We start from the raw sequence: 72,089 nt of genomic DNA, 5'->3' as shown, positions 1-72,089 counted from the left end.
CCTAAGAACCTGATATCAGATATCTCAAGAGTCCGTTGCACCCCTATGTTCATCGCAGCATTATTTACAATAGCCAAGACGTGGAACCAGCCTACATGCCCAGAAACTGATGATTGGATAAAGAAGATGTGGTATATATACACAATGGAATACTACTCAGCCATAAAAAAAGACGAAAGTGGCCCATTCACAACAATGTGGATGGACCTCGAGGGCATTATGTTAAGCGAAATAAGACAGTCAGAGAAAGACGAACTCTATATGACTCCACTCATAGGTGGAAATTAGTATATTGAGAAGGAGATCTGATCGGTGGTTACCAGGGAAAAGGGGGGGTGGGGGGAGGGCACGGAGGGGGAAGTGGTGTTCCCACAACATGACTAACAAAAATGTACAACTGAAATTTCACAAGCTTGTAATCCGTCATAAGATTAATAAACAAACAAACAAACAAACAAAAAAAGATGCTTTGGGGCCCATCTGCCCCTATGGAAAGAACGCAGCACTTTCTGCCTTGCAGCTCTAGGGCAATGTAGCACACCCAGAGCAGAAGTTCTACTTCAGCCAGATCAGGCCCGCAAAGAAACTGCGTTTCACAGGCCTTTGTAAGAGATGTTCCCGGTAGGCTGTTAGAGCACTGTGCAGAGCGAGTTGTTTCTTAGCTTCCCAAAGAGCTGGAAGCAAAATGCTTTGAGACTCATCTGCCCCTTTGGAAAGAAGGCAGCACTTTGTGTCTTGCAAGTCTAGGGCAATGTAGCACACCCAGAGCAGATGTTCTACTTCTTCCAGGTCAGTCCTGCAAAGAAACTGCGTTTCACAGTCCTTTGTAAGAGATGTTCCCGGTAGGCTGTTAGAGCACTGTGCAGAGCGAGTTGTTTCTTAGCTTCCCAAAGAGCTGGAAGCAAGATGCTTTTGGGCCCTTCTCACCCTTTGGAAAGAAGGCAGCACTTTGTGCCTTGCAGCTCTAGGGCAATGTAGCACACCCAGAGCAGAAGTTCTACTTCAGCTAGATTAGACCTGCAAAGAAACTGCGTTTCACAGGCCTTTGTAAGAGATGTTCCCTGTAGGCTGTTAGAGCACTGTGCAGAGCGAGTTGTTTCTTAGCTTCCCAAAGAGCTGGAAGCAAGATGCTTTAGGGGCCATCTGCCCTTAAGGAAAGAGGCAGCACTTTGTGCCTTGCAGCTCTAGGGCAATGTAGCACACCCAGAGCAGATGTTCTACTTCTGCCAGGTCAGGCCTGCAAAGAAACTTCGTTTCACAGGCCCTTGTAAGAGATGTTCCCGGTAGGCTGTTAGAGCACTGTGCAGAGCGACTTGTTTCTTAGCTTCCCAGAGAGCTGGAAGCAAGATGCTTTGGGGCCCTTCTCACCCTTTGGAAAGAAGGCAGCACTTTGTGCCTTGCAGCTCTAGGGCAATGTAGCACACCCACAGCAGAAGTTCTACTTAAGCCAGATCTGGCCCGCAAAGAAACTGCGTTTCACAGGCCTTTGTAAGAGATGTTCCCGGTAGGCTGTTAGAGCACTGTGCAGAGCGAGTTGTTTCTTAGCTTCCCAGAGAGCTGGAAGCAAGATGCTTTGGGGCCCGTTAATTTTATACCCTGCTACTTTGCTGTAGTTGTTGATTATTTTTAATAGTTTTTCTGTGGATTCTTTGGGGTTTTCTATGTATAAGATCATGTCGTCTGCAAACAACGCGAGTTTTACTTCTTCGTTACCGATTTGGATTCCTTTCATTTTTTTTTCCTGCCGAATTGCTCTGGCCAGCACCTCCAGTACTATGTTGAATAGGAGTGGTGAAAGTGGGCACCCTTGTCTTGTTCCTGTCCTCAGAGGGATGGCTTTCAGCTTTTGTCCATTGAGTATGATGTTGGCTGTGGGTCTATCATATATGGCCTTTATTATGTTGAGGTACTTTCCTTCTATACCCGTTTTACTGAGGGTTTTTATCATAAATGGGTGTTGGATCTTGTCGAATGCTTTCTCTGCGTCTATTGAGATGATCATGTGGTTTTTGTTTTTCATTTTGTTGATGTAGTGTATCACGTTGATTGACTTGCGGGTGTTGAACCATCCCTGTGTCCCTGGTATAAATCCCACTTGATCATGGTGTATAATCTTTTTGATGTATTGCTGTAATCGGTTTGCCAAAATTTGGTTGAGGATTTTTGCATCTATGTTCATCAGTGATATCGGCCTGTAGTTCTCCTTCTTTGTGTTGTCCTTGTCAGGTTTGGGGATCAGAGTGATGTTGGCTTCATAGAATGTGTTAGGGAGTTCTCCATCTTTCTCAATTTTCTGGAACAGTTTGAGGAGAATAGGTACAAAGAACTCACACTGCTTAACAACAAAAAAACAAACAACCCGATCAAAAAATGGGCAGAGGACATGAACAGACATTTCTCCAAAGAAGATATGCACATGGCCAATAGACACATGAAAAGATGTTCATCATCGCTAATCATCAGGGAAATGCAAATCAAAACTACACTAAGATATCACCTTACCCCCGTTAGATTGGCAAAAACATCCAAAACCAAGAACGACAAATGTTGCAGAGGTTGTGGACAAAGAGGAACCCTCATACACTGTTGGTGGGAATGCAAACTGGTACAGCCACTATGGAAAACAGTATGGAGATTTCTCAAAAAGTTAAAAATAGAAATACCCTATGACCCAGCCATCCCATTACTGGGTATCTATCCTAAGAACCTGATATCAGATATCTCAAGAGTCCGTTGCACCCCTATGTTCATCGCAGCATTATTTACAATAGCCAAGACGTGGAACCAGCCTACATGCCCAGAAACTGATGATTGGATAAAGAAGATGTGGTATATATACACAATGGAATACTACTCAGCCATAAAAAAAGACGAAAGTGGCCCATTCACAACAATGTGGATGGACCTCGAGGGCATTATGTTAAGCGAAATAAGTCAGTCAGAGAAAGACGAACTCTATATGACTCCACTCATAGGTGGAAATTAGTATATTGAGAAGGAGATCTGATCGGTGGTTACCAGGGAAAAGGGGGGGTGGGGGGAGGGCACGGAGGGGGAAGTGGTGTTCCCACAACATGACTAACAAAAATGTACAACTGAAATTTCACAAGCTTGTAATCCGTCATAAGATTAATAAACAAACAAACAAACAAACAAAAAAAGATGCTTTGGGGCCCATCTGCCCCTATGGAAAGAACGCAGCACTTTCTGCCTTGCAGCTCTAGGGCAATGTAGCACACCCAGAGCAGAAGTTCTACTTCAGCCAGATCAGGCCCGCAAAGAAACTGCGTTTCACAGGCCTTTGTAAGAGATGTTCCCGGTAGGCTGTTAGAGCACTGTGCAGAGCGAGTTGTTTCTTAGCTTCCCAAAGAGCTGGAAGCAAAATGCTTTGAGACTCATCTGCCCCTTTGGAAAGAAGGCAGCACTTTGTGCCTTGCAGCTCTAGGGCAATGTAGCACACCCAGAGCAGATGTTCTACTTCTTCCAGGTCAGTCCTGCAAAGAAACTGCATTTCACAGTCCTTTGTAAGAGATGTTCCCGGTAGGCTGTTAGAGCACTGTGCAGAGCGAGTTGTTTCTTAGCTTCCCAAAGAGCTGGAAGCAAGATGCTTTGGGGCCCTTCTCACCCTTTGGAAAGAAGGCAGCACTTTGTGCCTTGCAGCTCTAGGGCAATGTAGCACACCCAGAGCAGAAGTTCTACTTCAGCCAGATCAGGCCCGCAAAGAAACTGCGTTTCACAGGCCTTTGTAAGAGATGTTCCCGGTAGGCTGTTAGAGCACTGTGCAGAGCGAGTTGTTTCTTAGATTCCCAACGAGCTGGAAGCAAGATGCTTTAGGGGCCATCTGCCCTTAAGGAAAGAAGGCAGCACTTTGTGCCTTGCAGCTCTAGGGCAATGTAGCACACCCAGAGCAGATGTTCTACTTCTGCCAGGTCAGGCCTGCAAAGAAACTTCGTTTCACAGGCCTTTGTAAGAGATGTTGCCGGTAGGCTGTAAGAGCACTGTGCAGAGCGACTTATTTCTTAGCTTCCCAGAGAGCTGGAAGCAAGATGCTTTGGGGCCCTTCTCACCCTTTGGAAAGAAGGCAGCACTTTGTGCCTTGCAGCTCTAGGGCAATGTAGCACACCCACAGCAGAAGTTCTACTTAAGCCAGATCTGGCCCGCAAAGAAACTGCGTTTCACAGGCCTTTGTAAGAGATGTTCCCGGTAGGCTGTTAGAGCACTGTGCAGAGCGAGTTGTTTCTTAGCTTCCCAGAGAGCTGGAAGCAAGATGCTTTGGGGCCCGTTAATTTTATACCCTGCTACTTTGCTGTAGTTGTTGATTATTTCTAATAGTTTTTCTGTGGATTCTTTGGGGTTTTCTATGTATAAGATCATGTCGTCTGCAAACAACGCGAGTTTTACTTCTTCGTTACCGATTTGGATTCCTTTCATTTTTTTTTCCTGCCGAATTGCTCTGGCCAGCACCTCCAGTACTATGTTGAATAGGAGTGGTGAAAGTGGGCACCCTTGTCTTGTTCCTGTCCTCAGAGGGATGGCTTTCAGCTTTTGTCCATTGAGTATGATGTTGGCTGTGGGTCTATCATATATGGCCTTTATTATGTTGAGGTACTTTCCTTCTATACCCGTTTTACTGAGGGTTTTTATCATAAATGGGTGTTGGATCTTGTCGAATGCTTTCTCTGCGTCTATTGAGATGATCATGTGGTTTTTGTTTTTCATTTTGTTGATGTAGTGTATCACGTTGATTGACTTGCGGGTGTTGAACCATCCCTGTGTCCCTGGTAGAAATCCCACTTGATCATGGTGTATAATCTTTTTGATGTATTGCTGTAATCGGTTTGCCAAAATTTGGTTGAGGATTTTTGCATCTATGTTCATCAGTGATATCGGCCTGTAGTTCTCCTTCTTTGTGTTGTCCTTGTCAGGTTTGGGGATCAGAGTGATGTTGGCTTCATAGAATGTGTTAGGGAGTTCTCCATCTTTCTCAATTTTCTGGAACAGTTTGAGGAGAATAGGTACAAAGAACTCACACTGCTTAACAACAAAAAAACAAACAACCCGATCAAAAAATGGGCAGAGGACATGAACAGACATTTCTCCAAAGAAGATATGAACATGGCCAATAGACACATGAAAAGATGTTCATCATCGCTAATCATCAGGGAAATGCAAATCAAAACTACACTAAGATATCACCTTACCCCCGTTAGATTGGCAAAAACATCCAAAACCAAGAACGACAAATGTTGCAGAGGTTGTGGACAAAGAGGAACCCTCATACACTGTTGGTGGGAATGCAAACTGGTACAGCCACTATGGAAAACAGTATGGAGATTTCTCAAAAAGTTAAAAATAGAAATACCCTATGACCCAGCCATCCCATTACTGGGTATCTATCCTAAGAACCTGATATCAGATATCTCAAGAGTCCGTTGCACCCCTATGTTCATCGCAGCATTATTTACAATAGCCAAGACGTGGAACCAGCCTACATGCCCAGAAACTGATGATTGGATAAAGAAGATGTGGTATATATACACAATGGAATACTACTCAGCCATAAAAAAAGACGAAAGTGGCCCATTCACAACAATGTGGATGGACCTCGAGGGCATTATGTTAAGCGAAATAAGTCAGTCAGAGAAAGACGAACTCTATATGACTCCACTCATAGGTGGAAATTAGTATATTGAGAAGGAGATCTGATCGGTGGTTACCAGGGAAAAGGGGGGGTGGGGGGAGGGCACGGAGGGGGAAGTGGTGTTCCCACAACATGACTAACAAAAATGTACAACTGAAATTTCACAAGCTTGTAATCCGTCATAAGATTAATAAACAAACAAACAAAAAAAGATGCTTTGGGGCCCATCTGCCCCTATGGAAAGAACGCAGCACTTTCTGCCTTGCAGCTCTAGGGCAATGTAGCACACCCAGAGCAGAAGTTCTACTTCAGCCAGATCAGGCCCGCAAAGAAACTGCGTTTCACAGGCCTTTGTAAGAGATGTTCCCGGTAGGCTGTTAGAGCACTGTGCAGAGCGAGTTGTTTCTTAGCTTCCCAAAGAGCTGGAAGCAAAATGCTTTGAGACTCATCTGCCCCTTTGGAAAGAAGGCAGCACTTTGTGCCTTGCAGCTCTAGGGCAATGTAGCACACCCAGAGCAGATGTTCTACTTCTTCCAGGTCAGGCCTGCAAAGAAACTGCGTTTCACAGTCCTTTGTAAGAGATGTTCCCGGTAGGCTGTTAGAGCACTGTGCAGAGCGAGTTGTTTCTTAGCTTCCCAAAGAGCTGGAAGCAAGATGCTTTGGGGCCCTTCTCACCCTTTGGAAAGAAGGCAGCACTTTGTGCCTTGCAGCTCTAGGGCAATGTAGCACACCCAGAGCAGAAGTTCTACTTCAGCCAGATCAGGCCCGCAAAGAAACTGCGTTTCACAGGCCTTTGTAAGAGATGTTCCCGGTAGGCTGTTAGAGCACTGTGCAGAGCGAGTTGTTTCTTAGATTCCCAACGAGCTGGAAACAAGATGCTTTAGGGGCCATCTGCCCTTAAGGAAAGAAGGCAGCACTTTGTGCCTTGCAGCTCTAGGGCAATGTAGCACACCCAGAGCAGATGTTCTACTTCTGCCAGGTCAGGCCTGCAAAGAAACTTCGTTTCACAGGCCTTTGTAAGAGATGTTGCCGGTAGGCTGTAAGAGCACTGTGCAGAGCGACTTATTTCTTAGCTTCCCAGAGAGCTGGAAGCAAGATGCTTTGGGGCCCTTCTCACCCTTTGGAAAGAAGGCAGCACTTTGTGCCTTGCAGCTCTAGGGCAATGTAGCACACCCACAGCAGAAGTTCTACTTAAGCCAGATCTGGCCCGCAAAGAAACTGCGTTTCACAGGCCTTTGTAAGAGATGTTCCCGGTAGGCTGTTAGAGCACTGTGCAGAGCGAGTTGTTTCTTAGCTTCCCGAGAGCTGGAAGCAAGATGCTTTGGGGCCCGTTAATTTTATACCCTGCTACTTTGCTGTAGTTGTTGATTATTTCTAATAGTTTTTCTGTGGATTCTTTGGGGTTTTCTATGTATAAGATCATGTCGTCTGCAAACAACGCGAGTTTTACTTCTTCGTTACCGATTTGGATTCCTTTCATTTTTTTTTCCTGCCGAATTGCTCTGGCCAGCACCTCCAGTACTATGTTGAATAGGAGTGGTGAAAGTGGGCACCCTTGTCTTGTTCCTGTCCTCAGAGGGATGGCTTTCAGCTTTTGTCCATTGAGTATGATGTTGGCTGTGGGTCTATCATATATGGCCTTTATTATGTTGAGGTACTTTCCTTCTATACCCGTTTTACTGAGGGTTTTTATCATAAATGGGTGTTGGATCTTGTCGAATGCTTTCTCTGCGTCTATTGAGATGATCATGTGGTTTTTGTTTTTCATTTTGTTGATGTAGTGTATCACGTTGATTGACTTGCGGGTGTTGAACCATCCCTGTGTCCCTGGTATAAATCCCACTTGATCATGGTGTATAATCTTTTTGATGTATTGCTGTAATCGGTTTGCCAAAATTTGGTTGAGGATTTTTGCATCTATGTTCATCAGTGATATCGGCCTGTAGTTCTCCTTCTTTGTGTTGTCCTTGTCAGGTTTGGGGATCAGAGTGATGTTGGCTTCATAGAATGTGTTAGGGAGTTCTCCATCTTTCTCAATTTTCTGGAACAGTTTGAGGAGAATAGGTACAAAGAACTCACACTGCTTAACAACAAAAAAACAAACAACCCGATCAAAAAATGGGCAGAGGACATGAACAGACATTTCTCCAAAGAAGATATGAACATGGCCAATAGACACATGAAAAGATGTTCATCATCGCTAATCATCAGGGAAATGCAAATCACAACTACACTAAGATATCACCTTACCCCCGTTAGATTGGCAAAAACATCCAAAACCAAGAACGACAAATGTTGCAGAGGTTGTGGACAAAGAGGAACCCTCATACACTGTTGGTGGGAATGCAAACTGGTACAGCCACTATGGAAAACAGTATGGAGATTTCTCAAAAAGTTAAAAATAGAAATACCCTATGACCCAGCCATCCCATTACTGGGTATCTATCCTAAGAACCTGATATCAGATATCTCAAGAGTCCGTTGCACCCCTATGTTCATCGCAGCATTATTTACAATAGCCAAGACGTGGAACCAGCCTACATGCCCAGAAACTGATGATTGGATAAAGAAGATGTGGTATATATACACAATGGAATACTACTCAGCCATAAAAAAAGACGAAAGTGGCCCATTCACAACAATGTGGATGGACCTCGAGGGCATTATGTTAAGCGAAATAAGTCAGTCAGAGAAAGACGAACTCTATATGACTCCACTCATAGGTGGAAATTAGTATATTGAGAAGGAGATCTGATCGGTGGTTACCAGGGAAAAGGGGGGGTGGGGGGAGGGCACGGAGGGGGAAGTGGTGTTCCCACAACATGACTAACAAAAATGTACAACTGAAATTTCACAAGCTTGTAATCCGTCATAAGATTAATAAACAAACAAACAAACAAACAAAAAAAGATGCTTTGGGGCCCATCTGCCCCTATGGAAAGAATGCAGCACTTTCTGCCTTGCAGCTCTAGGGCAATGTAGCACACCCAGAGCAGAAGTTCTACTTCAGCCAGATCAGGCCCGCAAAGAAACTGCGTTTCACAGGCCTTTGTAAGAGATGTTCCCGGTAGGCTGTTAGAGCACTGTGCAGAGCGAGTTGTTTCTTAGCTTCCCAAAGAGCTGGAAGCAAGATGCTTTGGGGCCCTTCTCACCCTTTGGAAAGAAGGCAGCACTTTGTGTCTTGCAGGTCTAGGGCAATGTAGCACACCCAGAGCAGATGTTCTACTTCTTCCAGATCAGTCCTGCAAAGAAACTGCGTTTCACAGTCCTTTGTAAGAGATGTTCCCGGTAGGCTGTTAGAGCACTGTGCAGAGCGAGTTGTTTCTTAGCTTCCCAAAGAGCTGGAAGCAAGATGCTTTGGGGCCCTTCTCACCCTTTGGAAAGAAGGCAGCACTTTGTGCCTTGCAGCTCTAGGGCAATGTAGCACACCCAGAGCAGAAGTTCTACTTCAGCCAGATCAGGCCCGCAAAGAAACTGCCTTTCACAGGCCTTTGTAAGAGATGTTCCCGGTAGGCTGTTAGAGCACTGTGCAGAGCGATTTGTTTCTTAGATTCCCAACGAGCTGGAAGCAAGATGCTTTAGGGGCCATCTGCCTTTAAGGAAAGAAGGCAGCACTTTGTGCCTTGCAGCTCTAGGGCAATGTAGCACACCCAGAGCAGATGTTCTACTTCTGCCAGGTCAGGCCTGCAAAGAAACTTCGTTTCACAGGCCTTTGTAAGAGATGTTGCCGGTAGGCTGTAAGAGCACTGTGCAGAGCGACTTATTTCTTAGCTTCCCAGAGAGCTGGAAGCAAGATGCTTTGGGGCCCTTCTCACCCTTTGGAAAGAAGGCAGCACTTTGTGCCTTGCAGCTCTAGGGCAATGTAGCACACCCACAGCAGAAGTTCTACTTAAGCCAGATCTGGCCCGCAAAGAAACTGCGTTTCACAGGCCTTTGTAAGAGATGTTCCCGGTAGGCTGTTAGAGCACTGTGCAGAGCGAGTTGTTTCTTAGCTTCCCGAGAGCTGGAAGCAAGATGCTTTGGGGCCCGTTAATTTTATACCCTGCTACTTTGCTGTAGTTGTTGATTATTTCTAATAGTTTTTCTGTGGATTCTTTGGGGTTTTCTATGTATAAGATCATGTCGTCTGCAAACAACGCGAGTTTTACTTCTTCGTTACCGATTTGGATTCCTTTCATTTTTTTTTCCTGCCGAATTGCTCTGGCCAGCACCTCCAGTACTATGTTGAATAGGAGTGGTGAAAGTGGGCACCCTTGTCTTGTTCCTGTCCTCAGAGGGATGGCTTTCAGCTTTTGTCCATTGAGTATGATGTTGGCTGTGGGTCTATCATATATGGCCTTTATTATGTTGAGGTACTTTCCTTCTATACCCGTTTTACTGAGGGTTTTTATCATAAATGGGTGTTGGATCTTGTCGAATGCTTTCTCTGCGTCTATTGAGATGATCATGTGGTTTTTGTTTTTCATTTTGTTGATGTAGTGTATCACGTTGATTGACTTGCGGGTGTTGAACCATCCCTGTGTCCCTGGTATAAATCCCACTTGATCATGGTGTATAATCTTTTTGATGTATTGCTGTAATCGGTTTGCCAAAATTTGGTTGAGGATTTTTGCATCTATGTTCATCAGTGATATCGGCCTGTAGTTCTCCTTCTTTGTGTTGTCCTTGTCAGGTTTGGGGATCAGAGTGATGTTGGCTTCATAGAATGTGTTAGGGAGTTCTCCATCTTTCTCAATTTTCTGGAACAGTTTGAGGAGAATAGGTACAAAGAACTCACACTGCTTAACAACAAAAAAACAAACAACCCGATCAAAAAATGGGCAGAGGACATGAACAGACATTTCTCCAAAGAAGATATGAACATGGCCAATAGACACATGAAAAGATGTTCATCATCGCTAATCATCAGGGAAATGCAAATCAAAACTACACTAAGATATCACCTTACCCCCGTTAGATTGGCAAAAACATCCAAAACCAAGAACGACAAATGTTGCAGAGGTTGTGGACAAAGAGGAACCCTCATACACTGTTGGTGGGAATGCAAACTGGTACAGCCACTATGGAAAACAGTATGGAGATTTCTCAAAAAGTTAAAAATAGAAATACCCTATGACCCAGACATCCCATTACTGGGTATCTATCCTAAGAACCTGATATCAGATATCTCAAGAGTCCGTTGCACCCCTATGTTCATCGCAGCATTATTTACAATAGCCAAGACGTGGAACCAGCCTACATGCCCAGAAACTGATGATTGGATAAAGAAGATGTGGTATATATACACAATGGAATACTACTCAGCCATAAAAAAAGACGAAAGTGGCCCATTCACAACAATGTGGATGGACCTCGAGGGCATTATGTTAAGCGAAATAAGTCAGTCAGAGAAAGACGAACTCTATATGACTCCACTCATAGGTGGAAATTAGTATATTGAGAAGGAGATCTGATCGGTGGTTACCAGGGAAAAGGGGGGGTGGGGGGAGGTCACGGAGGGGGAAGTGGTGTTCCCACAACATGACTAACAAAAATGTACAACTGAAATTTCACAAGCTTGTAATCCGTCATAAGATTAATAAACAAACAAACAAACAAACAAAAAAAGATGCTTTGGGGCCCATCTGCCCCTATGGAAAGAACGCAGCACTTTCTGCCTTGCAGCTCTAGGGCAATGTAGCACACCCAGAGCAGAAGTTCTACTTCAGCCAGATCAGGCCCGCAAAGAAACTGCGTTTCACAGGCCCTTGTAAGAGATGTTCCCGGTAGGCTGTTAGAGCACTGTGCAGAGCGAGTTGTTTCTTAGCTTCCCAAAGAGCTGGAAGCAAGATGCTTTGGGGCCCTTCTCACCCTTTGGAAAGAAGGCAGCACTTTGTGCCTTGCAGCTCTAGGGCAATGTAGCACACCCACAGCAGAAGTTCTACTTAAGCCAGATCTGGCCCGCAAAGAAACTGCGTTTCACAGGCCTTTGTAAGAGATGTTCCCGGTAGGCTGTTAGAGCACTGTGCAGAGCGAGTTGTTTCTTAGCTTCCCAGAGAGCTGGAAGCAAGATGCTTTGGGGCCCGTTAATTTTATACCCTGCTACTTTGCTGTAGTTGTTGATTATTTCTAATAGTTTTTCTGTGGATTCTTTGGGGTTTTCTATGTATAAGATCATGTCGTCTGCAAACAACGCGAGTTTTACTTCTTCGTTACCGATTTGGATTCCTTTCATTTTTTTTTCCTGCCGAATTGCTCTGGCCAGCACCTCCAGTACTATGTTGAATAGGAGTGGTGAAAGTGGGCACCCTTGTCTTGTTCCTGTCCTCAGAGGGATGGCTTTCAGCTTTTGTCCATTGAGTATGATGTTGGCTGTGGGTCTATCATATATGGCCTTTATTATGTTGAGGTACTTTCCTTCTATACCCGTTTTACTGAGGGTTTTTATCATAAATGGGTGTTGGATCTTGTCGAATGCTTTCTCTGCGTCTATTGAGATGATCATGTGGTTTTTGTTTTTCATTTTGTTGATGTAGTGTATCACGTTGATTGACTTGCGGGTGTTGAACCATCCCTGTGTCCCTGGTAGAAATCCCACTTGATCATGGTGTATAATCTTTTTGATGTATTGCTGTAATCGGTTTGCCAAAATTTGGTTGAGGATTTTTGCATCTATGTTCATCAGTGATATCGGCCTGTAGTTCTCCTTCTTTGTGTTGTCCTTGTCAGGTTTGGGGATCAGAGTGATGTTGGCTTCATAGAATGTGTTAGGGAGTTCTCCATCTTTCTCAATTTTCTGGAACAGTTTGAGGAGAATAGGTACAAAGAACTCACACTGCTTAACAACAAAAAAACAAACAACCCGATCAAAAAATGGGCAGAGGACATGAACAGACATTTCTCCAAAGAAGATATGAACATGGCCAATAGACACATGAAAAGATGTTCATCATCGCTAATCATCAGGGAAATGCAAATCACAACTACACTAAGATATCACCTTACCCCCGTTAGATTGGCAAAAACATCCAAAACCAAGAACGACAAATGTTGCAGAGGTTGTGGACAAAGAGGAACCCTCATACACTGTTGGTGGGAATGCAAACTGGTACAGCCACTATGGAAAACAGTATGGAGATTTCTCAAAAAGTTAAAAATAGAAATACCCTATGACCCAGCCATCCCATTACTGGGTATCTATCCTAAGAACCTGATATCAGATATCTCAAGAGTCCGTTGCACCCCTATGTTCATCGCAGCATTATTTACAATAGCCAAGACGTGGAACCAGCCTACATGCCCAGAAACTGATGATTGGATAAAGAAGATGTGGTATATATACACAATGGAATACTACTCAGCCATAAAAAAAGACGAAAGTGGCCCATTCACAACAATGTGGATGGACCTCGAGGGCATTATGTTAAGCGAAATAAGTCAGTCAGAGAAAGACGAACTCTATATGACTCCACTCATAGGTGGAAATTAGTATATTGAGAAGGAGATCTGATCGGTGGTTACCAGGGAAAAGGGGGGGTGGGGGGAGGGCACGGAGGGGGAAGTGGTGTTCCCACAACATGACTAACAAAAATGTACAACTGAAATTTCACAAGCTTGTAATCCGTCATAAGATTAATAAACAAACAAACAAACAAACAAAAAAAGATGCTTTGGGGCCCATCTGCCCCTATGGAAAGAACGCAGCACTTTCTGCCTTGCAGCTCTAGGGCAATGTAGCACACCCAGAGCAGAAGTTCTACTTCAGCCAGATCAGGCCCGCAAAGAAACTGCGTTTCACAGGCCTTTGTAAGACATGTTCCCGGTAGGCTGTTAGAGCACTGTGCAGAGCGAGTTGTTTCTTAGCTTCCCAAAGAGCTGGAAGCAAGATGCTTTGGGGCCCTTCTCACCCTTTGGAAAGAAGGCAGCACTTTGTGTCTTGCAGGTCTAGGGCAATGTAGCACACCCAGAGCAGATGTTCTACTTCTTCCAGATCAGTCCTGCAAAGAAACTGCGTTTCACAGTCCTTTGTAAGAGATGTTCCCGGTAGGCTGTTAGAGCACTGTGCAGAGCGAGTTGTTTCTTAGCTTCCCAAAGAGCTGGAAGCAAGATGCTTTGGGGCCCTTCTCACCCTTTGGAAAGAAGGCAGCACTTTGTGCCTTGCAGCTCTAGGGCAATGTAGCACACCCAGAGCAGAAGTTCTACTTCAGCCAGATCAGGCCCGCAAAGAAACTGCCTTTCACAGGCCTTTGTAAGAGATGTTCCCGGTAGGCTGTTAGAGCACTGTGCAGAGCGAGTTGTTTCTTAGATTCCCAACGAGCTGGAAGCAAGATGCTTTAGGGGCCATCTGCCTTTAAGGAAAGAAGGCAGCACTTTGTGCCTTGCAGCTCTAGGGCAATGTAGCACACCCAGAGCAGATGTTCTACTTCTGCCAGGTCAGGCCTGCAAAGAAACTTCGTTTCACAGGCCTTTGTAAGAGATGTTGCCGGTAGGCTGTAAGAGCACTGTGCAGAGCGACTTATTTCTTAGCTTCCCAGAGCTGGAAGCAAGATGCTTTGGGGCCCTTCTCACCCTTTGGAAAGAAGGCAGCACTTTGTGCCTTGCAGCTCTAGGGCAATGTAGCACACCCACAGCAGAAGTTCTACTTAAGCCAGATCTGGCCCGCAAAGAAACTGCGTTTCACAGGCCTTTGTAAGAGATGTTCCCGGTAGGCTGTTAGAGCACTGTGCAGAGCGAGTTGTTTCTTAGCTTCCCAGAGAGCTGGAAGCAAGATGCTTTGGGGCCCGTTAATTTTATACCCTGCTACTTTGCTGTAGTTGTTGATTATTTCTAATAGTTTTTCTGTGGATTCTTTGGGGTTTTCTATGTATAAGATCATGTCGTCTGCAAACAACGCGAGTTTTACTTCTTCGTTACCGATTTGGATTCCTTTCATTTTTTTTTCCTGCCGAATTGCTCTGGCCAGCACCTCCAGTACTATGTTGAATAGGAGTGGTGAAAGTGGGCACCCTTGTCTTGTTCCTGTCCTCAGAGGGATGGCTTTCAGCTTTTGTCCATTGAGTATGATGTTGGCTGTGGGTCTATCATATATGGCCTTTATTATGTTGAGGTACTTTCCTTCTATACCCGTTTTACTGAGGGTTTTTATCATAAATGGGTGTTGGATCTTGTCGAATGCTTTCTCTGCGTCTATTGAGATGATCATGTGGTTTTTGTTTTTCATTTTGTTGATGTAGTGTATCACGTTGATTGACTTGCGGGTGTTGAACCATCCCTGTGTCCCTGGTAGAAATCCCACTTGATCATGGTGTATAATCTTTTTGATGTATTGCTGTAATCGGTTTGCCAAAATTTGGTTGAGGATTTTTGCATCTATGTTCATCAGTGATATCGGCCTGTAGTTCTCCTTCTTTGTGTTGTCCTTGTCAGGTTTGGGGATCAGAGTGATGTTGGCTTCATAGAATGTGTTAGGGAGTTCTCCATCTTTCTCAATTTTCTGGAACAGTTTGAGGAGAATAGGTACAAAGAACTCACACTGCTTAACAACAAAAAAACAAACAACCCGATCAAAAAATGGGCAGAGGACATGAACAGACATTTCTCCAAAGAAGATATGAACATGGCCAATAGACACATGAAAAGATGTTCATCATCGCTAATCATCAGGGAAATGCAAATCACAACTACACTAAGATATCACCTTACCCCCGTTAGATTGGCAAAAACATCCAAAACCAAGAACGACAAATGTTGCAGAGGTTGTGGACAAAGAGGAACCCTCATACACTGTTGGTGGGAATGCAAACTGGTACAGCCACTATGGAAAACAGTATGGAGATTTCTCAAAAAGTTAAAAATAGAAATACCCTATGACCCAGCCATCCCATTACTGGGTATCTATCCTAAGAACCTGATATCAGATATCTCAAGAGTCCGTTGCACCCCTATGTTCATCGCAGCATTATTTACAATAGCCAAGACGTGGAACCAGCCTACATGCCCAGAAACTGATGATTGGATAAAGAAGATGTGGTATATATACACAATGGAATACTACTCAGCCATAAAAAAAGACGAAAGTGGCCCATTCACAACAATGTGGATGGACCTCGAGGGCATTATGTTAAGCGAAATAAGTCAGTCAGAGAAAGACGAACTCTATATGACTCCACTCATAGGTGGAAATTAGTATATTGAGAAGGAGATCTGATCGGTGGTTACCAGGGAAAAGGGGGGGTGGGGGGAGGGCACGGAGGGGGAAGTGGTGTTCCCACAACATGACTAACAAAAATGTACAACTGAAATTTCACAAGCTTGTAATCCGTCATAAGATTAATAAACAAACAAACAAACAAACAAAAAAAGATGCTTTGGGGCCCATCTGCCCCTATGGAAAGAACGCAGCACTTTCTGCCTTGCAGCTCTAGGGCAATGTAGCACACCCAGAGCAGAAGTTCTACTTCAGCCAGATCAGGCCCGCAAAGAAACTGCGTTTCACAGGCCTTTGTAAGACATGTTCCCGGTAGGCTGTTAGAGCACTGTGCAGAGCGAGTTGTTTCTTAGCTTCCCAAAGAGCTGGAAGCAAGATGCTTTGGGGCCCTTCTCACCCTTTGGAAAGAAGGCAGCACTTTGTGTCTTGCAGGTCTAGGGCAATGTAGCACACCCAGAGCAGATGTTCTACTTCTTCCAGATCAGTCCTGCAAAGAAACTGCGTTTCACAGTCCTTTGTAAGAGATGTTCACGGTAGGCTGTTAGAGCACTGTGCAGAGCGAGTTGTTTCTTAGCTTCCCAAAGAGCTGGAAGCAAGATGCTTTGGGGCCCTTCTCACCCTTTGGAAAGAAGGCAGCACTTTGTGCCTTGCAGCTCTAGGGCAATGTAGCACACCCAGAGCAGAAGTTCTACTTCAGCCAGATCAGGCCCGCAAAGAAACTGCCTTTCACAGGCCTTTGTAAGAGATGTTCCCGGTAGGCTGTTAGAGCACTGTGCAGAGCGAGTTGTTTCTTAGATTCCCAACGAGCTGGAAGCAAGATGCTTTAGGGGCCATCTGCCTTTAAGGAAAGAAGGCAGCACTTTGTGCCTTGCAGCTCTAGGGCAATGTAGCACACCCAGAGCAGATGTTCTACTTCTGCCAGGTCAGGCCTGCAAAGAAACTTCGTTTCACAGGCCTTTGTAAGAGATGTTGCCGGTAGGCTGTAAGAGCACTGTGCAGAGCGACTTATTTCTTAGCTTCCCAGAGCTGGAAGCAAGATGCTTTGGGGCCCTTATCACCCTTTGGAAAGAAGGCAGCACTTTGTGCCTTGCAGCTCTAGGGCAATGTAGCACACCCACAGCAGAAGTTCTACTTAAGCCAGATCTGGCCCGCAAAGAAACTGCGTTTCACAGGCCTTTGTAAGAGATGTTCCCGGTAGGCTGTTAGAGCACTGTGCAGAGCGAGTTGTTTCTTAGCTTCCCAGAGAGCTGGAAGCAAGATGCTTTGGGGCCCGTTAATTTTATACCCTGCTACTTTGCTGTAGTTGTTGATTATTTCTAATAGTTTTTCTGTGGATTCTTTGGGGTTTTCTATGTATAAGATCATGTCGTCTGCAAACAACGCGAGTTTTACTTCTTCGTTACCGATTTGGATTCCTTTCATTTTTTTTTCCTGCCGAATTGCTCTGGCCAGCACCTCCAGTACTATGTTGAATAGGAGTGGTGAAAGTGGGCACCCTTGTCTTGTTCCTGTCCTCAGAGGGATGGCTTTCAGCTTTTGTCCATTGAGTATGATGTTGGCTGTGGGTCTATCATATATGGCCTTTATTATGTTGAGGTACTTTCCTTCTATACCCGTTTTACTGAGGGTTTTTATCATAAATGGGTGTTGGATCTTGTCGAATGCTTTCTCTGCGTCTATTGAGATGATCATGTGGTTTTTGTTTTTCATTTTGTTGATGTAGTGTATCACGTTGATTGACTTGCGGGTGTTGAACCATCCCTGTGTCCCTGGTAGAAATCCCACTTGATCATGGTGTATAATCTTTTTGATGTATTGCTGTAATCGGTTTGCCAAAATTTGGTTGAGGATTTTTGCATCTATGTTCATCAGTGATATCGGCCTGTAGTTCTCCTTCTTTGTGTTGTCCTTGTCAGGTTTGGGGATCAGAGTGATGTTGGCTTCATAGAATGTGTTAGGGAGTTCTCCATCTTTCTCAATTTTCTGGAACAGTTTGAGGAGAATAGGTACAAAGAACTCACACTGCTTAACAACAAAAAAACAAACAACCCGATCAAAAAATGGGCAGAGGACATGAACAGACATTTCTCCAAAGAAGATATGAACATGGCCAATAGACATATGAAAAGATGTTCATCATCGCTAATCATCAGGGAAATGCAAATCAAAACTACACTAAGATATCACCTTACCCCCGTTAGATTGGCAAAAACATCCAAAACCAAGAACGACAAATGTTGCAGAGGTTGTGGACAAAGAGGAACCCTCATACACTGTTGGTGGGAATGCAAACTGGTACAGCCACTATGGAAAACAGTATGGAGATTTCTCAAAAAGTTAAAAATAGAAATACCCTATGACCCAGCCATCCCATTACTGGGTATCTATCCTAAGAACCTGATATCAGATATCTCAAGAGTCCGTTGCACCCCTATGTTCATCGCAGCATTATTTACAATAGCCAAGACGTGGAACCAGCCTACATGCCCAGAAACTGATGATTGGATAAAGAAGATGTGGTATATATACACAATGGAATACTACTCAGCCATAAAAAAAGACGAAAGTGGCCCATTCACAACAATGTGGATGGACCTCGAGGGCATTATGTTAAGCGAAATAAGTCAGTCAGAGAAAGACGAACTCTATATGACTCCACTCATAGGTGGAAATTAGTATATTGAGAAGGAGATCTGATCGGTGGTTACCAGGGAAAAGGGGGGGTGGGGGGAGGTCACGGAGGGGGAAGTGGTGTTCCCACAACATGACTAACAAAAATGTACAACTGAAATTTCACAAGCTTGTAATCCGTCATAAGATTAATAAACAAACAAACAAACAAACAAAAAAAGATGCTTTGGGGCCCATCTGCCCCTATGGAAAGAACGCAGCACTTTCTGCCTTGCAGCTCTAGGGCAATGTAGCACACCCAGAGCAGAAGTTCTACTTCAGCCAGATCAGGCCCGCAAAGAAACTGCGTTTCACAGGCCCTTGTAAGAGATGTTCCCGGTAGGCTGTTAGAGCACTGTGCAGAGCGACTTGTTTCTTAGCTTCCCAAAGAGCTGGAAGCAAGATGCTTTGGGGCCCTTCTCACCCTTTGGAAAGAAGGCAGCACTTTGTGCCTTGCAGCTCTAGGGCAATGTAGCACACCCACAGCAGAAGTTCTACTTAAGCCAGATCTGGCCCGCAAAGAAACTGCGTTTCACAGGCCTTTGTAAGAGATGTTCCCAGTAGGCTGTTAGAGCACTGTGCAGAGCGAGTTGTTTCTTAGCTTCCCAGAGAGCTGGAAGCAAGATGCTTTGGGGCCCGTTAATTTTATACCCTGCTACTTTGCTGTAGTTGTTGATTATTTCTAATAGTTTTTCTGTGGATTCTTTGGGGTTTTCTATGTATAAGATCATGTCGTCTGCAAACAACGCGAGTTTTACTTCTTCGTTACCGATTTGGATTCCTTTCATTTTTTTTTCCTGCCGAATTGCTCTGGCCAGCACCTCCAGTACTATGTTGAATAGGAGTGGTGAAAGTGGGCACCCTTGTCTTGTTCCTGTCCTCAGAGGGATGGCTTTCAGCTTTTGTCCATTGAGTATGATGTTGGCTGTGGGTCTATCATATATGGCCTTTATTATGTTGAGGTACTTTCCTTCTATACCCGTTTTACTGAGGGTTTTTATCATAAATGGGTGTTGGATCTTGTCGAATGCTTTCTCTGCGTCTATTGAGATGATCATGTGGTTTTTGTTTTTCATTTTGTTGATGTAGTGTATCACGTTGATTGACTTGCGGGTGTTGAACCATCCCTGTGTCCCTGGTAGAAATCCCACTTGATCATGGTGTATAATCTTTTTGATGTATTGCTGTAATCGGTTTGCCAAAATTTGGTTGAGGATTTTTGCATCTATGTTCATCAGTGATATCGGCCTGTAGTTCTCCTTCTTTGTGTTGTCCTTGTCAGGTTTGGGGATCAGAGTGATGTTGGCTTCATAGAATGTGTTAGGGAGTTCTCCATCTTTCTCAATTTTCTGGAACAGTTTGAGGAGAATAGGTACAAAGAACTCACACTGCTTAACAACAAAAAAACAAACAACCCGATCAAAAAATGGGCAGAGGACATGAACAGACATTTCTCCAAAGAAGATATGAACATGGCCAATAGACACATGAAAAGATGTTCATCATCGCTAATCATCAGGGAAATGCAAATCAAAACTACACTAAGATATCACCTTACCCCCGTTAGATTGGCAAAAACATCCAAAACCAAGAACGACAAATGTTGGAGAGGTTGTGGAGAAAGAGGAACCCTCATACACTGTTGGTGGGAATGCAAACTGGTACAGCCACTATGGAAAACAGTATGGAGATTTCTCAAAAAGTTAAAAATAGAAATACCCTATGACCCAGCCATCCCATTACTGGGTATCTATCCTAAGAACCTGATATCAGATATCTCAAGAGTCCGTTGCACCCCTATGTTCATCGCAGCATTATTTACAATAGCCAAGACGTGGAACCAGCCTACATGCCCAGAAACTGATGATTGGATAAAGAAGATGTGGTATATATACACAATGGAATACTACTCAGCCATAAAAAAAGACGAAAGTGGCCCATTCACAACAATGTGGATGGACCTCGAGGGCATTATGTTAAGCGAAATAAGTCAGTCAGAGAAAGACGAACTCTATATGACTCCACTCATAGGTGGAAATTAGTATATTGAGAAGGAGATCTGATCGGTGGTTACCAGGGAAAAGGGGGGGTGGGGGGAGGTCACGGAGGGGGAAGTGGTGTTCCCACAACATGACTAACAAAAATGTACAACTGAAATTTCACAAGCTTGTAATCCGTCATAAGATTAATAAACAGACAAACAAACAAAAAAAGATGCTTTGGGGCCCATCTGCCCCTATGGAAAGAACGCAGCACTTTCTGCCTTGCAGCTCTAGGGCAATGTAGCACACCCAGAGCAGAAGTTCTACTTCAGCCAGATCAGGCCCGCAAAGAAACTGCGTTTCACAGGCCCTTGTAAGAGATGTTCCCGGTAGGCTGTTAGAGCACTGTGCAGAGCGACTTGTTTCTTAGCTTCCCAAAGAGCTGGAAGCAAGATGCTTTGGGGCCCTTCTCACCCTTTGGAAAGAAGGCAGCACTTTGTGCCTTGCAGCTCTAGGGCAATGTAGCACACCCACAGCAGAAGTTCTACTTAAGCCAGATCTGGCCCGCAAAGAAACTGCGTTTCACAGGCCTTTGTAAGAGATGTTCCCGGTAGGCTGTTAGAGCACTGTGCAGAGCGAGTTGTTTCTTAGCTTCCCAGAGAGCTGGAAGCAAGATGCTTTGGGGCCCGTTAATTTTATACCCTGCTACTTTGCTGTAGTTGTTGATTATTTCTAATAGTTTTTCTGTGGATTCTTTGGGGTTTTCTATGTATAAGATCATGTCGTCTGCAAACAACGCGAGTTTTACTTCTTCGTTACCGATTTGGATTCCTTTCATTTTTTTTTCCTGCCGAATTGCTCTGGCCAGCACCTCCAGTACTATGTTGAATAGGAGTGGTGAAAGTGGGCACCCTTGTCTTGTTCCTGTCCTCAGAGGGATGGCTTTCAGCTTTTGTCCATTGAGTATGATGTTGGCTGTGGGTCTATCATATATGGCCTTTATTATGTTGAGGTACTTTCCTTCTATACCCGTTTTACTGAGGGTTTTTATCATAAATGGGTGTTGGATCTTGTCGAATGCTTTCTCTGCGTCTATTGAGATGATCATGTGGTTTTTGTTTTTCATTTTGTTGATGTAGTGTATCACGTTGATTGACTTGCGGGTGTTGAACCATCCCTGTGTCCCTGGTATAAATCCCACTTGATCATGGTGTATAATCTTTTTGATGTATTGCTGTAATCGGTTTGCCAAAATTTGGTTGAGGATTTTTGCATCTATGTTCATCAGTGATATCGGCCTGTAGTTCTCCTTCTTTGTGTTGTCCTTGTCAGGTTTGGGGATCAGAGTGATGTTGGCTTCATAGAATGTGTTAGGGAGTTCTCCATCTTTCTCAATTTTCTGGAACAGTTTGAGGAGAATAGGTACAAAGAACTCACACTGCTTAACAACAAAAAAACAAACAACCCGATCAAAAAATGGGCAGAGGACATGAACAGACATTTCTCCAAAGAAGATATGAACATGGCCAATAGACACATGAAAAGATGTTCATCATCGCTAATCATCAGGGAAATGCAAATCAAAACTACACTAAGATATCACCTTACCCCCGTTAGATTGGCAAAAACATCCAAAACCAAGAACGACAAATGTTGCAGAGGTTGTGGACAAAGAGGAACCCTCATACACTGTTGGTGGGAATGCAAACTGGTACAGCCACTATGGAAAACAGTATGGAGATTTCTCAAAAAGTTAAAAATAGAAATACCCTATGACCCAGCCATCCCATTACTGGGTATCTATCCTAAGAACCTGATATCAGATATCTCAAGAGTCCGTTGCACCCCTATGTTCATCGCAGCATTATTTACAATAGCCAAGACGTGGAACCAGCCTACATGCCCAGAAACTGATGATTGGATAAAGAAGATGTGGTATATATACACAATGGAATACTACTCAGCCATAAAAAAAGACGAAAGTGGCCCATTCACAACAATGTGGATGGACCTCGAGGGCATTATGTTAAGCGAAATAAGTCAGTCAGAGAAAGACGAACTCTATATGACTCCACTCATAGGTGGAAATTAGTATATTGAGAAGGAGATCTGATCGGTGGTTACCAGGGAAAAGGGGGGGTGGGGGGAGGTCACGGAGGGGGAAGTGGTGTTCCCACAACATGACTAACAAAAATGTACAACTGAAATTTCACAAGCTTGTAATCCGTCATAAGATTAATAAACAAACAAACAAACAAACAAAAAAAGATGCTTTGGGGCCCATCTGCCCCTATGGAAAGAACGCAGCACTTTCTGCCTTGCAGCTCTAGGGCAATGTAGCACACCCAGAGCAGAAGTTCTACTTCAGCCAGATCAGGCCCGCAAAGAAACTGCGTTTCACAGGCCCTTGTAAGAGATGTTCCCGGTAGGCTGTTAGAGCACTGTGCAGAGCGACTTGTTTCTTAGCTTCCCAAAGAGCTGGAAGCAAGATGCTTTGGGGCCCTTCTCACCCTTTGGAAAGAAGGCAGCACTTTGTGCCTTGCAGCTCTAGGGCAATGTAGCACACCCACAGCAGAAGTTCTACTTAAGCCAGATCTGGCCCGCAAAGAAACTGCGTTTCACAGGCCTTTGTAAGAGATGTTCCCAGTAGGCTGTTAGAGCACTGTGCAGAGCGAGTTGTTTCTTAGCTTCCCAGAGAGCTGGAAGCAAGATGCTTTGGGGCCCGTTAATTTTATACCCTGCTACTTTGCTGTAGTTGTTGATTATTTCTAATAGTTTTTCTGTGGATTCTTTGGGGTTTTCTATGTATAAGATCATGTCGTCTGCAAACAACGCGAGTTTTACTTCTTCGTTACCGATTTGGATTCCTTTCATTTTTTTTTCCTGCCGAATTGCTCTGGCCAGCACCTCCAGTACTATGTTGAATAGGAGTGGTGAAAGTGGGCACCCTTGTCTTGTTCCTGTCCTCAGAGGGATGGCTTTCAGCTTTTGTCCATTGAGTATGATGTTGGCTGTGGGTCTATCATATATGGCCTTTATTATGTTGAGGTACTTTCCTTCTATACCCGTTTTACTGAGGGTTTTTATCATAAATGGGTGTTGGATCTTGTCGAATGCTTTCTCTGCGTCTATTGAGATGATCATGTGGTTTTTGTTTTTCATTTTGTTGATGTAGTGTATCACGTTGATTGACTTGCGGGTGTTGAACCATCCCTGTGTCCCTGGTATAAATCCCACTTGATCATGGTGTATAATCTTTTTGATGTATTGCTGTAATCGGTTTGCCAAAATTTGGTTGAGGATTTTTGCATCTATGTTCATCAGTGATATCGGCCTGTAGTTCTCCTTCTTTGTGTTGTCCTTGTCAGGTTTGGGGATCAGAGTGATGTTGGCTTCATAGAATGTGTTAGGGAGTTCTCCATCTTTCTCAATTTTCTGGAACAGTTTGAGGAGAATAGGTACAAAGAACTCACACTGCTTAACAACAAAAAAACAAACAACCCGATCAAAAAATGGGCAGAGGACATGAACAGACATTTCTCCAAAGAAGATATGAACATGGCCAATAGACACATGAAAAGATGTTCATCATCGCTAATCATCAGGGAAATGCAAATCAAAACTACACTAAGATATCACCTTACCCCCGTTAGATTGGCAAAAACATCCAAAACCAAGAACGACAAATGTTGCAGAGGTTGTGGACAAAGAGGAACCCTCATACACTGTTGGTGGGAATGCAAACTGGTACAGCCACTATGGAAAACAGTATGGAGATTTCTCAAAAAGTTAAAAATAGAAATACCCTATGACCCAGCCATCCCATTACTGGGTATCTATCCTAAGAACCTGATATCAGATATCTCAAGAGTCCGTTGCACCCCTATGTTCATCGCAGCATTATTTACAATAGCCAAGACGTGGAACCAGCCTACATGCCCAGAAACTGATGATTGGATAAAGAAGATGTGGTATATATACACAATGGAATACCACTCAGCCATAAAAAAAGACGAAAGTGGCCCATTCACAACAATGTGGATGGACCTCGAGGGCATTATGTTAAGCGAAATAAGTCAGTCAGAGAAAGACGAACTCTATATGACTCCACTCATAGGTGGAAATTAGTATATTGAGAAGGAGATCTGATCGGTGGTTACCAGGGAAAAGGGGGGGTGGGGGGAGGTCACGGAGGGGGAAGTGGTGTTCCCACAACATGACTAACAAAAATGTACAACTGAAATTTCACAAGCTTGTAATCCGTCATAAGATTAATAAACAAACAGACAAACAAACAAAAAAAGATGCTTTGGGGCCCATCTGCCCCTATGGAAAGAACGCAGCACTTTCTGCCTTGCAGCTCTAGGGCAATGTAGCACACCCAGAGCAGAAGTTCTACTTCAGCCAGATCAGGCCCGCAAAGAAACTGCGTTTCACAGGCCCTTGTAAGAGATGTTCCCGGTAGGCTGTTAGAGCACTGTGCAGAGCGACTTGTTTCTTAGCTTCCCAAAGAGCTGGAAGCAAGATGCTTTGGGGCCCTTCTCACCCTTTGGAAAGAAGGCAGCACTTTGTGCCTTGCAGCTCTAGGGCAATGTAGCACACCCACAGCAGAAGTTCTACTTAAGCCAGATCTGGCCCGCAAAGAAACTGCGTTTCACAGGCCTTTGTAAGAGATGTTCCCGGTAGGCTGTTAGAGCACTGTGCAGAGCGAGTTGTTTCTTAGCTTCCCAGAGAGCTGGAAGCAAGATGCTTTGGGGCCCGTTAATTTTATACCCTGCTACTTTGCTGTAGTTGTTGATTATTTCTAATAGTTTTTCTGTGGATTCTTTGGGGTTTTCTATGTATAAGATCATGTCGTCTGCAAACAACGCGAGTTTTACTTCTTCGTTACCGATTTGGATTCCTTTCATTTTTTTTTCCTGCCGAATTGCTCTGGCCAGCACCTCCAGTACTATGTTGAATAGGAGTGGTGAAAGTGGGCACCCTTGTCTTGTTCCTGTCCTCAGAGGGATGGCTTTCAGCTTTTGTCCATTGAGTATGATGTTGGCTGTGGGTCTATCATATATGGCCTTTATTATGTTGAGGTACTTTCCTTCTATACCCGTTTTACTGAGGGTTTTTATCATAAATGGGTGTTGGATCTTGTCGAATGCTTTCTCTGCGTCTATTGAGATGATCATGTGGTTTTTGTTTTTCATTTTGTTGATGTAGTGTATCACGTTGATTGACTTGCGGGTGTTGAACCATCCCTGTGTCCCTGGTAGAAATCCCACTTGATCATGGTGTATAATCTTTTTGATGTATTGCTGTAATCGGTTTGCCAAAATTTGGTTGAGGATTTTTGCATCTATGTTCATCAGTGATATCGGCCTGTAGTTCTCCTTCTTTGTGTTGTCCTTGTCAGGTTTGGGGATCAGAGTGATGTTGGCTTCATAGAATGTGTTAGGGAGTTCTCCATCTTTCTCAATTTTCTGGAACAGTTTGAGGAGAATAGGTACAAAGAACTCACACTGCTTAACAACAAAAAAACAAACAACCCGATCAAAAAATGGGCAGAGGACATGAACAGACATTTCTCCAAAGAAGATATGAACATGGCCAATAGACACATGAAAAGATGTTCATCATCGCTAATCATCAGGGAAATGCAAATCAAAACTACACTAAGATATCACCTTACCCCCGTTAGATTGGCAAAAACATCCAAAACCAAGAACGACAAATATTGCAGAGGTTGTGGACAAAGAGGAACCCTCATACACTGTTGGTGGGAATGCAAACTGGTACAGCCACTATGGAAAACAGTATGGAGATTTCTCAAAAAGTTAAAAATAGAAATACCCTATGACCCAGACATCCCATTACTGGGTATCTATCCTAAGAACCTGATATCAGATATCTCAAGAGTCCGTTGCACCCCTATGTTCATCGCAGCATTATTTACAATAGCCAAGACGTGGAACCAGCCTACATGCCCAGAAACTGATGATTGGATAAAGAAGATGTGGTATATATACACAATGGAATACTACTCAGCCATAAAAAAAGACGAAAGTGGCCCATTCACAACAATGTGGATGGACCTCGAGGGCATTATGTTAAGCGAAATAAGTCAGTCAGAGAAAGACGAACTCTATATGACTCCACTCATAGGTGGAAATTAGTATATTGAGAAGGAGATCTGATCGGTGGTTACCAGGGAAAAGGGGGGGTGGGGGGAGGTCACGGAGGGGGAAGTGGTGTTCCCACAACATGACTAACAAAAATGTACAACTGAAATTTCACAAGCTTGTAATCCGTCATAAGATTAATAAACAAACAAACAAACAAACAAAAAAAGATGCTTTGGGGCCCATCTGCCCCTATGGAAAGAACGCAGCACTTTCTGCCTTGCAGCTCTAGGGCAATGTAGCACACCCAGAGCAGAAGTTCTACTTCAGCCAGATCAGGCCCGCAAAGAAACTGCGTTTCACAGGCCCTTGTAAGAGATGTTCCCGGTAGGCTGTTAGAGCACTGTGCAGAGCGACTTGTTTCTTAGCTTCCCAAAGAGCTGGAAGCAAGATGCTTTGGGGCCCTTCTCACCCTTTGGAAAGAAGGCAGCACTTTGTGCCTTGCAGCTCTAGGGCAATGTAGCACACCCACAGCAGAAGTTCTACTTAAGCCAGATCTGGCCCGCAAAGAAACTGCGTTTCACAGGCCTTTGTAAGAGATGTTCCCAGTAGGCTGTTAGAGCACTGTGCAGAGCGAGTTGTTTCTTAGCTTCCCAGAGAGCTGGAAGCAAGATGCTTTGGGGCCCGTTAATTTTATACCCTGCTACTTTGCTGTAGTTGTTGATTATTTCTAATAGTTTTTCTGTGGATTCTTTGGGGTTTTCTATGTATAAGATCATGTCGTCTGCAAACAACGCGAGTTTTACTTCTTCGTTACCGATTTGGATTCCTTTCATTTTTTTTTCCTGCCGAATTGCTCTGGCCAGCACCTCCAGTACTATGTTGAATAGGAGTGGTGAAAGTGGGCACCCTTGTCTTGTTCCTGTCCTCAGAGGGATGGCTTTCAGCTTTTGTCCATTGAGTATGATGTTGGCTGTGGGTCTATCATATATGGCCTTTATTATGTTGAGGTACTTTCCTTCTATACCCGTTTTACTGAGGGTTTTTATCATAAATGGGTGTTGGATCTTGTCGAATGCTTTCTCTGCGTCTATTGAGATGATCATGTGGTTTTTGTTTTTCATTTTGTTGATGTAGTGTATCACGTTGATTGACTTGCGGGTGTTGAACCATCCCTGTGTCCCTGGTAGAAATCCCACTTGATCATGGTGTATAATCTTTTTGATGTATTGCTGTAATCGGTTTGCCAAAATTTGGTTGAGGATTTTTGCATCTATGTTCATCAGTGATATCGGCCTGTAGTTCTCCTTCTTTGTGTTGTCCTTGTCAGGTTTGGGGATCAGAGTGATGTTGGCTTCATAGAATGTGTTAGGGAGTTCTCCATCTTTCTCAATTTTCTGGAACAGTTTGAGGAGAATAGGTACAAAGAACTCACACTGCTTAACAACAAAAAAACAAACAACCCGATCAAAAAATGGGCAGAGGACATGAACAGACATTTCTCCAAAGAAGATATGAACATGGCCAATAGACACATGAAAAGATGTTCATCATCGCTAATCATCAGGGAAATGCAAATCAAAACTACACTAAGATATCACCTTACCCCCGTTAGATTGGCAAAAACATCCAAAACCAAGAACGACAAATGTTGCAGAGGTTGTGGACAAAGAGGAACCCTCATACACTGTTGGTGGGAATGCAAACTGGTACAGCCACTATGGAAAACAGTATGGAGATTTCTCAAAAAGTTAAAAATAGAAATACCCTATGACCCAGCCATCCCATTACTGGGTATCTATCCTAAGAACCTGATATCAGATATCTCAAGAGTCCGTTGCACCCCTATGTTCATCGCAGCATTATTTACAATAGCCAAGACGTGGAACCAGCCTACATGCCCAGAAACTGATGATTGGATAAAGAAGATGTGGTATATATACACAATGGAATACTACTCAGCCATAAAAAAAGACGAAAGTGGCCCATTCACAACAATGTGGATGGACCTCGAGGGCATTATGTTAAGCGAAATAAGTCAGTCAGAGAAAGACGAACTCTATATGACTCCACTCATAGGTGGAAATTAGTATATTGAGAAGGAGATCTGATCGGTGGTTACCAGGGAAAAGGGGGGGTGGGGGGAGGGCACGGAGGGGGAAGTGGTGTTCCCACAACATGACTAACAAAAATGTACAACTGAAATTTCACAAGCTTGTAATCCGTCATAAGATTAATAAACAAACAGACAAACAAACAAAAAAAGATGCTTTGGGGCCCATCTGCCCCTATGGAAAGAACGCAGCACTTTCTGCCTTGCAGCTCTAGGGCAATGTAGCACACCCAGAGCAGAAGTTCTACTTCAGCCAGATCAGGCCCGCAAAGAAACTGCGTTTCACAGGCCCTTGTAAGAGATGTTCCCGGTAGGCTGTTAGAGCACTGTGCAGAGCGACTTGTTTCTTAGCTTCCCAAAGAGCTGGAAGCAAGATGCTTTGGGGCCCTTCTCACCCTTTGGAAAGAAGGCAGCACTTTGTGCCTTGCAGCTCTAGGGCAATGTAGCACACCCAGAGCAGAAGTTCTACTTCAGCCAGATCAGGCCCGCAAAGAAACTGCGTTTCACAGGCCTTTGTAAGAGATGTTCCCGGTAGGCTGTTAGAGCACTGTGCAGAGCGAGTTGTTTCTTAGATTCCCAACGAGCTGGAAGCAAGATGCTTTAGGGGCCATCTGCCCTTAAGGAAAGAAGGCAGCACTTTGTGCCTTGCAGCTCTAGGGCAATGTAGCACACCCAGAGCAGATGTTCTACTTCTGCCAGGTCAGGCCTGCAAAGAAACTTCGTTTCATAGGCCTTTGTAAGAGATGTTGCCGGTAGGCTGTAAGAGCACTGTGCAGAGCGACTTATTTCTTAGCTTCCCAGAGAGCTGGAAGCAAGATGCTTTGGGGCCATTCTCACCCTTTGGAAAGAAGGCAGCACTTTGTGCCTTGCAGCTCTAGGGCAATGTAGCACACCCAGAGCAGAAGTTCTACTTCAGCTAGATCAGACCTGCAAAGAAACTGCGTTTCACAGGCCTTTGTAAGAGATGTTCCCTGTAGGCTGTTAGAGCACTGTGCAGAGCGAGTTGTTTCTTAGCTTCCCAAAGAGCTGGAAGCAAGATGCTTTAGGGGCCATCTGCCCTTAAGGAAAGAAGGCAACACTTTGTGCCTTGCAGCTCTAGGGCAATGTAGCACACCCAGAGCAGATGTTCTACTTCTGCCAGGTCAGGCCTGCAAAGAAACTTCGTTTCACAGGCCCTTGTAAGAGATGTTCCCGGTAGGCTGTTAGAGCACTGTGCAGAGCGACTTGTTTCTTAGCTTCCCAAAGAGCTGGAAGCAAGATGCTTTGGGGCCCGTTAATTTTATACCCTGCTACTTTGCTGTAGTTGTTGATTATTTCTAATAGTTTTTCTGTGGATTCTGTGGGGTTTTCTATGTATAAGATCATGTCGTCTGCAAACAACGCGAGTTTTACTTCTTCATTACCGATTTGGATTCCTTTCATTTTTTTTTCCTGCCGAATTGCTCTGGCCAGCACCTCCAGTACTATGTTGAATAGGAGTGGTGAAAGTGGGCACCCTTGTCTTGTTCCTGTCCTCAGAGGGATGGCTTTCAGCTTTTGTCCATTGAGTATGATGTTGGCTGTGGGTCTATCATATATGGCCTTTATTATGTTGAGGTACTTTCCTTCTATACCCGTTTTACTGAGGGTTTTTATCATAAATGGGTGTTGGATCTTGTCGAATGCTTTCTCTGCGTCTATTGAGATGATCATGTGGTTTTTGTTTTTCATTTTGTTGATGTAGTGTATCACGTTGATTGACTTGCGGGTGTTGAACCATCCCTGTGTCCCTGGTATAAATCCCACTTGATCATGGTGTATAATCTTTTTGATGTATTGCTGTAATCGGTTTGCCAAAATTTGGTTGAGGATTTTTGCATCTATGTTCATCAGTGATATCGGCCTGTAGTTCTCCTTCTTTGTGTTGTCCTTGTCAGGTTTGGGGATCAGAGTGATGTTGGCTTCATAGAATGTGTTAGGGAGTTCTCCATCTTTCTCAATTTTCTGGAACAGTTTGAGGAGAATAGGTACAAAGAACTCACACTGCTTAACAACAAAAAAACAAACAACCCGATCAAAAAATGGGCAGAGGACATGAACAGACATTTCTCCAAAGAAGATATGAACATGGCCAATAGACACATGAAAAGATGTTCATCATCGCTAATCATCAGGGAAATGCAAATCACAACTACACTAAGATATCACCTTACCCCCGTTAGATTGGCAAAAACATCCAAAACCAAGAACGACAAATGTTGCAGAGGTTGTGGACAAAGAGGAACCCTCATACACTGTTGGTGGGAATGCAAACTGGTACAGCCACTATGGAAAACAGTATGGAGATTTCTCAAAAAGTTAAAAATAGAAATACCCTATGACCCAGCCATCCCATTACTGGGTATCTATCCTAAGAACCTGATATCAGATATCTCAAGAGTCCGTTGCACCCCTATGTTCATCGCAGCATTATTTACAATAGCCAAGACGTGGAACCAGCCTACATGCCCAGAAAATGATGATTGGATAAAGAAGATGTGGTATATATACACAATGGAATACTACTCAGCCATAAAAAAAGACGAAAGTGGCCCATTCACAACAATGTGGATGGACCTCGAGGGCATTATGTTAAGCGAAATAAGTCAGTCAGAGAAAGACGAACTCTATATGACTCCACTCATAGGTGGAAATTAGTATATTGAGAAGGAGATCTGATCGGTGGTTACCAGGGAAAAGGGGGGGTGGGGGGAGGGCACGGAGGGGGAAGTGGTGTTCCCACAACATGACTAACAAAAATGTACAACTGAAATTTCACAAGCTTGTAATCCGTCATAAGATTAATAAACAAACAAACAAACAAACAAAAAAAGATGCTTTGGGGCCCATCTGCCCCTATGGAAAGAACGCAGCACTTTCTGCCTTGCAGCTCTAGGGCAATGTAGCACACCCAGAGCAGAAGTTCTACTTCAGCCAGATCAGGCCCGCAAAGAAACTGCGTTTCACAGGCCTTTGTAAGAGATGTTCCCGGTAGGCTGTTAGAGCACTGTGCAGAGCGAGTTGTTTCTTAGCTTCCCAAAGAGCTGGAAGCAAAATGCTTTGAGACTCATCTGCCCCTTTGGAAAGAAGGCAGCACTTTGTGCCTTGCAGCTCTAGGGCAATGTAGCACACCCAGAGCAGATGTTCTACTTCTTCCAGGTCAGTCCTGCAAAGAAACTGCATTTCACAGTCCTTTGTAAGAGATGTTCCCGGTAGGCTGTTAGAGCACTGTGCAGAGCGAGTTGTTTCTTAGCTTCCCAAAGAGCTGGAAGCAAGATGCTTTGGGGCCCTTCTCACCCTTTGGAAAGAAGGCAGCACTTTGTGCCTTGCAGCTCTAGGGCAATGTAGCACACCCAGAGCAGAAGTTCTACTTCAGCCAGATCAGGCCCGCAAAGAAACTGCGTTTCACAGGCCTTTGTAAGAGATGTTCCCGGTAGGCTGTTAGAGCACTGTGCAGAGCGAGTTGTTTCTTAGATTCCCAACGAGCTGGAAGCAAGATGCTTTAGGGGCCATCTGCCCTTAAGGAAAGAAGGCAGCACTTTGTGCCTTGCAGCTCTAGGGCAATGTAGCACACCCAGAGCAGATGTTCTACTTCTGCCAGGTCAGGCCTGCAAAGAAACTTCGTTTCACAGGACTTTGTAAGAGATGTTGCCGGTAGGCTGTAAGAGCACTGTGCAGAGCGACTTATTTCTTAGCTTCCCAGAGAGCTGGAAGCAAGATGCTTTGGGGCCCTTCTCACCCTTTGGAAAGAAGGCAGCACTTTGTGCCTTGCAGCTCTGGGGCAATGTAGCACACCCAGAGCAGAAGTTCTACTTCAGCTAGATCAGACCTGCAAAGAAACTGCGTTTCACAGGCCTTTGTAAGAGATGTTCCCTGTAGGCTGTTAGAGCACTGTGCAGAGCGAGTTGTTTCTTAGCTTCCCAAAGAGCTGGAAGCAAGATGCTTTAGGGGCCATCTGCCCTTAAGGAAAGAAGGCAGCACTTTGTGCCTTGCAGCTCTAGGGCAATGTAGCACACCCAGAGCAGATGTTCTACTTCTGCCAGGTCAGGCCTGCAAAGAAACTTCGTTTCACAGGCCCTTGTAAGAGATGTTCCCGGTAGGCTGTTAGAGCACTGTGCAGAGCGACTTGTTTCTTAGCTTCCCAAAGAGCTGGAAGCAAGATGCTTTGGGGCCCTTCTCACCCTTTGGAAAGAAGGCAGCACTTTGTGCCTTGCAGCTCTAGGGCAATGTAGCACACCCACAGCAGAAGTTCTACTTAAGCCAGATCTGGCCCGCAAAGAAACTGCGTTTCACAGGCCTTTGTAAGAGATGTTCCCGGTAGGCTGTTAGAGCACTGTGCAGAGCGAGTTGTTTCTTAGCTTCCCAGAGAGCTGGAAGCAAGATGCTTTGGGGCCCGTTAATTTTATACCCTGCTACTTTGCTGTAGTTGTTGATTATTTCTAATAGTTTTTCTGTGGATTCTTTGGGGTTTTCTATGTATAAGATCATGTCGTCTGCAAACAACGCGAGTTTTACTTCTTCGTTACCGATTTGGATTCCTTTCATTTTTTTTTCCTGCCGAATTGCTCTGGCCAGCACCTCCAGTACTATGTTGAATAGGAGTGGTGAAAGTGGGCACCCTTGTCTTGTTCCTGTCCTCAGAGGGATGGCTTTCAGCTTTTGTCCATTGAGTATGATGTTGGCTGTGGGTCTATCATATATGGCCTTTATTATGTTGAGGTACTTTCCTTCTATACCCGTTTTACTGAGGGTTTTTATCATAAATGGGTGTTGGATCTTGTCGAATGCTTTCTCTGCGTCTATTGAGATGATCATGTGGTTTTTGTTTTTCATTTTGTTGATGTAGTGTATCACGTTGATTGACTTGCGGGTGTTGAACCATCCCTGTGTCCCTGGTATAAATCCCACTTGATCATGGTGTATAATCTTTTTGATGTATTGCTGTAATCGGTTTGCCAAAATTTGGTTGAGGATTTTTGCATCTATGTTCATCAGTGATATCGGCCTGTAGTTCTCCTTCTTTGTGTTGTCCTTGTCAGGTTTGGGGATCAGAGTGATGTTGGCTTCATAGAATGTGTTAGGGAGTTCTCCATCTTTCTCAATTTTCTGGAACAGTTTGAGGAGAATAGGTACAAAGAACTCACACTGCTTAACAACAAAAAAACAAACAACCCGATCAAAAAATGGGCAGAGGACATGAACAGACATTTCTCCAAAGAAGATATGAACATGGCCAATAGACATATGAAAAGATGTTCATCATCGCTAATCATCAGGGAAATGCAAATCAAAACTACACTAAGATATCACCTTACCCCCGTTAGATTGGCAAAAACATCCAAAACCAAGAACGACAAATGTTGCAGAGGTTGTGGACAAAGAGGAACCCTCATACACTGTTGGTGGGAATGCAAACTGGTACAGCCACTATGGAAAACAGTATGGAGATTTCTCAAAAAGTTAAAAATAGAAATACCCTATGACCCAGCCATCCCATTACTGGGTATCTATCCTAAGAACCTGATATCAGATATCTCAAGAGTCCGTTGCACCCCTATGTTCATCGCAGCATTATTTACAATAGCCAAGACGTGGAACCAGCCTACATGCCCAGAAACTGATGATTGGATAAAGAAGATGTGGTATATATACACAATGGAATACTACTCAGCCATAAAAAAAGACGAAAGTGGCCCATTCACAACAATGTGGATGGACCTCGAGGGCATTATGTTAAGCGAAATAAGTCAGTCAGAGAAAGACGAACTCTATATGACTCCACTCATAGGTGGAAATTAGTATATTGAGAAGGAGATCTGATCGGTGGTTACCAGGGAAAAGGGGGGGTGGGGGGAGGGCACGGAGGGGGAAGTGGTGTTCCCACAACATGACTAACAAAAATGTACAACTGAAATTTCACAAGCTTGTAATCCGTCATAAGATTAATAAACAAACAAACAAACAAACAAAAAAAGATGCTTTGGGGCCCATCTGCCCCTAGGGAAAGAACGCAGCACTTTCTGCCTTGCAGCTCTAGGGCAATGTAGCACACCCAGAGCAGAAGTTCTACTTCAGCCAGATCAGGCCCGCAAAGAAACTGCGTTTCACAGGCCTTTGTAAGAGATGTTCCCGGTAGGCTGTTAGAGCACTGTGCAGAGCGAGTTGTTTCTTAGCTTCCCAAAGAGCTGGAAGCAAAATGCTTTGAGACTCATCTGCCCCTTTGGAAAGAAGGCAGCACTTTGTGCCTTGCAGCTCTAGGGCAATGTAGCACACCCAGAGCAGATGTTCTACTTCTTCCAGGTCAGTCCTGCAAAGAAACTGCATTTCACAGTCCTTTGTAAGAGATGTTCCCGGTAGGCTGTTAGAGCACTGTGCAGAGCGAGTTGTTTCTTAGCTTCCCAAAGAGCTGGAAGCAAGATGCTTTGGGGCCCTTCTCACCCTTTGGAAAGAAGGCAGCACTTTGTGCCTTGCAGCTCTAGGGCAATGTAGCACACCCAGAGCAGAAGTTCTACTTCAGCCAGATCAGGCCCGCAAAGAAACTGCGTTTCACAGGCCTTTGTAGGAGATGTTCCCGGTAGGCTGTTAGAGCACTGTGCAGAGCGAGTTGTTTCTTAGATTCCCAACGAGCTGGAAGCAAGATGCTTTAGGGGCCATCTGCCCTTAAGGAAAGAAGGCAGCACTTTGTGCCTTGCAGCTCTAGGGCAATGTAGCACACCCAGAGCAGATGTTCTACTTCTGCCAGGTCAGGCCTGCAAAGAAACTTCGTTTCACAGGCCTTTGTAAGAGATGTTGCCGGTAGGCTGTAAGAGCACTGTGCAGAGCGACTTATTTCTTAGCTTCCCAGAGAGCTGGAAGCAAGATGCTTTGGGGCCCTTCTCACCCTTTGGAAAGAAGGCAGCACTTTGTGCCTTGCAGCTCTAGGGCAATGTAGCACACCCAGAGCAGAAGTTCTACTTCAGCTAGATCAGACCTGCAAAGAAACTGCGTTTCACAGGCCTTTGTAAGAGATGTTCCCTGTAGGCTGTTAGAGCACTGTGCAGAGCGAGTTGTTTCTTAGCTTCCCAAAGAGCTGGAAGCAAGATGCTTTAGGGGCCATCTGCCCTTAAGGAAAGAAGGCAGCACTTTGTGCCTTGCAGCTCTAGGGCAATGTAGCACACCCAGAGCAGATGTTCTACTTCTGCCAGGTCAGGCCTGCAAAGAAACTTCGTTTCACAGGCCCTTGTAAGAGATGTTCCCGGTAGGCTGTTAGAGCACTGTGCAGAGCGACTTGTTTCTTAGCTTCCCAAAGAGCTGGAAGCAAGATGCTTTGGGGCCCTTCTCACCCTTTGGAAAGAAGGCAGCACTTTGTGCCTTGCAGCTCTAGGGCAATGTAGCACACCCACAGCAGAAGTTCTACTTAAGCCAGATCTGGCCCGCAAAGAAACTGCGTTTCACAGACCTTTGTAAGAGATGTTCCCGGTAGGCTGTTAGAGCACTGTGCAGAGCGAGTTGTTTCTTAGCTTCCCAGAGAGCTGGAAGCAAGATGCTTTGGGGCCCGTTAATTTTATACCCTGCTACTTTGCTGTAGTTGTTGATTATTTCTAATAGTTTTTCTGTGGATTCTTTGGGGTTTTCTATGTATAAGATCATGTCGTCTGCAAACAACGCGAGTTTTACTTCTTCGTTACCGATTTGGATTCCTTTCATTTTTTTTTCCTGCCGAATTGCTCTGGCCAGCACCTCCAGTACTATGTTGAATAGGAGTGGTGAAAGTGGGCACCCTTGTCTTGTTCCTGTCCTCAGAGGGATGGCTTTCAGCTTTTGTCCATTGAGTATGATGTTGGCTGTGGGTCTATCATATATGGCCTTTATTATGTTGAGGTACTTTCCTTCTATACCCGTTTTACTGAGGGTTTTTATCATAAATGGGTGTTGGATCTTGTCGAATGCTTTCTCTGCGTCTATTGAGATGATCATGTGGTTTTTGTTTTTCATTTTGTTGATGTAGTGTATCACGTTGATTGACTTGCGGGTGTTGAACCATCCCTGTGTCCCTGGTATAAATCCCACTTGATCATGGTGTATAATCTTTTTGATGTATTGCTGTAATCGGTTTGCCAAAATTTGGTTGAGGATTTTTGCATCTATGTTCATCAGTGATATCGGCCTGTAGTTCTCCTTCTTTGTGTTGTCCTTGTCAGGTTTGGGGATCAGAGTGATGTTGGCTTCATAGAATGTGTTAGGGAGTTCTCCATCTTTCTCAATTTTCTGGAACAGTTTGAGGAGAATAGGTACAAAGAACTCACACTGCTTAACAACAAAAAAACAAACAACCCGATCAAAAAATGGGCAGAGGACATGAACAGACATTTCTCCAAAGAAGATATGAACATGGCCAATAGACACATGAAAAGATGTTCATCATCGCTAATCATCAGGGAAATGCAAATCAAAACTACACTAAGATATCACCTTACCCCCGTTAGATTGGCAAAAACATCCAAAACCAAGAACGACAAATGTTGGAGAGGTTGTGGAGAAAGAGGAACCCTCATACACTGTTGGTGGGAATGCAAACTGGTACAGCCACTATGGAAAACAGTATGGAGATTTCTCAAAAAGTTAAAAATAGAAATACCCTATGACCCAGCCATCCCATTACTGGGTATCTATCCTAAGAACCTGATATCAGATATCTCAAGAGTCCGTTGCACCCCTATGTTCATCGCAGCATTATTTACAATAGCCAAGACGTGGAACCAGCCTACATGCCCAGAAAATGATGATTGGATAAAGAAGATGTGGTATATATACACAATGGAATACTACTCAGCCATAAAAAAAGACGAAAGTGGCCCATTCACAACAATGTGGATGGACCTCGAGGGCATTATGTTAAGCGAAATAAGTCAGTCAGAGAAAGACGAACTCTATATGACTCCACTCATAGGTGGAAATTAGTATATTGAGAAGGAGATCTGATCGGTGGTTACCAGGGAAAAGGGGGGGTGGGGGGAGGGCACGGAGGGGGAAGTGGTGTTCCCACAACATGACTAACAAAAATGTACAACTGAAATTTCACAAGCTTGTAATCCGTCATAAGATTAATAAACAAACAAACAAACAAACAAAAAAAGATGCTTTGGGGCCCATCTGCCCCTATGGAAAGAACGCAGCACTTTCTGCCTTGCAGCTCTAGGGCAATGTAGCACACCCAGAGCAGAAGTTCTACTTCAGCCAGATCAGGCCCGCAAAGAAACTGCGTTTCACAGGCCTTTGTAAGAGATGTTCCCGGTAGGCTGTTAGAGCACTGTGCAGAGCGAGTTGTTTCTTAGCTTCCCAAAGAGCTGGAAGCAAAATGCTTTGAGACTCATCTGCCCCTTTGGAAAGAAGGCAGCACTTTGTGCCTTGCAGCTCTAGGGCAATGTAGCACACCCAGAGCAGATGTTCTACTTCTTCCAGGTCAGTCCTGCAAAGAAACTGCATTTCACAGTCCTTTGTAAGAGATGTTCCCGGTAGACTGTTAGAGCACTGTGCAGAGCGAGTTGTTTCTTAGCTTCCCAAAGAGCTGGAAGCAAGATGCTTTGGGGCCCTTCTCACCCTTTGGAAAGAAGGCAGCACTTTGTGCCTTGCAGCTCTAGGGCAATGTAGCACACCCAGAGCAGAAGTTCTACTTCAGCCAGATCAGGCCCGCAAAGAAACTGCGTTTCACAGGCCTTTGTAAGAGATGTTCCCGGTAGGCTGTTAGAGCACTGTGCAGAGCGAGTTGTTTCTTAGATTCCCAACGAGCTGGAAGCAAGATGCTTTAGGGGCCATCTGCCCTTAAGGAAAGAAGGCAGCACTTTGTGCCTTGCAGCTCTAGGGCAATGTAGCACACCCAGAGCAGATGTTCTACTTCTGCCAGGTCAGGCCTGCAAAGAAACTTCGTTTCACAGGCCTTTGTAAGAGATGTTGCCGGTAGGCTGTAAGAGCACTGTGCAGAGCGACTTATTTCTTAGCTTCCCAGAGAGCTGGAAGCAAGATGCTTTGGGGCCCTTCTCACCCTTTGGAAAGAAGGCAGCACTTTGTGCCTTGTAGCTCTAGGGCAATGTAGCACACCCAGAGCAGAAGTTCTACTTCAGCTAGATCAGACCTGCAAAGAAACTGCGTTTCACAGGCCTTTGTAAGAGATGTTCCCTGTAGGCTGTTAGAGCACTGTGCAGAGCGAGTTGTTTCTTAGCTTCCCAAAGAGCTGGAAGCAAGATGCTTTAGGGGCCATCTGCCCTTAAGGAAAGAAGGCAGCACTTTGTGCCTTGCAGCTCTAGGGCAATGTAGCACACCCAGAGCAGATGTTCTACTTCTGCCAGGTCAGGCCTGCAAAGAAACTTCGTTTCACAGGCCCTTGTATGAGATGTTCCCGGTAGGCTGTTAGAGCACTGTGCAGAGCGACTTGTTTCTTAGCTTCCCAAAGAGCTGGAAGCAAGATGCTTTGGGGCCCTTCTCACCCTTTGGAAAGAAGGCAGCACTTTGTGCCTTGCAGCTCTAGGGCAATGTAGCACACCCACAGCAGAAGTTCTACTTAAGCCAGATCTGGCCCGCAAAGAAACTGCGTTTCACAGGCCTTTGTAAGAGATGTTCCCGGTAGGCTGTTAGAGCACTGTGCAGAGCGAGTTGTTTCTTAGCTTCCCAGAGAGCTGGAAGCAAGATGCTTTGGGGCCCGTTAATTTTATACCCTGCTACTTTGCTGTAGTTGTTGATTATTTCTAATAGTTTTTCTGTGGATTCTTTGGGGTTTTCTATGTATAAGATCATGTCGTCTGCAAACAACGCGAGTTTTACTTCTTCGTTACCGATTTGGATTCCTTTCATTTTTTTTTCCTGCCGAATTGCTCTGGCCAGCACCTCCAGTACTATGTTGAATAGGAGTGGTGAAAGTGGGCACCCTTGTCTTGTTCCTGTCCTCAGAGGGATGGCTTTCAGCTTTTGTCCATTGAGTATGATGTTGGCTGTGGGTCTATCATATATGGCCTTTATTATGTTGAGGTACTTTCCTTCTATACCCGTTTTACTGAGGGTTTTTATCATAAATGGGTGTTGGATCTTGTCGAATGCTTTCTCTGCGTCTATTGAGATGATCATGTGGTTTTTGTTTTTCATTTTGTTGATGTAGTGTATCACGTTGATTGACTTGCGGGTGTTGAACCATCCCTGTGTCCCTGGTATAAATCCCACTTGATCATGGTGTATAATCTTTTTGATGTATTGCTGTAATCGGTTTGCCAAAATTTGGTTGAGGATTTTTGCATCTATGTTCATCAGTGATATCGGCCTGTAGTTCTCCTTCTTTGTGTTGTCCTTGTCAGGTTTGGGGATCAGAGTGATGTTGGCTTCATAGAATGTGTTAGGGAGTTCTCCATCTTTCTCAATTTTCTGGAACAGTTTGAGGAGAATAGGTACAAAGAACTCACACTGCTTAACAACAAAAAAACAAACAACCCGATCAAAAAATGGGCAGAGGACATGAACAGACATTTCTCCAAAGAAGATATGAACATGGCCAATAGACACATGAAAAGATGTTCATCATCGCTAATCATCAGGGAAATGCAAATCAAAACTACACTAAGATATCACCTTACCCCCGTTAGATTGGCAAAAACATCCAAAACCAAGAACGACAAATGTTGCAGAGGTTGTGGACAAAGAGGAACCCTCATACACTGTTGGTGGGAATGCAAACTGGTACAGCCACTATGGAAAACAGTATGGAGATTTCTCAAAAAGTTAAAAATAGAAATACCCTATGACCCAGCCATCCCATTACTGGGTATCTATCCTAAGAACCTGATATCAGATATCTCAAGAGTCCGTTGCACCCCTATGTTCATCGCAGCATTATTTACAATAGCCAAGACGTGGAACCAGCCTACATGCCCAGAAACTGATGATTGGATAAAGAAGATGTGGTATATATACACAATGGAATACTACTCAGCCATAAAAAAAGACGAAAGTGGCCCATTCACAACAATGTGGATGGACCTCGAGGGCATTATGTTAAGCGAAATAAGTCAGTCAGAGAAAGACGAACTCTATATGACTCCACTCATAGGTGGAAATTAGTATATTGAGAAGGAGATCTGATCGGTGGTTACCAGGGAAAAGGGGGGGTGGGGGGAGGGCACGGAGGGGGAAGTGGTGTTCCCACAACATGACTAACAAAAATGTACAACTGAAATTTCACAAGCTTGTAATCCGTCATAAGATTAATAAACAAACAAACAAACAAACAAAAAAAGATGCTTTGGGGCCCATCTGCCCCTAGGGAAAGAACGCAGCACTTTCTGCCTTGCAGCTCTAGGGCAATGTAGCACACCCAGAGCAGAAGTTCTACTTCAGCCAGATCAGGCCCGCAAAGAAACTGCGTTTCACAGGCCTTTGTAAGAGATGTTCCCGGTAGGCTGTTAGAGCACTGTGCAGAGCGAGTTGTTTCTTAGCTTCCCAAAGAGCTGGAAGCATGATGCTTTGGGGCCCTTCTCACCCTTTGGAAAGAAGGCAGCACTTTGTGCCTTGCAGCTCTAGGGCAATGTAGCACACCCAGAGCAGAAGTTCTACTTCAGCCAGATCAGGCCCGCAAAGAAACTGCGTTTCACAGGCCTTTGTAAGAGATGTTCCCGGTAGGCTGTTAGAGCACTGTGCAGAGCGAGTTGTTTCTTAGATTCCCAACGAGCTGGAAGCAAGATGCTTTAGGGGCCATCTGCCCTTAAGGAAAGAAGGCAGCACTTTGTGCCTTGCAGCTCTAGGGCAATGTAGCACACCCAGAGCAGATGTTCTACTTCTGCCAGGTCAGGCCTGCAAAGAAACTTCGTTTCACAGGCCTTTGTAAGAGATGTTGCCGGTAGGCTGTAAGAGCACTGTGCAGAGCGACTTATTTCTTAGCTTCCCAGAGAGCTGGAAGCAAGATGCTTTGGGGCCCTTCTCACCCTTTGGAAAGAAGGCAGCACTTTGTGCCTTGCAGCTCTAGGGCAATGTAGCACACCCAGAGCAGAAGTTCTACTTCAGCTAGATCAGACCTGCAAAGAAACTGCGTTTCACAGGCCTTTGTAAGAGTTGTTCCCTGTAGGCTGTTAGAGCACTGTGCAGAGCGAGTTGTTTCTTAGCTTCCCAAAGAGCTGGAAGCAAGATGCTTTAGGGGCCATCTGCCCTTAAGGAAAGAAGGCAGCACTTTGTGCCTTGCAGCTCTAGGGCAATGTAGCACACCCAGAGCAGATGTTCTACTTCTGCCAGGTCAGGCCTGCAAAGAAACTTCGTTTCACAGGCCCTTGTAAGAGATGTTCCCGGTAGGCTGTTAGAGCACTGTGCAGAGCGACTTGTTTCTTAGCTTCGCAAAGAGCTGGAAGCAAGATGCTTTGGGGCCCGTTAATTTTATACCCTGCTACTTTGCTGTAGTTGTTGATTATTTCTAATAGTTTTTCTGTGGATTCTTTGGTGTTTTCTATGTATAAGATCATGTCGTCTGCAAACAACGCGAGTTTTACTTCTTCGTTACCGATTTGGATTCCTTTCATTTTTTTTTTCCTGCCGAATTGCTCTGGCCAGCACCTCCAGTACTATGTTGAATAGGAGTGGTGAAAGTGGGCACCCTTGTCTTGTTCCTGTCCTCAGAGGGATGGCTTTCAGCTTTTGTCCATTGAGTATGATGTTGGCTGTGGGTCTATCATATATGGCCTTTATTATGTTGAGGTACTTTCCTTCTATACCCGTTTTACTGAGGGTTTTTATCATAAATGGGTGTTGGATCTTGTCGAATGCTTTCTCTGCGTCTATTGAGATGATCATGTGGTTTTTGTTTTTCATTTTGTTGATGTAGTGTATCACGTTGATTGACTTGCGGGTGTTGAACCATCCCTGTGTCCCTGGTAGAAATCCCACTTGATCATGGTGTATAATCTTTTTGATGTATTGCTGTAATCGGTTTGCCAAAATTTGGTTGAGGATTTTTGCATCTATGTTCATCAGTGATATCGGCCTGTAGTTCTCCTTCTTTGTGTTGTCCTTGTCAGGTTTGGGGATCAGAGTGATGTTGGCTTCATAGAATGTGTTAGGGAGTTCTCCATCTTTCTCAATTTTCTGGAACAGTTTGAGGAGAATAGGTACAAAGAACTCACACTGCTTAACAACAAAAAAACAAACAACCCGATCAAAAAATGGGCAGAGGACATGAACAGACATTTCTCCAAAGAAGATATGAACATGGCCAATAGACACATGAAAAGATGTTCATCATCGCTAATCATCAGGGAAATGCAAATCAAAACTACACTAAGATATCACCTTACCCCCGTTAGATTGGCAAAAACATCCAAAACCAAGAACGACAAATGTTGCAGAGGTTGTGGACAAAGAGGAACCCTCATACACTGTTGGTGGGAATGCAAACTGGTACAGCCACTATGGAAAACAGTATGGAGATTTCTCAAAAAGTTAAAAATAGAAATACCCTATGACCCAGCCATCCCATTACTGGGTATCTATCCTAAGAACCTGATATCAGATATCTCAAGAGTCCGTTGCACCCCTATGTTCATCGCAGCATTATTTACAATAGCCAAGACGTGGAACCAGCCTACATGCCCAGAAACTGATGATTGGATAAAGAAGATGTGGTATATATACACAATGGAATACTACTCAGCCATAAAAAAAGACGAAAGTGGCCCATTCACAACAATGTGGATGGACCTCGAGGGCATTATGTTAAGCGAAATAAGTCAGTCAGAGAAAGACGAACTCTATATGACTCCACTCATAGGTGGAAATTAGTATATTGAGAAGGAGATCTGATCGGTGGTTACCAGGGAAAAGGGGGGGTGGGGGGAGGGCACGGAGGGGGAAGTGGTGTTCCCACAACATGACTAACAAAAATGTACAACTGAAATTTCACAAGCTTGTAATCCGTCATAAGATTAATAAACAAACAAACAAACAAACAAAAAAAGATGCTTTGGGGCCCATCTGCCCCTATGGAAAGAACGCAGCACTTTCTGCCTTGCAGCTCTAGGGCAATGTAGCACACCCAGAGCAGAAGTTCCACTTCAGCCAGATCAGGCCCGCAAAGAAACTGCGTTTCACAGGCCTTTGTAAGAGATGTTCCCGGTAGGCTGTTAGAGCACTGTGCAGAGCGAGTTGTTTCTTAGCTTCCCAAAGAGCTGGAAGCAAAATGTTTGAGACTCATCTGCCCCTTTGGAAAGAAGGCAGCACTTTGTGCCTTGCAGCTCTAGGGCAATGTAGCACACCCAGAGCAGATGTTCTACTTCTTCCAGGTCAGTCCTGCAAAGAAACTGCATTTCACAGTCCTTTGTAAGAGATGTTCCCGGTAGGCTGTTAGAGCACTGTGCAGAGCGAGTTGTTTCTTAGCTTCCCAAAGAGCTGGAAGCAAGATGCTTTGGGGCCCTTCTCACCCTTTGGAAAGAAGGCAGCACTTTGTGCCTTGCAGCTCTAGGGCAATGTAGCACACCCAGAGCAGAAGTTCTACTTCAGCCAGATCAGGCCCGCAAAGAAACTGCGTTTCACAGGCCTTTGTAAGAGATGTTCCCGGTAGGCTGTTAGAGCACTGTGCAGAGCGAGTTGTTTCCTAGATTCCCAACGAGCTGGAAGCAAGATGCTTTAGGGGCCATCTGCCCTTAAGGAAAGAAGGCAGCACTTTGTGCCTTGCAGCTCTAGGGCAATGTAGCACACCCAGAGCAGATGTTCTACTTCTGCCAGGTCAGGCCTGCAAAGAAACTTCGTTTCACAGGCCTTTGTAAGAGATGTTGCCGGTAGGCTGTAAGAGCACTGTGCAGAGCGACTTATTTCTTAGCTTCCCAGAGAGCTGGAAGCAAGATGCTTTGGGGCCCTTCTCACCCTTTGGAAAGAAGGCAGCACTTTGTGCCTTGCAGCTCTAGGGCAATGTAGCACACCCAGAGCAGAAGTTCTACTTCAGCTAGATCAGACCTGCAAAGAAACTGCGTTTCACAGGCCTTTGTAAGAGATGTTCCCTGTAGGCTGTTAGAGCACTGTGCAGAGCGAGTTGTTTCTTAGCTTCCCGAGAGCTGGAAGCAAGATGCTTTGGGGCCCGTTAATTTTATACCCTGCTACTTTGCTGTAGTTGTTGATTATTTCTAATAGTTTTTCTGTGGATTCTTTGGGGTTTTCTATGTATAAGATCATGTCGTCTGCAAACAACGCGAGTTTTACTTCTTCGTTACCGATTTGGATTCCTTTCATTTTTTTTCCTGCCGAATTGCTCTGGCCAGCACCTCCAGTACTATGTTGAATAGGAGTGGTGAAAGTGGGCACCCTTGTCTTGTTCCTGTCCTCAGAGGGATGGCTTTCAGCTTTTGTCCATTGAGTATGATGTTGGCTGTGGGTCTATCATATATGGCCTTTATTATGTTGAGGTACTTTCCTTCTATACCCGTTTTACTGAGGGTTTTTATCATAAATGGGTGTTGGATCTTGTCGAATGCTTTCTCTGCGTCTATTGAGATGATCATGTGGTTTTTGTTTTTCATTTTGTTGATGTAGTGTATCACGTTGATTGACTTGCGGGTGTTGAACCATCCCTGTGTCCCTGGTATAAATCCCACTTGATCATGGTGTATAATCTTTTTGATGTATTGCTGTAATCGGTTTGCCAAAATTTGGTTGAGGATTTTTGCATCTATGTTCATCAGTGATATCGGCCTGTAGTTCTCCTTCTTTGTGTTGTCCTTGTCAGGTTTGGGGATCAGAGTGATGTTGGCTTCATAGAATGTGTTAGGGAGTTCTCCATCTTTCTCAATTTTCTGGAACAGTTTGAGGAGAATAGGTACAAAGAACTCACACTGCTTAACAACAAAAAAACAAACAACCCGATCAAAAAATGGGCAGAGGACATGAACAGACATTTCTCCAAAGAAGATATGCACATGGCCAATAGACACATGAAAAGATGTTCATCATCGCTAATCATCAGGGAAATGCAAATCAAAACTACACTAAGATATCACCTTACCCCCGTTAGATTGGCAAAAACATCCAAAAGCAAGAACGACAAATGTTGCAGAGGTTGTGGACAAAGAGGAACCCTCATACACTGTTGGTGGGAATGCAAACTGGTACAGCCACTATGGAAAACAGTATGGAGATTTCTCAAAAAGTTAAAAATAGAAATACCCTATGACCCAGCCATCCCATTACTGGGTATCTATCCTAAGAACCTGATATCAGATATCTCAAGAGTCCGTTGCACCCCTATGTTCATCGCAGCATTATTTACAATAGCCAAGACGTGGAACCAGCCTACATGCCCAGAAACTGATGATTGGATAAAGAAGATGTGGTATATATACACAATGGAATACTACTCAGCCATAAAAAAAGACGAAAGTGGCCCATTCACAACAATGTGGATGGACCTCGAGGGCATTATGTTAAGCGAAATAAGACAGTCAGAGAAAGACGAACTCTATATGACTCCACTCATAGGTGGAAATTAGTATATTGAGAAGGAGATCTGATCGGTGGTTACCAGGGAAAAGGGGGGGTGGGGGGAGGGCACGGAGGGGGAAGTGGTGTTCCCACAACATGACTAACAAAAATGTACAACTGAAATTTCACAAGCTTGTAATCCGTCATAAGATTAATAAACAAACAAACAAACAAACAAAAAAAGATGCTTTGGGGCCCATCTACCCCTATGGAAAGAACGCAGCACTTTCTGCCTTGCAGCTCTAGGGCAATGTAGCACACCCAGAGCAGAAGTTCTACTTCAGCCAGATCAGGCCCGCAAAGAAACTGCGTTTCACAGGCCTTTGTAAGAGATGTTCCCGGTAGGCTGTTAGAGCACTGTGCAGAGCGAGTTGTTTCTTAGCTTCCCAAAGAGCTGGAAGCAAAATGCTTTGAGACTCATCTGCCCCTTTGGAAAGAAGGCAGCACTTTGTGTCTTGCAAGTCTAGGGCAATGTAGCACACCCAGAGCAGATGTTCTACTTCTTCCAGGTCAGTCCTGCAAAGAAACTGCGTTTCACAGTCCTTTGTAAGAGATGTTCCCGGTAGGCTGTTAGAGCACTGTGCAGAGCGAGTTGTTTCTTAGCTTCCCAAAGAGCTGGAAGCAAGATGCTTTTGGGCCCTTCTCACCCTTTGGAAAGAAGGCAGCACTTTGTGCCTTGCAGCTCTAGGGCAATGTAGCACACCCAGAGCAGAAGTTCTACTTCAGCTAGATTAGACCTGCAAAGAAACTGCGTTTCACAGGCCTTTGTAAGAGATGTTCCCTGTAGGCTGTTAGAGCACTGTGCAGAGCGAGTTGTTTCTTAGCTTCCCAAAGACCTGGAAGCAAGATGCTTTAGGGGCCATCTGCCCTTAAGGAAAGAGGCAGCACTTTGTGCCTTGCAGCTCTAGGGCAATGTAGCACACCCAGAGCAGATGTTCTACTTCTGCCAGGTCAGGCCTGCAAAGAAACTTCGTTTCACAGGCCCTTGTAAGAGATGTTCCCGGTAGGCTGTTAGAGCACTGTGCAGAGCGACTTGTTTCTTAGCTTCCCAGAGAGCTGGAAGCAAGATGCTTTGGGGCCCTTCTCACCCTTTGGAAAGAAGGCAGCACTTTGTGCCTTGCAGCTCTAGGGCAATGTAGCACACCCACAGCAGAAGTTCTACTTAAGCCAGATCTGGCCCGCAAAGAAACTGCGTTTCACAGGCCTTTGTAAGAGATGTTCCCGGTAGGCTGTTAGAGCACTGTGCAGAGCGAGTTGTTTCTTAGCTTCCCAGAGAGCTGGAAGCAAGATGCTTTGGGGCCCGTTAATTTTATACCCTGCTACTTTGCTGTAGTTGTTGATTATTTCTAATAGTTTTTCTGTGGATTCTTTGGGGTTTTCTATGTATAAGATCATGTCGTCTGCAAACAACGCGAGTTTTACTTCTTCGTTACCGATTTGGATTCCTTTCATTTTTTTTTCCTGCCGAATTGCTCTGGCCAGCACCTCCAGTACTATGTTGAATAGGAGTGGTGAAAGTGGGCACCCTTGTCTTGTTCCTGTCCTCAGAGGGATGGCTTTCAGCTTTTGTCCATTGAGTATGATGTTGGCTGTGGGTCTATCATATATGGCCTTTATTATGTTGAGGTACTTTCCTTCTATACCCGTTTTACTGAGGGTTTTTATCATAAATGGGTGTTGGATCTTGTCGAATGCTTTCTCTGCGTCTATTGAGATGATCATGTGGTTTTTGTTTTTCATTTTGTTGATGTAGTGTATCACGTTGATTGACTTGCGGGTGTTGAACCATCCCTGTGTCCCTGGTATAAATCCCACTTGATCATGGTGTATAATCTTTTTGATGTATTGCTGTAATCGGTTTGCCAAAATTTGGTTGAGGATTTTTGCATCTATGTTCATCAGTGATATCGGCCTGTAGTTCTCCTTCTTTGTGTTGTCCTTGTCAGGTTTGGGGATCAGAGTGATGTTGGCTTCATAGAATGTGTTAGGGAGTTCTCCATCTTTCTCAATTTTCTGGAACAGTTTGAGGAGAATAGGTACAAAGAACTCACACTGCTTAACAACAAAAAAACAAACAACCCGATCAAAAAATGGGCAGAGGACATGAACAGACATTTCTCCAAAGAAGATATGAACATGGCCAATAGACACATGAAAAGATGTTCATCATCGCTAATCATCAGGGAAATGCAAATCAAAACTACACTAAGATATCACCTTACCCCCGTTAGATTGGCAAAAACATCCAAAACCAAGAACGACAAATGTTGCAGAGGTTGTGGACAAAGAGGAACCCTCATACACTGTTGGTGGGAATGCAAACTGGTACAGCCACTATGGAAAACAGTATGGAGATTTCTCAAAAAGTTAAAAATAGAAATACCCTATGACCCAGCCATCCCATTACTGGGTATCTATCCTAAGAACCTGATATCAGATATCTCAAGAGTCCGTTGCACCCCTATGTTCATCGCAGCATTATTTACAATAGCCAAGACGTGGAACCAGCCTACATGCCCAGAAACTGATGATTGGATAAAGAAGATGTGGTATATATACACAATGGAATACTACTCAGCCATAAAAAAAGACGAAAGTGGCCCATTCACAACAATGTGGATGGACCTCGAGGGCATTATGTTAAGCGAAATAAGTCAGTCAGAGAAAGACGAACTCTATATGACTCCACTCATAGGTGGAAATTAGTATATTGAGAAGGAGATCTGATCGGTGGTTACCAGGGAAAAGGGGGGGTGGGGGGAGGGCACGGAGGGGGAAGTGGTGTTCCCACAACATGACTAACAAAAATGTACAACTGAAATTTCACAAGCTTGTAATCCGTCATAAGATTAATAAACAAACAAACAAACAAACAAAAAAAGATGCTTTGGGGCCCATCTGCCCCTATGGAAAGAACGCAGCACTTTCTGCCTTGCAGCTCTAGGGCAATGTAGCACACCCAGAGCAGAAGTTCTACTTCAGCCAGATCAGGCCCGCAAAGAAACTGCGTTTCACAGGCCTTTGTAAGAGATGTTCCCGGTAGGCTGTTAGAGCACTGTGCAGAGCGAGTTGTTTCTTAGCTTCCCAAAGAGCTGGAAGCAAAATGCTTTGAGACTCATCTGCCCCTTTGGAAAGAAGGCAGCACTTTGTGCCTTGCAGCTCTAGGGCAATGTAGCACACCCAGAGCAGATGTTCTACTTCTTCCAGGTCAGTCCTGCAAAGAAACTGCATTTCACAGTCCTTTGTAAGAGATGTTCCCGGTAGGCTGTTAGAGCACTGTGCAGAGCGAGTTGTTTCTTAGCTTCCCAAAGAGCTGGAAGCAAGATGCTTTGGGGCCCTTCTCACCCTTTGGAAAGAAGGCAGCACTTTGTGCCTTGCAGCTCTAGGGCAATGTAGCACACCCAGAGCAGAAGTTCTACTTCAGCCAGATCAGGCCCGCAAAGAAACTGCGTTTCACAGGCCTTTGTAAGAGATGTTCCCGGTAGGCTGTTAGAGCACTGTGCAGAGCGAGTTGTTTCTTAGATTCCCAACGAGCTGGAAGCAAGATGCTTTAGGGGCCATCTGCCCTTAAGGAAAGAAGGCAGCACTTTGTGCCTTGCAGCTCTAGGGCAATGTAGCACACCCAGAGCAGATGTTCTACTTCTGCCAGGTCAGGCCTGCAAAGAAACTTCGTTTCACAGGCCTTTGTAAGAGATGTTGCCGGTAGGCTGTAAGAGCACTGTGCAGAGCGACTTATTTCTTAGCTTCCCAGAGAGCTGGAAGCAAGATGCTTTGGGGCCCTTCTCACCCTTTGGAAAGAAGGCAGCACTTTGTGCCTTGCAGCTCTAGGGCAATGTAGCACACCCACAGCAGGAGTTCTACTTAAGCCAGATCTGGCCCGCAAAGAAACTGCGTTTCACAGGCCTTTGTAAGAGATGTTCCCGGTAGGCTGTTAGAGCACTGTGCAGAGCGAGTTGTTTCTTAGCTTCCCAGAGAGCTGGAAGCAAGATGCTTTGGGGCCCGTTAATTTTATACCCTGCTACTTTGCTGTAGTTGTTGATTATTTCTAATAGTTTTTCTGTGGATTCTTTGGGGTTTTCTATGTATAAGATCATGTCGTCTGCAAACAACGCGAGTTTTACTTCTTCGTTACCGATTTGGATTCCTTTCATTTTTTTTTCCTGCCGAATTGCTCTGGCCAGCACCTCCAGTACTATGTTGAATAGGAGTGGTGAAAGTGGGCACCCTTGTCTTGTTCCTGTCCTCAGAGGGATGGCTTTCAGCTTTTGTCCATTGAGTATGATGTTGGCTGTGGGTCTATCATATATGGCCTTTATTATGTTGAGGTACTTTCCTTCTATACCCGTTTTACTGAGGGTTTTTATCATAAATGGGTGTTGGATCTTGTCGAATGCTTTCTCTGCGTCTATTGAGATGATCATGTGGTTTTTGTTTTTCATTTTGTTGATGTAGTGTATCACGTTGATTGACTTGCGGGTGTTGAACCATCCCTGTGTCCCTGGTAGAAATCCCACTTGATCATGGTGTATAATCTTTTTGATGTATTGCTGTAATCGGTTTGCCAAAATTTGGTTGAGGATTTTTGCATCTATGTTCATCAGTGATATCGGCCTGTAGTTCTCCTTCTTTGTGTTGTCCTTGTCAGGTTTGGGGATCAGAGTGATGTTGGCTTCATAGAATGTGTTAGGGAGTTCTCCATCTTTCTCAATTTTCTGGAACAGTTTGAGGAGAATAGGTACAAAGAACTCACACTGCTTAACAACAAAAAAACAAACAACCCGATCAAAAAATGGGCAGAGGACATGAACAGACATTTCTCCAAAGAAGATATGCACATGGCCAATAGACACATGAAAAGATGTTCATCATCGCTAATCATCAGGGAAATGCAAATCAAAACTACACTAAGATATCACCTTACCCCCGTTAGATTGGCAAAAACATCCAAAAGCAAGAACGACAAATGTTGCAGAGGTTGTGGACAAAGAGGAACCCTCATACACTGTTGGTGGGAATGCAAACTGGTACAGCCACTATGGAAAACAGTATGGAGATTTCTCAAAAAGTTAAAAATAGAAATACCCTATGACCCAGCCATCCCATTACTGGGTATCTATCCTAAGAACCTGATATCAGATATCTCAAGAGTCCGTTGCACCCCTATGTTCATCGCAGCATTATTTACAATAGCCAAGACGTGGAACCAGCCTACATGCCCAGAAACTGATGATTGGATAAAGAAGATGTGGTATATATACACAATGGAATACTACTCAGCCATAAAAAAAGACGAAAGTGGCCCATTCACAACAATGTGGATGGACCTCGAGGGCATTATGTTAAGCGAAATAAGTCAGTCAGAGAAAGACGAACTCTATATGACTCCACTCATAGGTGGAAATTAGTATATTGAGAAGGAGATCTGATCGGTGGTTACCAGGGAAAAGGGGGGGTGGGGGGAGGGCACGGAGGGGGAAGTGGTGTTCCCACAACATGACTAACAAAAATGTACAACTGAAATTTCACAAGCTTGTAATCCGTCATAAGATTAATAAACAAACAAACAAAAAAAGATGCTTTGGGGCCCATCTGCCCCTATGGAAAGAACGCAGCACTTTCTGCCTTGCAGCTCTAGGGCAATGTAGCACACCCAGAGCAGAAGTTCTACTTCAGCCAGATCAGGCCCGCAAAGAAACTGCGTTTCACAGGCCTTTGTAAGAGATGTTCCCGGTAGGCTGTTAGAGCACTGTGCAGAGCGAGTTGTTTCTTAGCTTCCCAAAGAGCTGGAAGCAAAATGCTTTGAGACTCATCTGCCCCTTTGGAAAGAAGGCAGCACTTTGTGCCTTGCAGCTCTAGGGCAATGTAGCACACCCAGAGCAGATGTTCTACTTCTTCCAGGTCAGGCCTGCAAAGAAACTGCGTTTCACAGTCCTTTGTAAGAGATGTTCCCGGTAGGCTGTTAGAGCACTGTGCAGAGCGAGTTGTTTCTTAGCTTCCCAAAGAGCTGGAAGCAAGATGCTTTGGGGCCCTTCTCACCCTTTGGAAAGAAGGCAGCACTTTGTGCCTTGCAGCTCTAGGGCAATGTAGCACACCCAGAGCAGAAGTTCTACTTCAGCCAGATCAGGCCCGCAAAGAAACTGCGTTTCACAGGCCTTTGTAAGAGATGTTCCCGGTAGGCTGTTAGAGCACTGTGCAGAGCGAGTTGTTTCTTAGATTCCCAACGAGCTGGAAACAAGATGCTTTAGGGGCCATCTGCCCTTAAGGAAAGAAGGCAGCACTTTGTGCCTTGCAGCTCTAGGGCAATGTAGCACACCCAGAGCAGATGTTCTACTTCTGCCAGGTCAGGCCTGCAAAGAAACTTCGTTTCACAGGCCTTTGTAAGAGATGTTGCCGGTAGGCTGTAAGAGCACTGTGCAGAGCGACTTATTTCTTAGCTTCCCAGAGAGCTGGAAGCAAGATGCTTTGGGGCCCTTCTCACCCTTTGGAAAGAAGGCAGCACTTTGTGCCTTGCAGCTCTAGGGCAATGTAGCACACCCACAGCAGAAGTTCTACTTAAGCCAGATCTGGCCCGCAAAGAAACTGCGTTTCACAGGCCTTTGTAAGAGATGTTCCCGGTAGGCTGTTAGAGCACTGTGCAGAGCGAGTTGTTTCTTAGCTTCCCGAGAGCTGGAAGCAAGATGCTTTGGGGCCCGTTAATTTTATACCCTGCTACTTTGCTGTAGTTGTTGATTATTTCTAATAGTTTTTCTGTGGATTCTTTGGGGTTTTCTATGTATAAGATCATGTCGTCTGCAAACAACGCGAGTTTTACTTCTTCGTTACCGATTTGGATTCCTTTCATTTTTTTTTCCTGCCGAATTGCTCTGGCCAGCACCTCCAGTACTATGTTGAATAGGAGTGGTGAAAGTGGGCACCCTTGTCTTGTTCCTGTCCTCAGAGGGATGGCTTTCAGCTTTTGTCCATTGAGTATGATGTTGGCTGTGGGTCTATCATATATGGCCTTTATTATGTTGAGGTACTTTCCTTCTATACCCGTTTTACTGAGGGTTTTTATCATAAATGGGTGTTGGATCTTGTCGAATGCTTTCTCTGCGTCTATTGAGATGATCATGTGGTTTTTGTTTTTCATTTTGTTGATGTAGTGTATCACGTTGATTGACTTGCGGGTGTTGAACCATCCCTGTGTCCCTGGTATAAATCCCACTTGATCATGGTGTATAATCTTTTTGATGTATTGCTGTAATCGGTTTGCCAAAATTTGGTTGAGGATTTTTGCATCTATGTTCATCAGTGATATCGGCCTGTAGTTCTCCTTCTTTGTGTTGTCCTTGTCAGGTTTGGGGATCAGAGTGATGTTGGCTTCATAGAATGTGTTAGGGAGTTCTCCATCTTTCTCAATTTTCTGGAACAGTTTGAGGAGAATAGGTACAAAGAACTCACACTGCTTAACAACAAAAAAACAAACAACCCAATCAAAAAATGGGCAGAGGACATGAACAGACATTTCTCCAAAGAAGATATGAACATGGCCAATAGACACATGAAAAGATGTTCATCATCGCTAATCATCAGGGAAATGCAAATCACAACTACACTAAGATATCACCTTACCCCCGTTAGATTGGCAAAAACATCCAAAACCAAGAACGACAAATGTTGCAGAGGTTGTGGACAAAGAGGAACCCTCATACACTGTTGGTGGGAATGCAAACTGGTACAGCCACTATGGAAAACAGTATGGAGATTTCTCAAAAAGTTAAAAATAGAAATACCCTATGACCCAGCCATCCCATTACTGGGTATCTATCCTAAGAACCTGATATCAGATATCTCAAGAGTCCGTTGCACCCCTATGTTCATCGCAGCATTATTTACAATAGCCAAGACGTGGAACCAGCCTACATGCCCAGAAACTGATGATTGGATAAAGAAGATGTGGTATATATACACAATGGAATACTACTCAGCCATAAAAAAAGACGAAAGTGGCCCATTCACAACAATGTGGATGGACCTCGAGGGCATTATGTTAAGCGAAATAAGTCAGTCAGAGAAAGACGAACTCTATATGACTCCACTCATAGGTGGAAATTAGTATATTGAGAAGGAGATCTGATCGGTGGTTACCAGGGAAAAGGGGGGGTGGGGGGAGGGCACGGAGGGGGAAGTGGTGTTCCCACAACATGACTAACAAAAATGTACAACTGAAATTTCACAAGCTTGTAATCCGTCATAAGATTAATAAACAAACAAACAAACAAACAAAAAAAGATGCTTTGGGGCCCATCTGCCCCTATGGAAAGAACGCAGCACTTTCTGCCTTGCAGCTCTAGGGCAATGTAGCACACCCAGAGCAGAAGTTCTACTTCAGCCAGATCAGGCCCGCAAAGAAACTGCGTTTCACAGGCCTTTGTAAGAGATGTTCCCGGTAGGCTGTTAGAGCACTGTGCAGAGCGAGTTGTTTCTTAGCTTCCCAAAGAGCTGGAAGCAAGATGCTTTGGGGCCCTTCTCACCCTTTGGAAAGAAGGCAGCACTTTGTGTCTTGCAGGTCTAGGGCAATGTAGCACACCCAGAGCAGATGTTCTACTTCTTCCAGATCAGTCCTGCAAAGAAACTGCGTTTCACAGTCCTTTGTAAGAGATGTTCCCGGTAGGCTGTTAGAGCACTGTGCAGAGCGAGTTGTTTCTTAGCTTCCCAAAGAGCTGGAAGCAAGATGCTTTGGGGCCCTTCTCACCCTTTGGAAAGAAGGCAGCACTTTGTGCCTTGCAGCTCTAGGGCAATGTAGCACACCCAGAGCAGAAGTTCTACTTCAGCCAGATCAGGCCCGCAAAGAAACTGCCTTTCACAGGCCTTTGTAAGAGATGTTCCCGGTAGGCTGTTAGAGCACTGTGCAGAGCGATTTGTTTCTTAGATTCCCAACGAGCTGGAAGCAAGATGCTTTAGGGGCCATCTGCCTTTAAGGAAAGAAGGCAGCACTTTGTGCCTTGCAGCTCTAGGGCAATGTAGCACACCCAGAGCAGATGTTCTACTTCTGCCAGGTCAGGCCTGCAAAGAAACTTCGTTTCACAGGCCTTTGTAAGAGATGTTGCCGGTAGGCTGTAAGAGCACTGTGCAGAGCGACTTATTTCTTAGCTTCCCAGAGAGCTGGAAGCAAGATGCTTTGGGGCCCTTCTCACCCTTTGGAAAGAAGGCAGCACTTTGTGCCTTGCAGCTCTAGGGCAATGTAGCACACCCACAGCAGAAGTTCTACTTAAGCCAGATCTGGCCCGCAAAGAAACTGCGTTTCACAGGCCTTTGTAAGAGATGTTCCCGGTAGGCTGTTAGAGCACTGTGCAGAGCGAGTTGTTTCTTAGCTTCCCGAGAGCTGGAAGCAAGATGCTTTGGGGCCCGTTAATTTTATACCCTGCTACTTTGCTGTAGTTGTTGATTATTTCTAATAGTTTTTCTGTGGATTCTTTGGGGTTTTCTATGTATAAGATCATGTCGTCTGCAAACAACGCGAGTTTTACTTCTTCGTTACCGATTTGGATTCCTTTCATTTTTTTTTCCTGCCGAATTGCTCTGGCCAGCACCTCCAGTACTATGTTGAATAGGAGTGGTGAAAGTGGGCACCCTTGTCTTGTTCCTGTCCTCAGAGGGATGGCTTTCAGCTTTTGTCCATTGAGTATGATGTTGGCTGTGGGTCTATCATATATGGCCTTTATTATGTTGAGGTACTTTCCTTCTATACCCGTTTTACTGAGGGTTTTTATCATAAATGGGTGTTGGATCTTGTCGAATGCTTTCTCTGCGTCTATTGAGATGATCATGTGGTTTTTGTTTTTCATTTTGTTGATGTAGTGTATCACGTTGATTGACTTGCGGGTGTTGAACCATCCCTGTGTCCCTGGTATAAATCCCACTTGATCATGGTGTATAATCTTTTTGATGTATTGCTGTAATCGGTTTGCCAAAATTTGGTTGAGGATTTTTGCATCTATGTTCATCAGTGATATCGGCCTGTAGTTCTCCTTCTTTGTGTTGTCCTTGTCAGGTTTGGGGATCAGAGTGATGTTGGCTTCATAGAATGTGTTAGGGAGTTCTCCATCTTTCTCAATTTTCTGGAACAGTTTGAGGAGAATAGGTACAAAGAACTCACACTGCTTAACAACAAAAAAACAAACAACCCGATCAAAAAATGGGCAGAGGACATGAACAGACATTTCTCCAAAGAAGATATGAACATGGCCAATAGACACATGAAAAGATGTTCATCATCGCTAATCATCAGGGAAATGCAAATCAAAACTACACTAAGATATCACCTTACCCCCGTTAGATTGGCAAAAACATCCAAAACCAAGAACGACAAATGTTGCAGAGGTTGTGGACAAAGAGGAACCCTCATACACTGTTGGTGGGAATGCAAACTGGTACAGCCACTATGGAAAACAGTATGGAGATTTCTCAAAAAGTTAAAAATAGAAATACCCTATGACCCAGACATCCCATTACTGGGTATCTATCCTAAGAACCTGATATCAGATATCTCAAGAGTCCGTTGCACCCCTATGTTCATCGCAGCATTATTTACAATAGCCAAGACGTGGAACCAGCCTACATGCCCAGAAACTGATGATTGGATAAAGAAGATGTGGTATATATACACAATGGAATACTACTCAGCCATAAAAAAAGACGAAAGTGGCCCATTCACAACAATGTGGATGGACCTCGAGGGCATTATGTTAAGCGAAATAAGTCAGTCAGAGAAAGACGAACTCTATATGACTCCACTCATAGGTGGAAATTAGTATATTGAGAAGGAGATCTGATCGGTGGTTACCAGGGAAAAGGGGGGGTGGGGGGAGGTCACGGAGGGGGAAGTGGTGTTCCCACAACATGACTAACAAAAATGTACAACTGAAATTTCACAAGCTTGTAATCCGTCATAAGATTAATAAACAAACAAACAAACAAACAAAAAAAGATGCTTTGGGGCCCATCTGCCCCTATGGAAAGAACGCAGCACTTTCTGCCTTGCAGCTCTAGGGCAATGTAGCACACCCAGAGCAGAAGTTCTACTTCAGCCAGATCAGGCCCGCAAAGAAACTGCGTTTCACAGGCCCTTGTAAGAGATGTTCCCGGTAGGCTGTTAGAGCACTGTGCAGAGCGAGTTGTTTCTTAGCTTCCCAAAGAGCTGGAAGCAAGATGCTTTGGGGCCCTTCTCACCCTTTGGAAAGAAGGCAGCACTTTGTGCCTTGCAGCTCTAGGGCAATGTAGCACACCCACAGCAGAAGTTCTACTTAAGCCAGATCTGGCCCGCAAAGAAACTGCGTTTCACAGGCCTTTGTAAGAGATGTTCCCGGTAGGCTGTTAGAGCACTGTGCAGAGCGAGTTGTTTCTTAGCTTCCCAGAGAGCTGGAAGCAAGATGCTTTGGGGCCCGTTAATTTTATACCCTGCTACTTTGCTGTAGTTGTTGATTATTTCTAATAGTTTTTCTGTGGATTCTTTGGGGTTTTCTATGTATAAGATCATGTCGTCTGCAAACAACGCGAGTTTTACTTCTTCGTTACCGATTTGGATTCCTTTCATTTTTTTTTCCTGCCGAATTGCTCTGGCCAGCACCTCCAGTACTATGTTGAATAGGAGTGGTGAAAGTGGGCACCCTTGTCTTGTTCCTGTCCTCAGAGGGATGGCTTTCAGCTTTTGTCCATTGAGTATGATGTTGGCTGTGGGTCTATCATATATGGCCTTTATTATGTTGAGGTACTTTCCTTCTATACCCGTTTTACTGAGGGTTTTTATCATAAATGGGTGTTGGATCTTGTCGAATGCTTTCTCTGCGTCTATTGAGATGATCATGTGGTTTTTGTTTTTCATTTTGTTGATGTAGTGTATCACGTTGATTGACTTGCGGGTGTTGAACCATCCCTGTGTCCCTGGTAGAAATCCCACTTGATCATGGTGTATAATCTTTTTGATGTATTGCTGTAATCGGTTTGCCAAAATTTGGTTGAGGATTTTTGCATCTATGTTCATCAGTGATATCGGCCTGTAGTTCTCCTTCTTTGTGTTGTCCTTGTCAGGTTTGGGGATCAGAGTGATGTTGGCTTCATAGAATGTGTTAGGGAGTTCTCCATCTTTCTCAATTTTCTGGAACAGTTTGAGGAGAATAGGTACAAAGAACTCACACTGCTTAACAACAAAAAAACAAACAACCCGATCAAAAAATGGGCAGAGGACATGAACAGACATTTCTCCAAAGAAGATATGAACATGGCCAATAGACACATGAAAAGATGTTCATCATCGCTAATCATCAGGGAAATGCAAATCACAACTACACTAAGATATCACCTTACCCCCGTTAGATTGGCAAAAACATCCAAAACCAAGAACGACAAATGTTGCAGAGGTTGTGGACAAAGAGGAACCCTCATACACTGTTGGTGGGAATGCAAACTGGTACAGCCACTATGGAAAACAGTATGGAGATTTCTCAAAAAGTTAAAAATAGAAATACCCTATGACCCAGCCATCCCATTACTGGGTATCTATCCTAAGAACCTGATATCAGATATCTCAAGAGTCCGTTGCACCCCTATGTTCATCGCAGCATTATTTACAATAGCCAAGACGTGGAACCAGCCTACATGCCCAGAAACTGATGATTGGATAAAGAAGATGTGGTATATATACACAATGGAATACTACTCAGCCATAAAAAAAGACGAAAGTGGCCCATTCACAACAATGTGGATGGACCTCGAGGGCATTATGTTAAGCGAAATAAGTCAGTCAGAGAAAGACGAACTCTATATGACTCCACTCATAGGTGGAAATTAGTATATTGAGAAGGAGATCTGATCGGTGGTTACCAGGGAAAAGGGGGGGTGGGGGGAGGGCACGGAGGGGGAAGTGGTGTTCCCACAACATGACTAACAAAAATGTACAACTGAAATTTCACAAGCTTGTAATCCGTCATAAGATTAATAAACAAACAAACAAACAAACAAAAAAAGATGCTTTGGGGCCCATCTGCCCCTATGGAAAGAACGCAGCACTTTCTGCCTTGCAGCTCTAGGGCAATGTAGCACACCCAGAGCAGAAGTTCTACTTCAGCCAGATCAGGCCCGCAAAGAAACTGCGTTTCACAGGCCTTTGTAAGACATGTTCCCGGTAGGCTGTTAGAGCACTGTGCAGAGCGAGTTGTTTCTTAGCTTCCCAAAGAGCTGGAAGCAAGATGCTTTGGGGCCCTTCTCACCCTTTGGAAAGAAGGCAGCACTTTGTGTCTTGCAGGTCTAGGGCAATGTAGCACACCCAGAGCAGATGTTCTACTTCTTCCAGATCAGTCCTGCAAAGAAACTGCGTTTCACAGTCCTTTGTAAGAGATGTTCCCGGTAGGCTGTTAGAGCACTGTGCAGAGCGAGTTGTTTCTTAGCTTCCCAAAGAGCTGGAAGCAAGATGCTTTGGGGCCCTTCTCACCCTTTGGAAAGAAGGCAGCACTTTGTGCCTTGCAGCTCTAGGGCAATGTAGCACACCCAGAGCAGAAGTTCTACTTCAGCCAGATCAGGCCCGCAAAGAAACTGCCTTTCACAGGCCTTTGTAAGAGATGTTCCCGGTAGGCTGTTAGAGCACTGTGCAGAGCGAGTTGTTTCTTAGATTCCCAACGAGCTGGAAGCAAGATGCTTTAGGGGCCATCTGCCTTTAAGGAAAGAAGGCAGCACTTTGTGCCTTGCAGCTCTAGGGCAATGTAGCACACCCAGAGCAGATGTTCTACTTCTGCCAGGTCAGGCCTGCAAAGAAACTTCGTTTCACAGGCCTTTGTAAGAGATGTTGCCGGTAGGCTGTAAGAGCACTGTGCAGAGCGACTTATTTCTTAGCTTCCCAGAGCTGGAAGCAAGATGCTTTGGGGCCCTTATCACCCTTTGGAAAGAAGGCAGCACTTTGTGCCTTGCAGCTCTAGGGCAATGTAGCACACCCACAGCAGAAGTTCTACTTAAGCCAGATCTGGCCCGCAAAGAAACTGCGTTTCACAGGCCTTTGTAAGAGATGTTCCCGGTAGGCTGTTAGAGCACTGTGCAGAGCGAGTTGTTTCTTAGCTTCCCAGAGAGCTGGAAGCAAGATGCTTTGGGGCCCGTTAATTTTATACCCTGCTACTTTGCTGTAGTTGTTGATTATTTCTAATAGTTTTTCTGTGGATTCTTTGGGGTTTTCTATGTATAAGATCATGTCGTCTGCAAACAACGCGAGTTTTACTTCTTCGTTACCGATTTGGATTCCTTTCATTTTTTTTTCCTGCCGAATTGCTCTGGCCAGCACCTCCAGTACTATGTTGAATAGGAGTGGTGAAAGTGGGCACCCTTGTCTTGTTCCTGTCCTCAGAGGGATGGCTTTCAGCTTTTGTCCATTGAGTATGATGTTGGCTGTGGGTCTATCATATATGGCCTTTATTATGTTGAGGTACTTTCCTTCTATACCCGTTTTACTGAGGGTTTTTATCATAAATGGGTGTTGGATCTTGTCGAATGCTTTCTCTGCGTCTATTGAGATGATCATGTGGTTTTTGTTTTTCATTTTGTTGATGTAGTGTATCACGTTGATTGACTTGCGGGTGTTGAACCATCCCTGTGTCCCTGGTAGAAATCCCACTTGATCATGGTGTATAATCTTTTTGATGTATTGCTGTAATCGGTTTGCCAAAATTTGGTTGAGGATTTTTGCATCTATGTTCATCAGTGATATCGGCCTGTAGTTCTCCTTCTTTGTGTTGTCCTTGTCAGGTTTGGGGATCAGAGTGATGTTGGCTTCATAGAATGTGTTAGGGAGTTCTCCATCTTTCTCAATTTTCTGGAACAGTTTGAGGAGAATAGGTACAAAGAACTCACACTGCTTAACAACAAAAAAACAAACAACCCGATCAAAAAATGGGCAGAGGACATGAACAGACATTTCTCCAAAGAAGATATGAACATGGCCAATAGACACATGAAAAGATGTTCATCATCGCTAATCATCAGGGAAATGCAAATCACAACTACACTAAGATATCACCTTACCCCCGTTAGATTGGCAAAAACATCCAAAACCAAGAACGACAAATGTTGCAGAGGTTGTGGACAAAGAGGAACCCTCATACACTGTTGGTGGGAATGCAAACTGGTACAGCCACTATGGAAAACAGTATGGAGATTTCTCAAAAAGTTAAAAATAGAAATACCCTATGACCCAGCCATCCCATTACTGGGTATCTATCCTAAGAACCTGATATCAGATATCTCAAGAGTCCGTTGCACCCCTATGTTCATCGCAGCATTATTTACAATAGCCAAGACGTGGAACCAGCCTACATGCCCAGAAACTGATGATTGGATAAAGAAGATGTGGTATATATACACAATGGAATACTACTCAGCCATAAAAAAAGACGAAAGTGGCCCATTCACAACAATGTGGATGGACCTCGAGGGCATTATGTTAAGCGAAATAAGTCAGTCAGAGAAAGACGAACTCTATATGACTCCACTCATAGGTGGAAATTAGTATATTGAGAAGGAGATCTGATCGGTGGTTACCAGGGAAAAGGGGGGGTGGGGGGAGGTCACGGAGGGGGAAGTGGTGTTCCCACAACATGACTAACAAAAATGTACAACTGAAATTTCACAAGCTTGTAATCCGTCATAAGATTAATAAACAAACAAACAAACAAACAAAAAAAGATGCTTTGGGGCCCATCTGCCCCTATGGAAAGAACGCAGCACTTTCTGCCTTGCAGCTCTAGGGCAATGTAGCACACCCAGAGCAGAAGTTCTACTTCAGCCAGATCAGGCCCGCAAAGAAACTGCGTTTCACAGGCCCTTGTAAGAGATGTTCCCGGTAGGCTGTTAGAGCACTGTGCAGAGCGACTTGTTTCTTAGCTTCCCAAAGAGCTGGAAGCAAGATGCTTTGGGGCCCTTCTCACCCTTTGGAAAGAAGGCAGCACTTTGTGCCTTGCAGCTCTAGGGCAATGTAGCACACCCACAGCAGAAGTTCTACTTAAGCCAGATCTGGCCCGCAAAGAAACTGCGTTTCACAGGCCTTTGTAAGAGATGTTCCCAGTAGGCTGTTAGAGCACTGTGCAGAGCGAGTTGTTTCTTAGCTTCCCAGAGAGCTGGAAGCAAGATGCTTTGGGGCCCGTTAATTTTATACCCTGCTACTTTGCTGTAGTTGTTGATTATTTCTAATAGTTTTTCTGTGGATTCTTTGGGGTTTTCTATGTATAAGATCATGTCGTCTGCAAACAACGCGAGTTTTACTTCTTCGTTACCGATTTGGATTCCTTTCATTTTTTTTTCCTGCCGAATTGCTCTGGCCAGCACCTCCAGTACTATGTTGAATAGGAGTGGTGAAAGTGGGCACCCTTGTCTTGTTCCTGTCCTCAGAGGGATGGCTTTCAGCTTTTGTCCATTGAGTATGATGTTGGCTGTGGGTCTATCATATATGGCCTTTATTATGTTGAGGTACTTTCCTTCTATACCCGTTTTACTGAGGGTTTTTATCATAAATGGGTGTTGGATCTTGTCAAATGCTTTCTCTGCGTCTATTGAGATGATCATGTGGTTTTTGTTTTTCATTTTGTTGATGTAGTGTATCACGTTGATTGACTTGCGGGTGTTGAACCATCCCTGTGTCCCTGGTAGAAATCCCACTTGATCATGGTGTATAATCTTTTTGATGTATTGCTGTAATCGGTTTGCCAAAATTTGGTTGAGGATTTTTGCATCTATGTTCATCAGTGATATCGGCCTGTAGTTCTCCTTCTTTGTGTTGTCCTTGTCAGGTTTGGGGATCAGAGTGATGTTGGCTTCATAGAATGTGTTAGGGAGTTCTCCATCTTTCTCAATTTTCTGGAACAGTTTGAGGAGAATAGGTACAAAGAACTCACACTGCTTAACAACAAAAAAACAAACAACCCGATCAAAAAATGGGCAGAGGACATGAACAGACATTTCTCCAAAGAAGATATGAACATGGCCAATAGACACATGAAAAGATGTTCATCATCGCTAATCATCAGGGAAATGCAAATCAAAACTACACTAAGATATCACCTTACCCCCGTTAGATTGGCAAAAACATCCAAAACCAAGAACGACAAATGTTGCAGAGGTTGTGGACAAAGAGGAACCCTCATACACTGTTGGTGGGAATGCAAACTGGTACAGCCACTATGGAAAACAGTATGGAGATTTCTCAAAAAGTTAAAAATAGAAATACCCTATGACCCAGCCATCCCATTACTGGGTATCTATCCTAAGAACCTGATATCAGATATCTCAAGAGTCCGTTGCACCCCTATGTTCATCGCAGCATTATTTACAATAGCCAAGACGTGGAACCAGCCTACATGCCCAGAAACTGATGATTGGATAAAGAAGATGTGGTATATATACACAATGGAATACTACTCAGCCATAAAAAAAGACGAAAGTGGCCCATTCACAACAATGTGGATGGACCTCGAGGGCATTATGTTAAGCGAAATAAGTCAGTCAGAGAAAGACGAACTCTATATGACTCCACTCATAGGTGGAAATTAGTATATTGAGAAGGAGATCTGATCGGTGGTTACCAGGGAAAAGGGGGGGTGGGGGGAGGTCACGGAGGGGGAAGTGGTGTTCCCACAACATGACTAACAAAAATGTACAACTGAAATTTCACAAGCTTGTAATCCGTCATAAGATTAATAAACAAACAAACAAACAAACAAAAAAAGATGCTTTGGGGCCCATCTGCCCCTATGGAAAGAACGCAGCACTTTCTGCCTTGCAGCTCTAGGGCAATGTAGCACACCCAGAGCAGAAGTTCTACTTCAGCCAGATCAGGCCCGCAAAGAAACTGCGTTTCACAGGCCCTTGTAAGAGATGTTCCTGGTAGGCTGTTAGAGCACTGTGCAGAGCGACTTGTTTCTTAGCTTCCCAAAGAGCTGGAAGCAAGATGCTTTGGGGCCCTTCTCACCCTTTGGAAAGAAGGCAGCACTTTGTGCCTTGCAGCTCTAGGGCAATGTAGCACACCCACAGCAGAAGTTCTACTTAAGCCAGATCTGGCCCGCAAAGAAACTGCGTTTCACAGGCCTTTGTAAGAGATGTTCCCGGTAGGCTGTTAGAGCACTGTGCAGAGCGAGTTGTTTCTTAGCTTCCCAGAGAGCTGGAAGCAAGATGCTTTGGGGCCCGTTAATTTTATACCCTGCTACTTTGCTGTAGTTGTTGATTATTTCTAATAGTTTTTCTGTGGATTCTTTGGGGTTTTCTATGTATAAGATCATGTCGTCTGCAAACAACGCGAGTTTTAATTCTTCGTTACCGATTTGGATTCCTTTCATTTTTTTTTCCTGCCGAATTGCTCTGGCCAGCACCTCCAGTACTATGTTGAATAGGAGTGGTGAAAGTGGGCACCCTTGTCTTGTTCCTGTCCTCAGAGGGATGGCTTTCAGCTTTTGTCCATTGAGTATGATGTTGGCTGTGGGTCTATCATATATGGCCTTTATTATGTTGAGGTACTTTCCTTCTATACCCGTTTTACTGAGGGTTTTTATCATAAATGGGTGTTGGATCTTGTCGAATGCTTTCTCTGCGTCTATTGAGATGATCATGTGGTTTTTGTTTTTCATTTTGTTGATGTAGTGTATCACGTTGATTGACTTGCGGGTGTTGAACCATCCCTGTGTCCCTGGTAGAAATCCCACTTGATCATGGTGTATAATCTTTTTGATGTATTGCTGTAATCGGTTTGCCAAAATTTGGTTGAGGATTTTTGCATCTATGTTCATCAGTGATATCGGCCTGTAGTTCTCCTTCTTTGTGTTGTCCTTGTCAGGTTTGGGGATCAGAGTGATGTTGGCTTCATAGAATGTGTTAGGGAGTTCTCCATCTTTCTCAATTTTCTGGAACAGTTTGAGGAGAATAGGTACAAAGAACTCACACTGCTTAACAACAAAAAAACAAACAACCCGATCAAAAAATGGGCAGAGGACATGAACAGACATTTCTCCAAAGAAGATATGAACATGGCCAATAGACACATGAAAAGATGTTCATCATCGCTAATCATCAGGGAAATGCAAATCAAAACTACACTAAGATATCACCTTACCCCCGTTAGATTGGCAAAAACATCCAAAACCAAGAACGACAAATGTTGCAGAGGTTGTGGACAAAGAGGAACCCTCATACACTGTTGGTGGGAATGCAAACTGGTACAGCCACTATGGAAAACAGTATGGAGATTTCTCAAAAAGTTAAAAATAGAAATACCCTATGACCCAGCCATCCCATTACTGGGTATCTATCCTAAGAACCTGATATCAGATATCTCAAGAGTCCGTTGCACCCCTATGTTCATCGCAGCATTATTTACAATAGCCAAGACGTGGAACCAGCCTACATGCCCAGAAACTGATGATTGGATAAAGAAGATGTGGTATATATACACAATGGAATACTACTCAGCCATAAAAAAAGACGAAAGTGGCCCATTCACAACAATGTGGATGGACCTCGAGGGCATTATGTTAAGCGAAATAAGTCAGTCAGAGAAAGACGAACTCTATATGACTCCACTCATAGGTGGAAATTAGTATATTGAGAAGGAGATCTGATCGGTGGTTACCAGGGAAAAGGGGGGGTGGGGGGAGGTCACGGAGGGGGAAGTGGTGTTCCCACAACATGACTAACAAAAATGTACAACTGAAATTTCACAAGCTTGTAATCCGTCATAAGATTAATAAACAAACAGACAAACAAACAAAAAAAGATGCTTTGGGGCCCATCTGCCCCTATGGAAAGAACGCAGCACTTTCTGCCTTGCAGCTCTAGGGCAATGTAGCACACCCAGAGCAGAAGTTCTACTTCAGCCAGATCAGGCCCGCAAAGAAACTGCGTTTCACAGGCCCTTGTAAGAGATGTTCCCGGTAGGCTGTTAGAGCACTGTGCAGAGCGAGTTGTTTCTTAGCTTCCCAAAGAGCTGGAAGCAAGATGCTTTGGGGCCCTTCTCACCCTTTGGAAAGAAGGCAGCACTTTGTGCCTTGCAGCTCTAGGGCAATGTAGCACACCCACAGCAGAAGTTCTACTTAAGCCAGATCTGGCCCGCAAAGAAACTGCGTTTCACAGGCCTTTGTAAGAGATGTTCCCGGTAGGCTGTTAGAGCACTGTGCAGAGCGAGTTGTTTCTTAGCTTCCCAGAGAGCTGGAAGCAAGATGCTTTGGGGCCCGTTAATTTTATACCCTGCTACTTTGCTGTAGTTGTTGATTATTTCTAATAGTTTTTCTGTGGATTCTTTGGGGTTTTCTATGTATAAGATCATGTCGTCTGCAAACAACGCGAGTTTTACTTCTTCGTTACCGATTTGGATTCCTTTCATTTTTTTTTCCTGCCGAATTGCTCTGGCCAGCACCTCCAGTACTATGTTGAATAGGAGTGGTGAAAGTGGGCACCCTTGTCTTGTTCCTGTCCTCAGAGGGATGGCTTTCAGCTTTTGTCCATTGAGTATGATGTTGGCTGTGGGTCTATCATATATGGCCTTTATTATGTTGAGGTACTTTCCTTCTATACCCGTTTTACTGAGGGTTTTTATCATAAATGGGTGTTGGATCTTGTCGAATGCTTTCTCTGCGTCTATTGAGATGATCATGTGGTTTTTGTTTTTCATTTTGTTGATGTAGTGTATCACGTTGATTGACTTGCGGGTGTTGAACCATCCCTGTGTCCCTGGTAGAAATCCCACTTGATCATGGTGTATAATCTTTTTGATGTATTGCTGTAATCGGTTTGCCAAAATTTGGTTGAGGATTTTTGCATCTATGTTCATCAGTGATATCGGCCTGTAGTTCTCCTTCTTTGTGTTGTCCTTGTCAGGTTTGGGGATCAGAGTGATGTTGGCTTCATAGAATGTGTTAGGGAGTTCTCCATCTTTCTCAATTTTCTGGAACAGTTTGAGGAGAATAGGTACAAAGAACTCACACTGCTTAACAACAAAAAAACAAACAACCCGATCAAAAAATGGGCAGAGGACATGAACAGACATTTCTCCAAAGAAGATATGAACATGGCCAATAGACACATGAAAAGATGTTCATCATCGCTAATCATCAGGGAAATGCAAATCAAAACTACACTAAGATATCACCTTACCCCCGTTAGATTGGCAAAAACATCCAAAACCAAGAACGACAAATGTTGCAGAGGTTGTGGACAAAGAGGAACCCTCATACACTGTTGGTGGGAATGCAAACTGGTACAGCCACTATGGAAAACAGTATGGAGATTTCTCAAAAAGTTAAAAATAGAAATACCCTATGACCCAGCCATCCCATTACTGGGTATCTATCCTAAGAACCTGATATCAGATATCTCAAGAGTCCGTTGCACCCCTATGTTCATCGCAGCATTATTTACAATAGCCAAGACGTGGAACCAGCCTACATGCCCAGAAACTGATGATTGGATAAAGAAGATGTGGTATATATACACAATGGAATACTACTCAGCCATAAAAAAAGACGAAAGTGGCCCATTCACAACAATGTGGATGGACCTCGAGGGCATTATGTTAAGCGAAATAAGTCAGTCAGAGAAAGACGAACTCTATATGACTCCACTCATAGGTGGAAATTAGTATATTGAGAAGGAGATCTGATCAGTGGTTACCAGGGAAAAGGGGGGGTGGGGGGAGGTCACGGAGGGGGAAGTGGTGTTCCCACAACATGACTAACAAAAATGTACAACTGAAATTTCACAAGCTTGTAATCCGTCATAAGATTAATAAACAAACAGACAAACAAACAAAAAAAGATGCTTTGGGGCCCATCTGCCCCTATGGAAAGAACGCAGCACTTTCTGCCTTGCAGCTCTAGGGCAATGTAGCACACCCAGAGCAGAAGTTCTACTTCAGCCAGATCAGGCCCGCAAAGAAACTGCGTTTCACAGGCCCTTGTAAGAGATGTTCCCGGTAGGCTGTTAGAGCACTGTGCAGAGCGACTTGTTTCTTAGCTTCCCAAAGAGCTGGAAGCAAGATGCTTTGGGGCCCTTCTCACCCTTTGGAAAGAAGGCAGCACTTTGTGCCTTGCAGCTCTAGGGCAATGTAGCACACCCACAGCAGAAGTTCTACTTAAGCCAGATCTGGCCCGCAAAGAAACTGCGTTTCACAGGCCTTTGTAAGAGATGTTCCCGGTAGGCTGTTAGAGCACTGTGCAGAGCGAGTTGTTTCTTAGCTTCCCAGAGAGCTGGAAGCAAGATGCTTTGGGGCCCGTTAATTTTATACCCTGCTACTTTGCTGTAGTTGTTGATTATTTCTAATAGTTTTTCTGTGGATTCTTTGGGGTTTTCTATGTATAAGATCATGTCGTCTGCAAACAACGCGAGTTTTACTTCTTCGTTACCGATTTGGATTCCTTTCATTTTTTTTTCCTGCCGAATTGCTCTGGCCAGCACCTCCAGTACTATGTTGAATAGGAGTGGTGAAAGTGGGCACCCTTGTCTTGTTCCTGTCCTCAGAGGGATGGCTTTCAGCTTTTGTCCATTGAGTATGATGTTGGCTGTGGGTCTATCATATATGGCCTTTATTATGTTGAGGTACTTTCCTTCTATACCCGTTTTACTGAGGGTTTTTATCATAAATGGGTGTTGGATCTTGTCGAATGCTTTCTCTGCGTCTATTGAGATGATCATGTGGTTTTTGTTTTTCATTTTGTTGATGTAGTGTATCACGTTGATTGACTTGCGGGTGTTGAACCATCCCTGTGTCCCTGGTAGAAATCCCACTTGATCATGGTGTATAATCTTTTTGATGTATTGCTGTAATCGGTTTGCCAAAATTTGGTTGAGGATTTTTGCATCTATGTTCATCAGTGATATCGGCCTGTAGTTCTCCTTCTTTGTGTTGTCCTTGTCAGGTTTGGGGATCAGAGTGATGTTGGCTTCATAGAATGTGTTAGGGAGTTCTCCATCTTTCTCAATTTTCTGGAACAGTTTGAGGAGAATAGGTACAAAGAACTCACACTGCTTAACAACAAAAAAACAAACAACCCGATCAAAAAATGGGCAGAGGACATGAACAGACATTTCTCCAAAGAAGATATGAACATGGCCAATAGACACATGAAAAGATGTTCATCATCGCTAATCATCAGGGAAATGCAAATCAAAACTACACTAAGATATCACCTTACCCCCGTTAGATTGGCAAAAACATCCAAAACCAAGAACGACAAATGTTGCAGAGGTTGTGGACAAAGAGGAACCCTCATACACTGTTGGTGGGAATGCAAACTGGTACAGCCACTATGGAAAACAGTATGGAGATTTCTCAAAAAGTTAAAAATAGAAATACCCTATGACCCAGCCATCCCATTACTGGGTATCTATCCTAAGAACCTGATATCAGATATCTCAAGAGTCCGTTGCACCCCTATGTTCATCGCAGCATTATTTACAATAGCCAAGACGTGGAACCAGCCTACATGCCCAGAAACTGATGATTGGATAAAGAAGATGTGGTATATATACACAATGGAATACTACTCAGCCATAAAAAAAGACGAAAGTGGCCCATTCACAACAATGTGGATGGACCTCGAGGGCATTATGTTAAGCGAAATAAGTCAGTCAGAGAAAGACGAACTCTATATGACTCCACTCATAGGTGGAAATTAGTATATTGAGAAGGAGATCTGATCGGTGGTTACCAGGGAAAAGGGGGGGTGGGGGGAGGTCACGGAGGGGGAAGTGGTGTTCCCACAACATGACTAACAAAAATGTACAACTGAAATTTCACAAGCTTGTAATCCGTCATAAGATTAATAAACAAACAAACAAACAAACAAAAAAAGATGCTTTGGGGCCCATCTGCCCCTATGGAAAGAACGCAGCACTTTCTGCCTTGCAGCTCTAGGGCAATGTAGCACACCCAGAGCAGAAGTTCTACTTCAGCCAGATCAGGCCCGCAAAGAAACTGCGTTTCACAGGCCCTTGTAAGAGATGTTCCCGGTAGGCTGTTAGAGCACTGTGCAGAGCGACTTGTTTCTTAGCTTCCCAAAGAGCTGGAAGCAAGATGCTTTGGGGCCCTTCTCACCCTTTGGAAAGAAGGCAGCACTTTGTGCCTTGCAGCTCTAGGGCAATGTAGCACACCCACAGCAGAAGTTCTACTTAAGCCAGATCTGGCCCGCAAAGAAACTGCGTTTCACAGGCCTTTGTAAGAGATGTTCCCAGTAGGCTGTTAGAGCACTGTGCAGAGCGAGTTGTTTCTTAGCTTCCCAGAGAGCTGGAAGCAAGATGCTTTGGGGCCCGTTAATTTTATACCCTGCTACTTTGCTGTAGTTGTTGATTATTTCTAATAGTTTTTCTGTGGATTCTTTGGGGTTTTCTATGTATAAGATCATGTCGTCTGCAAACAACGCGAGTTTTACTTCTTCGTTACCGATTTGGATTCCTTTCATTTTTTTTTCCTGCCGAATTGCTCTGGCCAGCACCTCCAGTACTATGTTGAATAGGAGTGGTGAAAGTGGGCACCCTTGTCTTGTTCCTGTCCTCAGAGGGATGGCTTTCAGCTTTTGTCCATTGAGTATGATGTTGGCTGTGGGTCTATCATATATGGCCTTTATTATGTTGAGGTACTTTCCTTCTATACCCGTTTTACTGAGGGTTTTTATCATAAATGGGTGTTGGATCTTGTCGAATGCTTTCTCTGCGTCTATTGAGATGATCATGTGGTTTTTGTTTTTCATTTTGTTGATGTAGTGTATCACGTTGATTGACTTGCGGGTGTTGAACCATCCCTGTGTCCCTGGTAGAAATCCCACTTGATCATGGTGTATAATCTTTTTGATGTATTGCTGTAATCGGTTTGCCAAAATTTGGTTGAGGATTTTTGCATCTATGTTCATCAGTGATATCGGCCTGTAGTTCTCCTTCTTTGTGTTGTCCTTGTCAGGTTTGGGGATCAGAGTGATGTTGGCTTCATAGAATGTGTTAGGGAGTTCTCCATCTTTCTCAATTTTCTGGAACAGTTTGAGGAGAATAGGTACAAAGAACTCACACTGCTTAACAACAAAAAAACAAACAACCCGATCAAAAAATGGGCAGAGGACATGAACAGACATTTCTCCAAAGAAGATATGAACATGGCCAATAGACACATGAAAAGATGTTCATCATCGCTAATCATCAGGGAAATGCAAATCAAAACTACACTAAGATATCACCTTACCCCCGTTAGATTGGCAAAAACATCCAAAACCAAGAACGACAAATGTTGCAGAGGTTGTGGACAAAGAGGAACCCTCATACACTGTTGGTGGGAATGCAAACTGGTACAGCCACTATGGAAAACAGTATGGAGATTTCTCAAAAAGTTAAAAATAGAAATACCCTATGACCCAGCCATCCCATTACTGGGTATCTATCCTAAGAACCTGATATCAGATATCTCAAGAGTCCGTTGCACCCCTATGTTCATCGCAGCATTATTTACAATAGCCAAGACGTGGAACCAGCCTACATGCCCAGAAACTGATGATTGGATAAAGAAGATGTGGTATATATACACAATGGAATACTACTCAGCCATAAAAAAAGACGAAAGTGGCCCATTCACAACAATGTGGATGGACCTCGAGGGCATTATGTTAAGCGAAATAAGTCAGTCAGAGAAAGACGAACTCTATATGACTCCACTCATAGGTGGAAATTAGTATATTGAGAAGGAGATCTGATCGGTGGTTACCAGGGAAAAGGGGGGGTGGGGGGAGGTCACGGAGGGGGAAGTGGTGTTCCCACAACATGACTAACAAAAATGTACAACTGAAATTTCACAAGCTTGTAATCCGTCATAAGATTAATAAACAAACAAACAAACAAACAAAAAAAGATGCTTTGGGGCCCATCT

This window comes from Equus asinus, chromosome 1, assembly GCF_041296235.1.
Source record: "Equus asinus isolate D_3611 breed Donkey chromosome 1, EquAss-T2T_v2, whole genome shotgun sequence".
Lineage (NCBI taxonomy): Eukaryota > Metazoa > Chordata > Mammalia > Perissodactyla > Equidae > Equus > Equus asinus.
This window is presented reverse-complemented; position numbering follows the sequence as displayed.